The following is a 71,545-nucleotide window of genomic DNA, read 5'->3' as shown; positions in this document are numbered from 1 at the left end:
TACTGGTTCTCTGAACTCACACCAATGAAATCACACTCTTCACTGGTGTCTTCTGAGCTCGAACCAATCACCAGGAGTCAAGCGGATCGCAGCCAGATCACAACAGTAGCCGTTGATGCCTCAAATGCACCATGTACCGCGAATCATAGCAGAAAGGCCATTTGTCGTATTCCTCTTATGGACTTAATTTGAAATTAGGCTTGGAATGATACCTGTGATCCTGTAAACTCAAAAGCTAACAGCACAGAGGGTTATATGAATCAGGCAGATTAAATGCAGAGGAGGAATCGCAGAAACAGCGAACTGATTGTGTGTGGATCGGTCACCAGACCGATCCATGGACCGATCAGGACATATCCTGATCGGTCCGAAGCTTGTCTGATCGGTCGTGGAGACCGATCAGGCTGCAGGTGGATCGGTCTCCACGACTGATCCCTGCCTTCTTCTCTTCGCAATACCATCTCCTGATCGGTCTGAAGACCGATCAGATTGCACTCAGTGTGCTACTGAGTGTTTCCTGATCGGTCTACAGACCGATCTACTGAGTGTTTCCTGATCGGTCACCAGACCGATCAGATTACACTCAGTGTGCTACTGAGTGAACCATGGAAACTTAGTTTCACTGGATCGGTCTGCCGACCGATCCACTGTCTTATGTATCACTGGATCGGTCTGCCGACCGATCCAATGTACCATGAAATGTCCACTTAGGTCCCTCTCTGACCTAGTCCGGAGAACGAGCTACCGAGCCCTCTCCGACTTCGTCAGGTCCAGAGAACGAGCTACCGAGCCCTCTCTGACCTAGTCCGGAGAACGAGCTACCGAGCCCTCTCCGACTTCGTCAGGTCCAGAGAACGAGCTACCGAGCCCTCTCTGACCTAGTTCGGAGAACGAGCTACCGAGCCCTCTCCGACTTCGTCAGGTCCAGAGAACGAGCTACCAAGCCCTCTCTGACCTAGTCCGGAGAACGAGCTACCGGGCCCTCTCTGACCTTGTCCGGAGAACGAGCTACCGAGCCCTCTCCGACTTCGTCCGGTCCAGAGAACGAGCTACCGAGCCCTCTCCGACCTAGTCCGGAGAACGAGCTTTCTCCGAGCCCTCTCTGACTCCGCGTGCCAAGTTTCCAACTTAGACTTTTCCCTTCCACTTGATCAACCTTGATCATTAATCAAACCGAGTTTAATTAACATCTGATACAAACTTAAATCCGTGTCAACATCAAAACAACAGCCAGGTCAGACTGTATCAACAGCAGGGAAGCGGATGTCCAGCAGAAAGTCCGGAAGCGTCGAGTGCTGAGCAAAAGTCCAGTCGATCTGGAGGATCGCATTGGCAGCAGGTAAATCTCCTGAGTGGAGTAGGTGAGGACGCGTTCCCCGTAGAGGGAGCAGTAGGCGTCGGGTCGACCTAGGGTTTTCGGTCGGAAATCCGAAGTCAGACCCGGACAGTCCAGAGACTGTCTTAAACATTCTTTATTATCCATATTGTTCTTTTGTGTTAACCTTGTGTTGCAGGATGTTGTTTGAGACTAACATATCTTGCAGGTACAAAATAACGAAGATTTACCTCGGATGAATAGTGTCCGAGGCGCCTCCATGGGACTTGGAGGCGCCTCGGGTTCAAAATCCTGAGCTGGCGCGAAGAGCAGGCTTAAGGCGCCTTGGGTGGGTTGAAGGCGCGTTAGACAGCTTGGAGGCGCCTTGAAAGGGTGTAAGGCGCCTTCAGGTCGTGGCAGTCAAAGGATTATCCCAGCGAGCAGATCGGGATAAAATTCTCATTTAAGTCGCCTTGGAGCTTGTTTAAGGCGCCTTGAACACTGTTTATAAAGAGGATTCGACCAGCAGCTCAAAAGAACAAGATTCAAGTCTTCTTTCTGCATTTAGCTGCTAACGAACTCGTCCCGAAGTGCTGCAACTCGACACCGACAACCCGAAGCTTCAATTTAGTATTTTCCATTGTCAGTATAAGATTACTTATTGCATTACTTGTAAATCATCTTTTGTATACTTTCGAACTTATAGTTGTTGCCCACCGGAAGCGATCAAGGATCGCGGGCCTTCGAGTAGGAGTCGCCTTAGGCTCCGAACGAAGTAAAATCGACCTGTGTCTTTGTGTTGTTTGTTTTTATTCCGCTGCGTTTTTACTCGAGTGTTTTACGAGTCAAACGAAATAGCCGCGAGCGCTATTCACCCCCCCCCCCTCTAGCGCATCTCGATCCAACAATTAGTATCAGAGCGGGGTCGCTTTGAACTGGTGCAACCACCATTCAAGCATTTTTCGTGGCTTTGTCGTTTGTATAGGGTAAAAATAAAACCTTACACCTTTCGTTTTTTCCCTCCAAAATTATTTTCGAAAAATTCATTTTCATCCTTTCACGGTTTATTAGTATTGATAAAATAGTGAATTTGGCAAAATTTGAAATAATATTTTTTAAATATTTTTTAATAATATTTTATTATTATTTTATTATTTTTTCTCGAAACTCGTAAATTTCTATTTCTATCCTTCTACCACACTACTAATCCAGGATTAAGTCCTGGGACAAGTTTTTTGCTCACTTTTTCGTGCAAGATTCAATGGCTCTCCAAGAAGGCTATAGCACCACTCGTCCACCGCTTTTCTCCGGCGAAGACTTCGGCTACTGGAAAGGCCGAATGGAGTCGTACCTACAAACCGAGTTCGATGTCTGGATGATCACCAAGACCGGGCTCGAAATACCAACTGACAGCGCCGGCATGCCACTACCATACGAGAACTGGGACGCGAACCTTATCAAAAAGGTAGAAGCAAACGCAAAAGCAACGTATACACTACAATGCGGCTTAACGAATAAGGAGCTGAATCGCGCCGACCCATTCTCAAGCGCTAGGGAGCTGTGGGAGAATTTGATTCAGTTACACGAAGGTACCCAAGTAAGTAAGCATAATTTAATAGACAATTTATTTGAATTAGATGAACAGTATGACACTACTTCGGTCGAGGAAGGTATTACGTTGGTTGTAGGTACAAGCAAGACAGAGGAAGCTAGAAAGAAACAGATAATGAAGGCAACATGGTCTGAATCTTCAGACAAATCAGAGACTGACAAAGAAGAAGTGACAAGCTTCCTCGCATTACCAGTACTAGCATCTGTGGCGGAAACTGAGTCCGAATATGAGACAGATACCGAAAGCGAATCTGGAACCGAGTCCGAGCGAAGCCACGGATCCGTATCCGTTTCCGAAGGTTCTAAACCCACTGTAAGTTCTTTAATTTCTAGTATTTGCTTAGATAATTCAGAAAATTTAGTTCCTTACTTACTAAAAAAGTTGGCTAAATCTAACTGTTGGTTGCTACTCGGAAAACCTAAAGGTTCCACTGTACAAAAATTTTATACAAAGGTCTGAACCTTTTCCTAGCTACCATGTGTTCTTTTAAATTAAATTTTGGATCGCCTGCGGAACTTAACACGTTTGATCCAAAACTTAATCTATTCGTTCTTTTAGGTTTTGACTTGGGTCTCCTGCGAAACTTAATATGTTCGACCCAAATCACCTTAAGTTATTAATTCCATTAAATATTAATTTCCATAATCGGTTCCTAGTACTGACGTGGCGAGGCACATGACCTTCTTGGATATGGGAGCAACCACCACCGACTAGACAAAACCTTTTATAGAAAGCTAATATTTAATTTCCTAAAATAACTTTAGGTTAACCGAAAAGAACAATCAAATCACAAGGAAAAGAAAAAACAAAAGAACACAACATCGAAAAACATATTCGAAATTCTAGAATCATAAGCCTCTTGTATTTGGTATTTTTCCAAAAATAACTAGTATGATGCGGAAAGAAAAATTACTAGTTATACCTTTTAGAAAGACCTCTTGATCTTCTACCGTATTCCTCTTCTAACCTCGGGCGTTGTGTGGGCAACGATCTTCCGAGATGAGAAACCACCAACCACCTTCTTCTCCTCCTAGCTAGGTTCGGCCACAAAGAAGCTTTACCAAGGATGAAGAACAAAACACCAACCAAGCTCCAAGAGATGTAAACTTTCTCTCCTTCTTCTTCTTCTTCTTCTCCAAGTAGTATCCGGCCTCCACAAGAGCTCCAAGAAATAGAGAGTTTCGGCCACCACAAAGAGGAAGAGGAGAAGAGATGATGGCCAACCACAACACCAAGGAAAAGAGGGAGAGAAAATAATAGAGGTTGTGTCTCATGAAGGCACCCTCACCCCTTCTTTTATATTCCTTGGCCTAGGCAAATTAAGAAATTTATTTACAATAAAATTTCCTCAATTTCCTTGACATGATTTAATTGAGAAAAATAAAATAAAATTTCCCCAATTGAAATCTTATGGCCGACCACAACAATGAAATCAAATTGGACAAGTTTTAATCAACAATTAAAACTTCCTAATTTGTTTCCGGAAATTTTAAAAAATAAAATTTCTCTTCAAAATCTATTCATGGTTGATAAAAGGAAATTTCTATAACTTTAATTTTTCAACATGTGAATAATTTTTAAAGAGAAAATAAAATATCTCACCAATCTACAAATAAGGAAAGAGATCTAATCTCTTTCTTTAATCTTTTGTAGATCTTTTACAAGAGAGATATTTTAATTTTAATTCTCTTTAATAAATTATATCTCCCACATAATAAAAATTAAAATTAAAATCCCTTTTTAAATTAATTTGGCCGGCCCCCACTAGCTTGGGTTCAAGCTAGGGCCGACCACCCAATCTTATACCTAGGCCGGCCCTAGCTTGGCCGGCCCCCTATTGGTGGGTATAGAAGGTGGGTATAGGTGGGTATAGTATTCTATAAATAAGAGGCTACGATAGAGACCGAGAGGAGGAATTGGTTTTGGTCTCCCGATAAAATTAAGCATCCCGTGTTCGCCCCGAACACACAACTTAATTTTATCAATAATAATTCATTCCACTAGAGAACTATTATTGAACTACCGCACCAATCCCAAATTACATTTTTGGGCTCCTTCTTATTATGAGTGTGTTAGTCTCCCTGTGTTTAAGATATCGAATGTCCACTAATTAAGTGAGTTACTGACAACTCATTTAATTAATATCTTAGTCCAAGAGTAGTACCACTCAACCTTATCGTCATGTCGGACTAAGTCCACCTGCAGGGTTTAACATGACAATCCTTATGAGCTCCTCTTGAGGACATTATCAACCTAGTATCTCTAGGACACAGTTTCCTTCTATAATCAACAACACACACTATAAGTGATACCATTTCCCAACTTATCAGGCTTATTGATTCATCGAACTAAATCTCACCAATTGATAAATTAAAGAAATAAATATCAAATATATGTGCTTGTTATTATATTAGGATTAAGAGCACACACTTCCATAATAACCGAGATCTTTGTTTCTTTATAAAGTCAGTATAAAAGAAACGACCTCAAATGGTCCTACTCAATACACTCTGAGTGTACTAGTGTAATTATACAGTCAAGATAAACTGATACCTAATTACACTACGACCTTCTAATGGTTTGTTCCTTTCCATTTTGATCGCGAGCTATTGTTTATAATTTATAAGGTACTGATAACATTATCTTCTGCATGTGACACCACATACTATGTTATCTACAATATAAATTAATTGAACAACTACAACTAAATGTAGACAATTTAACCAAATGTGATTCTTTATTCATAATGAATGTTTACAAAGCTTAGGCTTTCAGTATACACTCCAACACTAACGTCTGAGTCAAGTCACTCCAAAAGGAGGTAACAACCCTTAAGGAAGTGACTAACTCGGGTCCTTTAACTGAGCCATTTCAAATGGAAATTCAACCCAAGTCCAACAACTTGAGGAAGAAAATTCCAATTTGAAAACTCAAGTTAAAGAACTCAAGAACATGTTGGAATGATTTACTTTGGGTTCCAAGAATCTGGATCTGATTCTTGGAAAACAGCGAGCCGTTTACAACAAATCCGGACTTGGATTTAAAACTAAAAGAAAATACAAATCATATTTATCATTAGTAAATAGAAATAATAAAAAGGTAGTCCAAGCATGGGTACCTAAGTCCAACTTGGTCAATCAGGTTGGACTTGGTCAATATTGGGTCCCCAAGGATCAAGTCTATTACCTTGATAGACCTTATCGAGGCTATAATCCAGGGGGAGCAAAAAGAAAAATGATATTAATAAAACGAACATAATTAAAAAAAATTCAAAATTCAAAAATCAAAATCAAATTAAAAATTCGAAATTAAATTATAAATTCAAAATATAGATGGAGGGTCCAGAATAGCTGGCACCCCCACTGAACTACCCGATAGGGTAACTGAACTTAATCTAGCCGAAATGGGTAAAACAAGAGTAGATTACCCGGCAGGGTAATTAAGGCTAGTTTAAAAACAGGCTAAGTTTAACTTGAACCACAGTACCGGTGAAATTTTTGGATGATAGTACGTTAGGGAAACTTGGGCATCGCATGTCTAGGAAGATATGGCTTCGACCTGGTGCATTTGGCCAAGTGGAACTGACCGAAGCTACCCTTAAATGGATCCTAACTAGTTAGACCAAGGATTAGTATTAAGTTCAATGGGTAGGACTATTTGGAAAACCTCGAAGGCATGGTTACTTTAATGAGCTCCGTGTGACTCACCATAGCCCAGAAGTTTATCCAAAGAATGCTTACTTGTTGAAACCAAAGCTAAACCTGAATCTAACACAAAGTTAAACCAGACCCTTAAATTCAACAATAATTCATCTCACAACAATTATAGGATTCCCTGATTGACAATCTAGATCGGGTGAGATGACTAAGAAATTAAAATTGAGTTAATTATTTAAAAACTAAATTTCAAAATTATTTTTAAAACTAAATTCAAAATTATTTTTAAAACTAAATTTCAAAATTATTTTAAAAACTAAATTTCAAAATTATTTTTAAAACTAAATTTCAAAATTATTTTTAAAACTCAATTTGAAAATTATTTTAAACACAATTTCAAAATAATTTTTAAAACTCAATTTCAAAATTATTTTAAAACTCAATTTCAAAATTATTTTAAAACACAATTTCAAAATGATTTTTAAAACTCAATTTCAAAATTATTTTAAAACTCAATTTCAAAATGATTTTTAAAACTCAATTTGAAAATTATTTTAAACACAATTTCAAAATGATTTTTAAAACTCAATTTCAAAATTATTTTAAACTCAATTTCAAAATGATTTTTAAAACTCAATTATAATTAAAACTCAATTTCAAAATAATTTTTAAAACTCAATTTCAAAATTATTTTAAACTCAATTTCAAAATGATTTTTAAAACTCAATTTCAAAATTACTCAATTTCAAAATTATTTTGATTTTTAAAACTCAATTTCAAAATTATTTTAAAACTCAATTATTTTGATTTTTAAAACTCAATTTCAAAATTATTTTAAAACTCAATTTCAAAATGATTTTTAAAACTCAATTTCAAAATTATTTAAAACTCAATTTCAAAATTATTTTAAAACTCAATTTCAAAATTATTTTAAAACTCAATTTCAAAATTATTTTTAAAACTCAATTTCAAAATTATTTTAAAACTCAATTTCAAAATTATTTTAAACTCAATTTCAAAATTATCTAAAAATCTTTTCAAAATTAATTTCAAATCTTTTCAAAATTAGTTTCAAATCTTTTCAAAATAATTTCAAAATCTTTTCAAAACTTAATTTCAAAATTATTTCAAAACTTAATTTCAAAATCATTTTAAAAATCTTTGCAAAACTAAAATCTTTTAAAACTTCATTTCAAAATTATTTGAAATTCAAAACTTATGTTTTATATCAACTGTAAAGACAACTCCATCTCACGTTCACTCAAATGCTAAACATGCTTGTTAATCTAGATTGAGTGAGATGGAAAATTAGGAAAATATTTTTTTTAACCTCTCATGCTTGAACTCCTGAACTCAAAAATTTATTAAGGCATTAATTAAGGGGGAGTGATTTTAAGTCGGTTTTAAAATTATTTTTTCTTTAAAAATTTTGACTTGACCTCAAAATTAAAAACTATTTTTGGCATATCTTCGAAAATTCAAGTTATTTTTTAGCTTTAAAATTAAAATTATTGTTGACCTGACTCTAAAATTATAACTCCTCTAGAAGCTAAATGTTTTTAAAGCTAAGTACTTAATTAAGTTTTCTCTAACTAAACTTAGTTAAATTATTTTCTCAACGCAATCATGTTTAAGTTGAAAACATAGCTAAGTATTTTCAAAGTTAGCTAAATATTTTTTCAAAAACATTTAGCTAAGTACTTTTTAAAGTGTTTTAAAAAAAAAATTAGCTAAGTACAATTGTTTTCAAATGCTAAGTTCTGCTGAAAATGCTAAGTATTTTCCAAAGCATTCTCAAAATTTCATCAAAACAGTTTATTTTGAAAAACTAAATCTTTTTAAGGTTAAATACTTAACAAAATTATTATCCTCATAAGTTTAGCTAAGTCCTTGATAAAAGTATTTTTAAAAGTAAAAATCTTAGCTGATCAATTTTTTTTAGGTAAACTCCCTCTTTAAAAAACTAAGAATTTAAAGTGTTGTGATATCACAAAAATTTGCTTAGTTGCTTGTTAAAGACAAAAATAACCTTATCTCAGCTAAAAGTATCTCTCAAACTAAAGGAAATGCAAATATTCACGTTAAGCATGTTTGATCTTTAGGGCTCTGATACCTCTTAAAGTCAATCTATTGAACTGGACTCATGCTTAGACTTAAGGATCAACTAAATAAATAACCTAAATTAAAATATTAGCTACTCTCTCTCTTCAACCTAAAAATTAACAAGTTCTTTTTCAAAAATAAGTACTATTTTATTCAAAATTAAGCTAAGTCCCTTTTCAAAATTCAATGTTTCCAAAAGGCTTAGCTAAGTGATTCATAGAGCAACTTTCAATTTTTTTCAAACTTAGCCAATCTTGAAACATAACTTTATAAATTCTTAATAAGATATTTTCTAAGTTACCGTTTAGATAATTTTGCAAAATTTTAACTCAGTGCTTTCAAAATTTTAGGTGAAAATTTATTTTTCAACTTAGCACTTATCCTATTTTTTTTCATAATCTAATTTACTTTTCAAAAAGAAAAATTGAAAATTATTTTCAACTGGCTTATTTTTTGATAAATGGCAAAGGGGGAGAGTAGGAAATTCAAAAAGGAAACCCTGTATTAAGGGGGAGCTTCACAAAAGTTTAAGTGTTAGCTTAAGTTAGACATTCATTTGAATTTATATACTTAAGCTTGCTCACTTAAAAATTTTTAATATACTTATGCATTGGTTTTACTTAACTTTGAATTTGGGTTGCCATAATCAAAAAGGGGGAGATTGTTGGTGCGGGAAGCATCCGACGATCGAACCTGAGTTTTGATAATGGCAAAGGATTCAAAGTTAAGGGTTGTTGTTATCTAACATGTTGAATGAGTGTTTCAGGAAAGTCCTAACTGCGGTTAGGCAAGTGAAAACCCTAGGGGGTGGTAACCCTAGGTCCTAGGGGGCGGTAACCCTAGGTGGAGAAAAGTCCTAGCTGCGGTTAGGCAAAGGGAAAAACCCTAGGGGGTGGTAACCCTAGGTCATAGGGGGTGGTAACCCTATGTGGAAAGTCTTGGCAGGTCAATGGCTTCAGGCAAAAGTCCTAGGGGGTGGTAACCCTAGGTGGAAAGTCCTGATGTCGCGAACCAAGTGAAAGACTGGACTAGCCGGGAAGCGGATGTCCAGCAGAAAGTCTGGAAGCGTCGAGTGCTGAGCAAAAGTCCAGTCGATCTGGAGGATCGCATTGGCAGTAGGTAAATCTCCTGAGTGGAGTAGGTGAGGACGCGTTCCCCGTAGAGGGAGCAGTAGGCGTCGGGTCGACCTAGGGTTTCCGGTCGAAAATCCGAAGTCAGACCCGGACAGTCCAGTGACTGTCTTAAACATTCTTTATTATCCATATTGTTATTTTGTGCTAACCTTGTGTTGCAGGATGTTGTTTGGGACTAACATATCTTGCAGGTACAAAATAACGAAGATTTACCTCGGATGAACAGTGTCTGAGGCGCCTCCATGGGACTTGGAGGCGCCTCGGGTTCAAAATCCTGAGCTGGCGCGAAGAGCAGGCTTAAGGCGCCTTGGATGGGTTGAAGGCGCGTTAGACAGCTTGGAGGCGCCTTGAAAGGGTGTAAGGCGCCTTCAGGTCGCGGCAGTCAAAGGATTATCCCAGCGAGCAGATCGGGATAAAATTCTCATTTAAGGCGCCTTGGAGCTTGTTTAAGGCACCTTGAACACTGTTTATAAAGAGGATTCGACCAGCAGCTCAAAAGAACAAGATTCAAGTCTTCCTTCTGCATTTAGCTGCTAACGAACTCGTCCCGAAGTGCTGCAACTCGACACCGACAACCCGAAGCTTCAATTTAGTATTTTCCATTGTCGGTATAAGATTACTTACTGCATTACTTGTAAATCATCTTTTGTATACTTTCGAACTTATAGTTGTTGCCCACCGGAAGCGATCAAGGATCGCGGACCTTCGAGTAGGAGTCGCCTTAGGCTCCGAACGAAGTAAAATCGACCTGTGTCTTTGTGTTGTTTGTTTTTATTCCGCTGCGTTTTTACTCGAGTGTTTTACGAGTCAAACGAAATAGCCGTGAGCGCTATTCACCCCCCCCCCCCTCTAGCGCATCTCGATCCAACAGGGCCGACCACCACTTGATTCATCCAAGGCTTGATTTGGCCGACCCTTGCTTGGGCTCCAAGCTTGGCTTGGCCGACCACCTAAGGATGGGTAAGAAGGTGGGTATGAGTTGGTATAAGACTATAAATAAGAGGCTATGACAGGGACCGCGAGGAGGAATTGATTTTGGTCTCCCGATGAACTTGAGCTTCCCGTGTTCGCTCCGAACACCCAACTCAAGTTCATCAATAATATTTCATTCCACTAAAGAGTTATTATTGCACTACCGCACCAATCCCATATTACTATATGAGCTCCTTCTTATCATGAGTATGTTAGTCTCCTTGTGTTTAAGATATTGAATGTCCACTAATTAAATGAGTTACTGACAACTCACTTTAATTAATATCTAGCTCCAAGAGTAGTACCACTCATCCTTATCGTCATGTCGGACTAAGTCCACCTGCAGGGTTTACATGACAATCCTTATGAGCTCCTCAAGGGGACATCATCAACAGATTACTAGGACACAGTTTCATTCTATAATCAACAACACACCATATAAATAATATCATTTCCCAACTTATCGGGCCTATTGATTTAACAAGCTAAATCACACCCTTTGATAAATTAAAGAAATAAGTATTAAGTATATGTGCTTGTTATTATATCATGATTAAGAATACACACTTCTATAATAACAGAGGTATTGTTCTTTTATATAGTTAGTATAAAAAGAAACTACCTTAAATGGTCATGTTCAATACACTCAGAGTGTACTAGTGTAATTTTATAGTCAATATAAACTAATACCAAATTACACTATGACTATTCCAATAGTTTGTTCATATCCATCTTAGTCGTGAGCTACTATTTATAACTTATAAGGAACTGATAATATGATCTTCTGTGTGTGACACCACACACCATGTTATCTATAATATAAATTAATTGAATAACTACACTTAGCATATAAATGTAGATATTTGACCAATGTGATTCTATAAAAAGCTAGGCTTTTAGTATACATTCCAACACTTTTATAGGGGTGCTCTGGACGCCCGGATCTCTTCCGAGCGCCTAGACAGTGACATAGGCCTAGCTAACCAGCGCGCTCCACGTTTGCGTTGAGATAGAATTTTGCATTCCGGGCGCCCAGATCCCTTCCAAGCGCTCGGACCACCATTTTCCAGCAAATCCTTTTCCTGCAAGAAAATGTTAGTCCGAGACAAATATAAATTATACTACCTTGCAAAATAAAGTGTTAGCACAATTATAGTCAAATAGAGTAGTAATTAGATTCTGTCTCCTCGAGACCAGAATCTAGTCAAGATCTCAACTTAGATTTTTGAAATAGATCTTAGTTGGATCGATGCTTACTGTTTCCTCAAATGGGGAACACGTCCTCACCAAGTCACTCTCCTCCAGTGACTTACCTTAACTTACCATCCTACCAGACATCCGGTCAGCTCGTTGACCTGTCTGGACTTCGTGCTAGCTATCCAATCAGCTTGTCGACCTAGTTGGGCTTCGTGTCAACTATCAAGTCGGCTCGTCGACCTAGCCGGGCTTCGTGCCAGATATCTGGTCAGCCCGTCGACCTATCTGGACTTCGCACCAACTATCTGGTTGGCCCGTTGGCCTAACTGGATTCCTCCTGCACACTCAATCAAAGTATTAGATCACAACAAAACTAACTTAACCTACTTTGTTATTCATCAAAATCTGAGTTAGACCGTTAGTGCTAACCGCACCAACAGTGTCCACCATAATGAAGGTCGATTAGAGGGTCCTCATAAGGGCTCCTCCCTCAGGGAGATAACCAATCAGATTTATTCGATCAGCTGTACTTCATTGCCAGTGAATCCATATAGTAGTGTCGTCATGAGTTGAAGCTCACCCTTCTTGATTTACAACTGATTGAACGTATTCTTGAAAAGGATATTAATAGAACTCCCTATGTCAACAATAGTACGATGTATGTGTTGGGCCCCAAGGTTGTTTTGATATGATCAAACAAGTTAGGTTAGGTCCTATTGTGTTTAACCCTGTGTCTAAGTGTGCAGGAACTTAGGAGCATAGGATGTTGAACAAAAGACATAGCTAGCGAGAAGGATGGCACAGGAGAGAGCCGACGGACACGGTGCGTCTGAGGGACGAGATGCTGCGGAAGAGTACCCCGGTGGACAATAAGGGAGCGTGCGATGTTTCTGAGGGACGAGAAGCCGGAGCAGAAGATTGCTTGAGGAGCAAAAGACGCAGCTATCCGAGGGATGAAAAGCTATGGAAGAGTACGCTAGCGTACGAGAAGGAAGCACGCGGTGATTCCGAGGGACGAGAACCCAGAGCGGAAGCTTGCTCGAGGAGAAGGCCGAAAGTTGGGTTCGGGTGAGCCCTATTTCAGATGGCCAAAATCACCCAAGTGAGCGGAGTCAGAGCAGAAGACCCGGACCGAAGCAAGTGGAGTGGAAGTTGGAGGCTCGGAGAGAAAGTCAACAAAATGTTGGCTTTCCCCTTTGGGGGGTCCGGAACCATTCCGGGTGCTCGAAGCAGTCCGAGGCGCCCGAAACCATTCTAGGCGCCCGGAACCCAAGTTTTATTAGTTTCACCTATTGGAACCCCAGGTTATTTTGATGTGATCAAAAAAGTTAAGTTAGGTCCTGTAGTGTTTTGACCCTGTGTCTAAGTGTGCAGGAACTTAGGAGCACAGGAAGTCGAGCGGAAGACGCAGCTAGCGAGAATGACAACACGGGAGAGAGACTCGACGAGCTCAGTGCATCTGAGGGACGAGGTGTTGCGGAAGAGTACACCGGTGGACGAGAAGGGAGCGTGCGGTGTTTCCGAGGAACGAGAAGCCGGAGTGGAAGATTGCTCGAGGAGCAAGAGATGCAGCCAGCAAGAAAGTCGGCACGGGAGAGAGTCGACGAGTTTGGTGCATCCGAGGGACGAAGAGCTGCGGATGAGTACGCTGGCGGATGAGAAGGAAGCACGCGACGATTCCGAGAGATGAGAAGCCGGAGTGGAAGCCTGCTCGAGAAGACCGGAAGTTGGGTTCGGGTGAACCCTATTCCGGATGGCCGAGATCACTCAAGCGAGCGGAGCTGGAGTGAAAGACTCGGATCGAAGCGAGCGAAGCCAAAGATGGAGGCCCGGATAAAAAGTCAACAAAATGTTGACTTTTTCATTCGGGGCGCCCAGGCTAGTCGGGGGCGCTTGGAACAATTTAGGGCGCCCAGACCAGTCCGGGCGCCCAGAGCAATTCCGGGCGCCTGGAACCCGACTTTTGACCAGATCACGATCAACGTGATCCGTTGTGAAGGGGATAAAGTTTTATCCCCTTCCAGGCTCCTGGAACCCTCCAAGCACCCCGACCAAGGCTATAAATATAACCTTAGTTCATAAGCTTTTTCAACATGACAAGTAATTTGATATTCAACACTTGTGCGCTTCTATTGTTTAGTTTAACTTCTCATTTTCTGTGCTTGAATGTTGTAAGAGGCTTCTCCACCTGAAGGAGATCTTTATTACGCTTCAACTTCCTTGGATTAGCAACCTCCCTGGTTATAACCAAGTAAATCCTTTGAGTCTCATCTTTCTATTTATTTAATTATTTACGCAAGTGTTTGTTTAAGTTATAAGTCCGAGAAGGGTATTTGTTTTTATTTTGTGCAGGGATATTCAATCCTCCTTCTAGTCGGCCACCAACGGTCCCCAACATCGACGTAGCCTTTGACCGTTGCGTCGGGGTAGAGTTCTATCTCACTCCAAGCGCTTGGAACTCTTCCAAGCGCCCCGAGCAGGGTTATATAAGCAGCTAGCCTGGCTCTCAGAAGCTAAAAACAACAAGAAAGATCAATACGACACTTGTACGCATTCACTGTTCTGTTTTAGCTTTTTGTTTCTGTGCTTTCATTGCTATAAGAGACTTCTCTACCTGAAGGAGAAATTAGTGTGATTTCATTGCCTTGGATTAACAACAACCTCCCCGGTTATAACCAAGTAAATTCTCGGTGCCTCTTTCCTTTTAGTCTTTTATTTATTCTTATGCAAGTGTTTCTTTTGTTTAAGTTATAAGCCGAGAAAGGTTCATTTGCTTTGATTTGTGCAGGGGCTATTCACCCCCCTATAGCCGACCTCCAAGGGTCCTAACAAGTGGTATTAGAGCAAGGACGCCTCAGAAGGAATAACCGCCGACTATAGCAACGAGATGGTCAGAGCTAACATCTACCCACCAACGTTCGAGGGGGAGTTCGTGTTTTGGAAGCGACAAATGGAGGTATTTCTTAAAATAGATTTTAATATTTTATTAATAATGAAATATGGTTATGAAGCATCAGAGAACACAAACGGAGAAGCAATTGAAAAACACCTCTGGACCAAAAAGCAGCGCAACGACTTTACGTCAAATAGTAAGGCTAAATATCATCTAATAAGAGTACTATCGGTGGAGGATCTCGATAGAATCGACAACTACCAAAGTACAAAAGAACTTTGGGAAAAGTTCTTGAAGCTCTATGAAGAACCAATTGAAGCCGAATCTAACTCTTCGATGGACACTGAGTCGTCGTTAGAAGAATTCAAGACTGAGGAAATTGTCGGGACAACTCTCATAGCCGAATTCCTTCCTGAGGACACAGAAAGCTCATCCCACATGAGCATCAATGAAGGGAGAGAGTTTTCGGAAGAAAGCAGCTCCACAGGGGGAGCATCAGAAGTTGACAAGGTAAGTCAGGTGCGGTCTCTACCCCCTGACCAAATATTTAAACTTATAAAAATATTGACAAAAAAATCTTGCAAATTAGAAATTGAAAATAAAAAATTATTAACAGAGAATAATGAGTTAAAAGGAACTCTACCAATAGCTTGTCGATTAGAGGATTTCGACAAGCTAAAAATAGAAAATGAAATGTTAAAAGAACAAATACAAACTTTAAAAGTTTCTGCATGTTCAAAATTCTCTGCTTCAAATTTTAGAAATTATAATGGACGAAATTGGAAATTTAAATATCACAATAGACAAATTAAAAAAGTGTTAAGAAAGTAGGTATCTAAAAAATTTCTTATTAATCTAGTAGGAAGAAATTTATTTTGAATTCTAAAATCATGCTTGTATTAAATTTTTTTATTGCAATTGATTTTTTTTACAAAATTCATTTTGAGTTTAATTATTATTTGAAATAAATTTAATCCCATTTTTTTTTAAAAAAAAAGAGGAATTCAATATTCAACTATAGAAAAATCTCATTTTTTTACATTTAAATTTTGTTATTCATAATTTTCAATTATTCCACATGAGATATCCCTGCTAACTAAGAATTTTTTTCTAAAATTTTTTCTAGTTGTTTATCTAAATATATCTATTTTTTAAAAAAAAGGAATTTTTGAAATTATAAATCTTGAAAATGTATCTTCTGTCAAAATGCATGCTCTATTTTTTAGAAAATATTTCAAGATTTCTAAAATTATCTTTAAGCTTTCACTTTCGATTTTTTTTTATTCTTTTAGACTTGTATTTAAAATTCACAAATTTTTTCCAAGTCATTTTTACTTTCTAAATTCAAAGTTTCTTTTAAAACTTTCTTATTTTTGAAAAGTTACCCTTAGATTTTTTTTTACACCATTTTTTATGTGATCAAAGGGGGAGAAGGGAAGATTAATTCTAGGGGGAGGTAGCTTAATTTTTTTTTTTTTCAAATTTTGTACTTTATTGTAAAATTTATTACTTTTCCTTTATGTTGGTTTACCATAACTTAACTTGGTTTGCTCACATAAAAAAGGAGGAGATTGTTGGGACCCCCAAGGTTATTTTGATGTGATCAAACAAGTTAGGTTAGGTCCTATTGTATTTAACCCTGTGTCTAAATGTGCAGGAACTTAGGAGCACAAGATATTGAGCAAAAGACGCAGCTAGCGAGAAGGACGGCACGGGAGAGAGCCAACGGGCTTGGTACGTCTGAGGGACGAGATGCTGCGGAAGAATACACTTGCGGGCGAGAAGGGAGCGTACGGTGTTTCTTAGGGACGAGAAGCCGGAGCGGAAGATTGCTCGATGAGCAAAAGACGCAGCTATCCGAGAGACGAAAAGCTGTGAAAGAGTACGCTGGCGGACGAGAAGGAAACACGCGACAATTCCAAGGAACGAGAAGTCGGAGTGGAAGCTTGCTCGAGGAAAAGGTCGGAAGTTGGGTTCGGGTGAGCCCTATTCCGGATGGCCGAAATCACCCAAGCGAGCGGAGCCGGAGCGGAAGACCCGGACCGAAGCAAGCCGAGCCAAAGCTGGAGGCCCAAAGAGATAGTCAACAACATGTTGACTTTCCCCTTCGGGGTGCTCAGAACTATTTCGGGCGCCTGGAGCAGTCCGGGGAGCCTGGAACCATTCTGAGCTCCCGAAACAGTCCGAGGCTCCAGGAACAATTCTGGGTGCCCAAAATCCAAGTTTTATCAATTTCAACGTGGCATTTGACCGTTGCATTAGGGATAGAGTTCTATCCCACTCCAGGCACCTGGAACCCTTCCAGGCGCCCCGAGTAGAGCTATATAAGCATCCCTGTTCCCAGAAGCTAAAAATAACAAGAAAGATCAATACAACACTTGTACGCATTCACTGTTCTGTTTTAACTTTCTGTTTCTGTGCTTTCATTATTGTAAGAGGCTTCTCCGCCTGAAGGAGAAATTAGTGCGACTTTACTACCTTAGATTAACAACCTCTCCAGTTGTAATCAAGTAAATTCTCGGTGCCTCTTTCCTTTTAGTATTTTATTTATTCTTATGCAAGTATTTATTTTTTTAAGTTATAAGCAAAAAAAGATTCGTTTGCTTTGATTTGTGCAGGGGCTATTCATCACCCCTCTAGCCGATCGCCAAGTGTCCTAATAGTATGTTATAATTGGTTATAATAGCTTAGATGATCAAAACATCGCCATGGGGTATTTTCACCCATTCCAAGTCCCTAGGACCGAAATTGATCTATGGTCCTTATGCTTGCTCTCAACTACACCCGACCGTATGCACTTCTCGTCAGCAGGTGTGTGACTTTCAGGCCTAGTTAGAGTCCCCATCGGTAGGCCCGCCCGCGATTATGCCAATGTCCCCTCAAGTGGCATTGTCGTGGTTTTCTTGTTTCTAAGTAGTTGGATGTGGGGGCTCGGCAGGGGCTTGAGCTAGGGCTCAATTGTTTCATCTTTGGGGTTCCTGTTGGATGTAATCGACATTCTCATGGTATCACTCATGAGGTCTGTTCGGTCATCGATAATGTCGATTGTTCAGAGATGGTGATCGCTGGTGGAACCTTGGTGGTTTGCTCGGCACATCCCCTGGTTGTTTTGGTAACACTCCTAAGTGCTATGAGTTCCTGACCGGTGATAAGTGCAGAACGACTAGACCCATCAATGGGGCTTTAGGAACTGAGTCTACGGGGCTTCCACATGTTGAATCGTGTTGGGCCTCGACTCATAAGGATGCTGCTGGGGACTCGATCGAGGTCCGTTTTACAAAGGAGAAGGGAGAGGAGCTCGGTGCTTGGAGGAAGAGACAACAGTTGGCACTATTACCTCATTCTTTTGAGAGGATTGAGCCTCCACCACATTGATGTACTTGGTCGCCCTTTCCAACAAATGATCGAAATCTGGAGGAGGTTTCTTGATCAAGGACCAAAATAAATCTCCATCGGTGAGCCCTTGAGAAGAAGTACTCACCAGAATCTTTGAAATGACCGAGGGTACATCCATGCCCACTTGGCCGAATCTTTTGATATATGCTCTTAGTGCCTTCTTGGATCTTTACTTGAGGAAAAATAAGCTCAGAGTGGTCTTGTGGTATCTGTGGCTGCTAGCAAAGTGATGAAAAAAATATTTTGCAGAAATCCTTGAAGTAATAAATGGAATGGGCTGGAAGTCGATTGAACCATCTCTATGTAGAGCTCGAGAGAGTGGTCAAGAATACTCAGCACTTGACACCATCCGTGTATTGGTGCAGGATGACTGCATTCTCGAACTTGAATAGGTGGTCCTCTAGGTTGGTCTCTCCTCCGTATTCCCCGATTGCTAAGGGCCAAAAATGGCTTGGCAGTTTGTCCTCTAATATTTTATGAGAAAACGACATACTTACCCACTCGGGAGAGCTGCTGGCCATCAGAGCATTCCTTTTCGAACATCTCGAGTGGGCACATTTTCTGGAAGATGATCCTTGGGGCATCTCCGCTCGGCTCATACCCTCTAAGGGCGTACATAACAGTGCTATGTGATATGCGAGCGGGGATGGGAGCATGGGAGGAAGATTGATTGGTTGTACATGCACTACCATGAAACCGACCGGAGGAGGAGGAGTCGGTGGAAACCCAGTCGGCCCTTCCACCCACGTCCTTTGCTTGGGGTGCGGGGCCTGCCATTGATACGGTTGAGTCTTTTGGCAAAGGTTGTTGGCTGCTACTTGCTGGTGTTGCATCAACCTTTGCGCAAGTGGCTACGAGCAACTCCAGGTCATCTTGTGACAAAGTAACTGTTGTGAATCATCCAACCTCTTCCATCTTCGTGTTTCAGATTTAGGCAATGTTTTCACAAACGACATCAAATTTGATCTTGTTTGAAAGCAAGGAAGGTGGTGCACTGGCTAGGTGGCTCCGATGTTGATCGTAAGAAGACGAGGACCCTGATGCTGTAAATGAGCCTGCATGATAAAAATAAGAACTGGGAGAAGAGAATGTTAGTGATCGGACCAGAGAGGGGTCCTCGGTGTAGACACTTCGACGCTCAAGTCAAGCAAGGAGCTAAAGAAAGGAGTCAAGAATAGTGATGTTGAGCAGTAAACTCTCTTAGCCTCGCATACCTACAAATATCAATGCATTGCTAAAATAGGACCAACTATTCTAACATTCTGATAACTTTCTTGAAATAGACCCACCATTTCTGTGCTATGCAGGGTAGAAGCTTCTGCCATATGACCATGGAGCATATCCCCTTAATTTCCTGACAACGGTTACACAAGATGTCAAAAATGAATATTAGGTCGTTGAGCTGATGAACCCTTACTGCGCTTGGCTGATATACCGACCAGGACCCCTCCAATGTCTGGTCAGACTCCACACTCAAATGGGGTTTGGTCGGCTGAGGAATGTTGAGCATTCTGAGGACTCGGGGATCCGATCAAACAAGAGGTCCGAACGGTTGGACTGGACTCAGGATTCCGTCTAGTTGGGAAGACTCGGGGATTTGATCGGACTAGAACGGCTCAGGATTCCGTCGAGCCAAGAGGACTCGAGGATTCGATCGGACAAGAGGTTCGATCGGCTGGACTTAGCTTGAGATTCCTTCCAGCCGAGAGGACTCAGGGATCCGATCGGACTAGAGGTCTGATCGGCTAGAATCAGCGAGGGATTCCATCGAGTGGGGATGACTCGAGGATCTGTACAGTCAACAAGTCCTATCGGCTGGACTTGGCTCGGGATTTCGTCGAGCCGGGAGAACTCAGGGATTCGATCAGACTAGAGGTCTAATCGACTAGAATCGACTCGGGATTCCGTTTAGCCATGAGGACTTGAGGATTCGATCAGACAAGAGGTCCGATTGGCTAGACTTGGCTCGGGATTCCATTGAGTCGGGAGGACTTGGGGATCCAATCAGATAAAAGGTCCAATCGACTGAACTCGGCTCAGGATTTTGTCGAGCCGGGAGGACTCGAGATTCGATCAGACTAGAGGTCGGATCGGCTAGAATCAATTTAGGAATCTATCATGCCGAGAGGCCTCGGGGATTTGATCAGATAAGAGGTCCGATCGATTGAACTGTTCGACCGAGCCGTACACCTCTACCAATCTTGAGTATTAATCCTTCTATAATTTTGACCACTATATAAGATAATTTTTTTTACTTCAGGATCTTACTTTATTCACCGTATTAATTATAGTTTGGTTTTTTTTTTTTCTTTCCTTTAACTTTGTTTTAATTGTAGATATACGTGTGTTTTTGAAAAGAAAAAATCTAAAGAGTTAATTTTTGAAAAAACAAAAAATCAGAACAAAACTAAAAAAGTAAAATAAAGCATACGGTGGGCCCTCAAGTCCATTTCAAGAATCTATTGGATTCCAACGGAGTAGAAAGGGAATGTATGTGGTGGGCGGCAAAGATCAAGCTTCCGATTCACTTTCCCATCACCACCAGTGCCACTTCCATCACATCTCGCCTTTATATAAAAAAATTTGGAAGGAAAGCATCAGTTGAAAATGTGACCTCAAAACAAAATATTCAATAACTATTAATTTATTTATTATTAGTAAACATATTAATTTCATTTTTGAAAATTGATATTGTTAATTCGGTGCCTACTATTTTGGTTAAATTCTATAGTTTGAAAACGACACGATTATATGATTTATATTAGGTATGAAAATTTGTGGAAGTTTATATAAATTTGAAACAAAAATTTCATGGGCCGTCGGAAGCCGCCGTCTTCTCCTCCATCGACCATCGGCCCCCACTCCCCAGTGTCTGCCCCCAGAGAGCACCCATCAGCGTCCGCCCACTTGCCCCACGCCAGATTTACGCAAAAAGGGGCAGCAGCGATGGATGCGTACGTCAACGGATGCTTCCTTCCCCGGCGAGCCAGCCCAACCAACGAGAGACGACCGAGACGACGACGCGTGGGTCCTTCCGCCTTGTGCTCCTCGTCCCTCCTCCATTGGCCCCCCCAACCCCACCCCACACCCACCTTTCTGCCACGACTAGATTACAGAGGCCGCACTACTAGTAGTAGTACCACCACCAAGTGTTTGCCATATTACCCCTGTGAAACTCCATCTCCTCCCGTTTTCCATACCGTTCTTCCCCCTTCTCCTTCCTCCGATTTCCGGTTGCTTTCTTCCCCCGGATTGGACCTGGAGTTGTTTATTTATTAGCGCACGTACGGCTTGCGCAGGAGTCGCTGGAGAATTTAATATTGGCAAAAGGCGGTTTTTTTACTGGGTATTTCCGTTGTTTGGTGCTATATGATCCTTGGCAGCGGCTGGGATGCCAACGCCGGTTGATAACGCGCTTACTTGCCTTGCGGCCGAAGCCGCTGCCGCACTCAACGACGCCGTTGGTGTCGCCCGTCGCCGCGCGCACGCCCAGACCACCTCCCTCCATGTTGTTTACGCCCTTCTTGTCTCTTCTTCCTCCTCTTCTGGCGGAGGAGGTCCGAACGGTGGCGAATCGGTTGCTGCGTGTTCGATTCTGCGTGATGCGCTGTCGCGGGCACGGAGCTCGGCGTACTCTCCAAGGCTGCAGTTCAAGGCTCTGGAACACTGTTTCGGGCTGGCGCTCGAGCGGCTGCCATCGACTTCTACGACGACGAGTCGTCAGGCGGCGGAGGGGGCCGAGGAGCCGCCGGTCTCGAACTCACTCATGGCGGCGATTAAGCGATCGCAGGCGAACCAGCGAAGGAACCCTGACTCGTTCCACTTTTATCAGCAGCAGCAGAGCGCTGCCGCACCCGGGAGTGCATCGTCGTTCTCTGGTGTGAAGGTGGAGCTCCAGCATCTAGTGCTCGCGATCTTGGATGACCCCGTGGTGAGCCGGGTGTTTGGAGATGCCGGGTTTTGCAGCACGGACATAAAGCTCGCTATCCTCCGCCCTCCGCCGCCCATCCTCCGCTTCCCCCGTGCGGCCAGGTGCCCGCCGCTGTTCCTATGTAATTTCTCGTCGGGGGATGGATTCGAGGCGACGCTTACCTCCGGGCGGTTCGTTTTCCCCTTCGATGCAGCAACACAGCTCTGCTCCGACAGCAGCGAGGAAAACTGCCGGAGAATAGGGGAGATCCTTACCCGAAAGATGAGCGGACGGAACCCTATGCTGGTCGGTATAGGCGCTGGTGAGGCAGCTAGAGACTTTGCCCAGGCCATCAAACGGCAGAATTGGGTGATTCTGCCGCCGGAGCTCCGTGGAATAAAGTTTTTGAGCATTGAAAAGGAGGTGGCCGAGCTTGGAAACTGTGGCTTCGAGCAGTTGACGATTGCTACTCAATTGGAGGAGTTGAATGAGAAGCCAGAGTCGTCAGGGGTGGTCTTGAACATTGGGGATTTGAAAGGAATTGTGGAAGTCAGCGTTGAATGCCATGAACAGGAAAGCTGCTTGGTTTTGGAGCTCACGAGATTGTTGGAAGTCTACCATGGGAGGTTATGGTTGATGGGATGGTCGGCAACATATGAGACATACATGAAGTTCTTATCCAAGCATCTGATGCTCGATAAAGATTGGGATCTGCAGTTGTTGCCAATCACTTCGGTTTGTACTTCGATCGGTGGATCCATTCCTAGATCTCCAAGGTAGGTGAATTTACTATGTAGTTCCTAATTCCATTTTCAAATCTTTATTGGTAGCCACAGTGATAGATTGAGTCTTTCTTTCAATTTGAAACTGAACGTGCATCTCCATTTATTCTTCGTCTGTATTGTTATTGTTAATATCACTAGGAATAACTTCTCATATGGCCCTTTTTGGTCCTATAAGTTCGAGATTAACATGCTAAACCCATAGATTTGTATATATTTAATTGTTGCATACATGTCTTATACATTCCTATGATGTTTCATTCATTAAAGGAACTTTAGATGCATAGCCACATTAAGATACCCATTAACAGAAAAGTAACTTTTAGTTTATGATTGCCACTGATGTGAACTAATTTGTCTTTAGATAACAGATCTGTAGGTAGAAAACAAATATTAGTATCTTTAGGAAGGACAAATAGAGGTGTGCGCACACACCCGCACGTCCAAGAATGCAACATTTACCAATGATGTTTCATGTGTTCAAAGACAGTCACAGTTCATTCCTCGACTGTCCACACACATCCAAACATTTTCTTCCATAACTGAGCTAACAAGACAATAAACAGGCTGTGAAGAAGTTTGTTCATTAACTATTCATGAACTTTATTCATAAACACTAAAAAGATAAGCTCATGAGTGTTCAAAACATATTTATCTGTTTTCATGAGTTTAGAAATCAGTTTTTTTACACCTTCATATAGTGATTATAAGCTTCTTGAAAGATTGGTTAGTCACTACCTAACTCTCATCACTGACATCTCTATTTATTGACAATTGAAATTGCATTGCCAGTTCATTTTAAGCATAAAGCAAAGGGAGCTTCATTGTGCAGTTTCCTTAAATTCATATTTTGTTGTGGTATCATTTGAATAGCACTCTGAAAGAACAAACAGCATTGATACTTACATGACAGGCCCTTATCTGCTCTATCCATCTTCGTTAGGAGTAATATTGTTTTACCATCTGATAGTGCACTTATTGCTTTGTGACCTAAAGGTCACTGGTTTGAACAACCTCTTGCAAAAAGTAAAGTAAGGCTACATGCAATAGATCCTTCCCCGGGACCCCGCATGGCGGGAGCTTCGTGCACTGAGCTGTCCTTTTTTATCTAATAGTGCACTTACTATATTGTTATCCATAAACTCAATTTCCAATGGGTCAAATTCCATTATCACCATTGCCTTTTCTTTTGCATTGTGTTGTTTGAAAAGTTTTCTGGCTTTAGGCAGTTGTGCCATTCTTTCATCAACTGACTTTATAGGATATCGTCCTAGTTCTGTATGTTGTACTATTTTTTTCATACCTTATGATTTTTTTATTTGATCTACACAATACACAGATATCATCATCAGTTGCTTTAATTAATCTCATAATCCTTTAGTAATGTCAATGCTTTCACTTCCGATAACCTCAATTATTGGAATATCAATAATGTCTTAATCATGCTACAGCTTGGAGTCATTTGTTCCATTAGGAGGGGTTTCCCCCACGACATATGAGTCAAAAGGCCTGTTCAGCAGTGTGTATCCATCGATGTTCCACTATGAGCCTTGTTATGATTATGGCAAGTACGAACATGAATCTGTAAATATTAACAACCATCCAGCTTCAGTTGATGATAAAGAATATGGGAACATGCCCTTTTGGTTACGCAAAGCCTCTAAGGTTAACTTGAATGATGAAGAAGATGCAACAAAGGTGAGTCTTCTAATAATTCCATTTATTTTTTTAGCTCTAGTAGTAAATTTAAATAACTTGCGTTGTCACTTCAAATGATTCACAAGGTTATGTTGAACCACATATGGCTCCATGTTTACCCTTGTGTAAAATGTGGCAGCAAATGCATGTTAATTCATTTTCTTCTTTGGGAAGAAGTCATGAGTTCTTTCATTTCAGGCTAAAGATGATAAGACAGTTCTGAATGCTAAACCTCTTAATCTTCACAAAATGTGGAATGATAGTTGCCGATGTTTCCATTCTGATTACCTAAAAACCAATATGGAAGATTTTCCTGCTGTTTGTTGTGTTTTTGACACAGAGAAGTCTTGCAATGAGAATTTGGAAAATCCTGATGATGCTCCAAGACGAAAAGGGTTTGAAATTTCATTTCCTATTGGTGTATGCACAAACAAAATCACCATTGGTGATGATAGTATGTCTGTGCCTTCACTTATGGAACTGGGAAATAAGGATTTGTTGTCAAAATTTCCAGACAGACTTTCAAGAAGTGAAGAATTTCAGAGAGACAGCTTCCTTTCTCACCAAGATGATGGTCATACTTCACCTTCCTCTGTAACATCAGTGATAACAGATTTGGTTTTGGGAACTCGTCATGAGCCTATTAACGATAATGATAGTCCTGCTTTTCAACTACAAAAAGATAATTCTGAGTTCTCTGGTTGTTTACTGTCCATGAAGCTTCAATTGGTCGACGAAAATGGATTAGAACTACAAAAAGGTCATTCCAAGTTGACTAGTTGTTTGCCGACAAGTAAAGTTGATATGGTCGAAGGAAATAACCTAGATTTTCCTGTTGAATCCTTTTCTGGCTCTGCCCATCAAGATTACCAAACAAAGAGTACCCATCCCTTTGTTCCAACTCGCTTATTCTCACAGAGCTCAACTGATTGCATTTCTGTATATGATAAACCCCCACTCATCTCATCAGGTACACATCAGGCACTTGACTCCAGTAGTTATAAACTATTTTATACTAGTCTCATGAAAAAGGTTGGCCGTCAAGAAGCAGCAGTGAGTGCTGTTAGTCAAGCTATAATCTCCTACAAGAATGGCCAAAGGCGTCGCGGAGCAATCCTGAGAGGAGATATTTGGCTTAATTTTCATGGTCCAGATAAGATTGGAAAGAGGAAAATGGCAATGGCTCTTGCAGAAATGTTATATGGAAGCAAAGAAAACTTTGTGTGCATTGACCTAAGTTGCCATGATGGTATTCCCCATCCCAGAACCATCTTTTTGCAGCAGGATGTCAAGGGAAATGGCCACTTTAGAGGAAAAATGAATGTTGATTATATCGCTGAAGAGCTAAGCAGGAAACCACAGTCTGTTGTATTCCTTGAAAATGTGGATAAAGCTGACTTGCTTGCTCAGAACAGCTTATCTCAGGCTATCCGAACTGGCAAGTTTCCTGATTCTCACGGAAGGCAATTTAGTATCAATAATGTTGTATTTGTCTTGGCTTCCTCAATCACTCAAGGTCAAACCTCTGATAGGAAAGATTGCACTAGTTTTTCTGAGGATTCTATTTTGGCTGCTTGCTCTTGGCAGATGAAAATCCACTTAGAACCTTCTCAAGAGGCTACTAATAGCTCAAGAACTAATAAGCCCCCCTTTGCGACAATTCCAAAATTCAGGAGGTATCAAGTATACCTAAATTCACACTCGCTTTCTGTAAGTAAGCGCAAGTTGAATGTCTCTGATGGCTGCAAGACCCAGTATGGAACTTTGATGCCCGCGAAAAGGGTGTTCAAAACTGTAAAACCTTTCTTAGACCTGAATCTGTCTGTGCAAGAGCTGGAAGCCTATGATGACGATTCCACTGGTCATGAAGGTCTCAGTTTGGAATTTTCTAATGGATGGATGGAAGACTTGCTCAACCTAGTAGACGTGGTGGTGGACTTCAAGCCCATTGATTTTGATGCCCTTGTCGATAGCATATTGGGGGACATAAGCAATATCTTTCATGGTGTTTTTGGCTCAGATTGCTTGTTGGAGATAGATCCCAAGGCTATGGCAGAGATAATCGCAGCAGCGACATGGTCATCAGAAAACAAAGGAGCTTTGAATGATTGGCTCGATCAAGTTCTTGGTAGGAGTTTCACTGAGGCAAGGTGCAGGTACAACCTGTCGGATCACAGTACTCTCAGACTTGTTGCTTGTGAAAATGCATTTGTTGAGAAGCATGCACCTGGAATCCTTCTTCCTTCAACAATTATCCTAAATTAACAATTCATAGATTGCAATAACTGTATAATTTAGTATCAGTTAATAATTTGTGAAATAGCTGAATGTCATTAGTCCCATTGCTTCTGTGCGAGATTGTCAGATTAGCTTGTATTGTGTAAATCCAATAGTTTGGAGTTAAGGAAAGTTTGTTGTAGTTGCTCTGATAAATTAAAATAATTTTATTAAATCATTTAAAGTTTGTGGTTTTTTATATGACGTAAAATCATCTTTTAAAGGTTTTGACCAAGTGAAAATAATTTTAAGTAAATTGAAATAATTCTAACTAATGTTTTAACTATAACTAAAATTATAAAAAAGATCTGATTTTTCCTTCTTTGCTACTTTTGAGCCACGTGCGTCGCACATGGGACAATGATGGCATCTCATGGAAACTCCAAATTAGTCCCCTAAATCAGATGGCAAAATATCTTTTGGGACGGATCGGACGGTAGATCCTGATCCGCATATGAATTCTCCATGCGTCCCTTCGAAACGTTTGCCTTTATATATCCTAAAACCTAAACCCTAATCATTCTACAATTTTCTCGTCCTCCTTGTGCAATCGGAATTCCATGGCGAGCGACTCACCCGATCACGAGGACGTGGCAGCGGCTGTCGGCGAGGACGAGGACACCGGCGCCCAGATCGCTCCCATCGTTGCCCTTGCGGAGGTCGCTGTCACTACTGGCGAGGAGGAAGAGGACGTCCTACTCGACCTGTAAATATTCCCTTCTACATGAACTCGTTTCGTCTGTGTAGTTTGTTTGTATACCGTTCTCATGCTACTAGACGCTGACCGAATCAGAAAGGCGAAACTTTATCGGTTCGATAAAGACGGAAACCAGTGGAAGGAGCGGGGTACGGGGAGCGTCAAATTATTGAAGCACCAGGGGACCGGAAAGGTTCGGCTAGTTATGCGCCAGGCCAAGACCCTCAAGATTTGCGCTAACCATCTCGGTGAAAACTCGTTCGCTACTCGATTTTTTGTTCTTTGCTATTGAAAGATCAAATGATGTCAATTTTTTTTTTGGGGGGAAATCTTCTGTATCAGTTGTTCCGTCGATCAAACTTCAAGAGCATGCGGGAAGCGACAAGTCGTGTGTTTGGCACGCATCAGATTTTGCTGACGGGGAGTTGAAAGAGGAGCTGTTCTGCATTCGTTTTGGTTCAGTAGAAAGTGAGTATTTTTTTTTTCTCCCGTAAAGAATTACTGTTCAGCATAGCCTGGTACTTGTACTTTATGCCAACTGTTTATGTTTGCTACAAATAAAATATACCCATTTATTCTTTTGGTTACATGTTCCATTTTAGTCTCAGAAATTTTAGCACTTTTTCATTTAATTTCCAAATGATTCGCTGTTATCTAGGATTAATGTCATTATTTTTAGACATTTTATGCTCTTTTCCCATAAGTGGATGTTACTTGTAACTTGTTACTCCATTGACTTGGACACCTTTTTCATATCATGGTCTTGTTGAGTTGACTTTGTTGATTTTGTAGAAGGTGGTGAGTGTGCTCAAGAATTAAATAGTGAAATAATCCTTTCCAATTGAGTTGCATACTTTGAATGCTTACATATATTGGAGTCTGTGTGACATTTAATAATTGTTTTTTTTACTATTCTAATTCACCTGATGGAAAATATGAGCTATTCTTTAACGAATCCCCCTTCATTGAACAAAATAATTTTTTGGGATGATTGAATAAGAAATGACAAAATTATATAGACAAATTACTATTGGGCACAACTTTTTTGAAAGTTAAAACTATTTTTGAATTCTTCAATGTGATTGATTGTTCAATTCAATGGTTTAGGATGGATGATCATAAGGTGAAATTTGACAAACATGGCAAACTTATAGCATATTAGCATCTACCTTCAACATGTCTAGAAACTTATAACCCAGTTGCAAGGAGCTTGCTTTGTGATCAATTTGCTAACCAGTTCTAAACACGTTCGGTGGTTGTGGAAGCCAGAATCGTTATTTTTAAGGATGTGGAAATACAAAATTAGGCCTACCAACAAGTTTGGATTGTACATTATTAGAATTGACCCCATAAGCAATTGCAATTAGAAAATATGAGAATAGATAATTATGAGTTTTATGAAGCCCAATCAGTAAGGTTGTAAAGTTTATTATAATTAAATTATACTAAAGCACATTCATATCGAGATGTAGAATGTTATTTGGATATGCTTAATTATATGCTAACAACTAATTTAAATTTATGATATTTAGTAATACATATATCATTAAACAAGCCCAATGCATAATATGATAACACATTTACCAGCATGTCAAAACTGGCAAATACTGATAATTCAGTTGAGGTCGATCAGTCTTACTTGAGGTACATCTGATATCTTCCTAGAAATCAGGCATCTCAAGAAAATTGTCAAAAAGTTGAAATTTGAATAAATTTGCTAGAAATAAGTTATTTTTCTAGTTTGTTGATGAGGTGGGTTGAATTGTGTTGAGTTGAAATAATTTTGGAGACATGACCAATCTAGTAGATTTTTCACAATCCCAGCTTGAACCTAGAAATGTGGATGAACTGGTTCTAGAGATTTTTCATCTCTCGTTTGAATTCAACCATAAGTTTAAAATTTCATAGCTTAAAATTGTTTATGCGCTTAACCATTGCTTGTTCAACTTCACCGTCGTTTGCTATCTCTCACTTACTATTTATCTCGGTTATCCATGCAAAGCAAAAACAGGCTGTGAACAATGCTCAATTTTCTGGTCTCTTTCCACCATTTGTCACGTTGTGATTTCTATGGTTTACTCATTCACTGCAGACTGCAAGAAATTCATGGAGACGGTTGAAGGCATCACTGAGTCCACCGGAGACGTCGAAGAAAAAAGTAGCGAGGAAGTGTCTGATGCCGTTGGACAGTTGAGCACATTAAGCGTGGATGACACCAAAGCTGAAAAGGGTTCTGAAAAAACAGCAGAAAAAACAGGAACAGAGACCAAAGCGGAGGCACCTTCTGAAGATTGATCTCTCTTGATTAGTAGAATATCAGAGTTACTATTTTGGTCTGTTTTGTAGTTTGTTCAACGATGCGATTTATCAGTGTCATTGTGTGTCAAGTCATTGGTTTTTTGGTTTGCTTTTGACGTTAGTGATGGATTTTCCCTTGTATTAGCGAGCAATGTATGACGTCTTTTTGAGTTTGGTTTGAGACAATCAGAATGGTTTCACTAAAATTTTGAGATAGATTAATGTATTTTAAATAAGCTTCAGGTACCTTATTATTTTCACCCTTTTGAAATTCATGAACCAGTCGTTTCCTTCTTCTCGTGTCATGTCGATGTTGTCGCATGCCCATTTGCAGTCAACGATTGTTTGCTTGCGGGTCCCTTCACTCGTCGATCATGATACACTGATAAGGAACAAATATATATATATATATATATATATATTTTGATCAAGGTAGTTATATGCGATTTTTTTTTATTTCGTTTTATTGCTAGCTAATTAAATTCATTTATTTTACTGAATCTGCATTGGATTTTAAAATCATGGGCTAACTTTTCATTTTAAAATAGTATGGAAAAGTAAATTGTCATTATAAATGTTGTAAGATTATTCAAATAAATGCCAATGAGAAATATATAGATAATTTTTTTCACATATCCATTCATTTTCTGCTACACTTTGGAGGCAAATATATAATGAATATTATATTTATATCCCTTTTGTTATATTAATATTAAATGACCCACCTAACTCAATTTTCATAGTTAATGGTAGGTGTTATAATACTAATGATGTTATAATCAATATAAGTGAGTGTTAATCAATATTTTAATAAGGTTCAATTCTTTGAACATTGTTAATGAGCGATTTTATAAAAGTAAAAAATTAAGAAAATTAATTTTAAGTATAAAGAATAAAAATTCATAAATAATAAGGGTTAATATTAAAATAAATATAAATGTGTGAAAGTTATTAATATAATAAGTATATGACATATAAACTCTATATTTTGGAAGGAGGTGATATATATTAATCTTCAAACTAATATGAATACCTTTACTAGTTGATAATAAAATTTGTTTTGAGTCAAAACAAAATTTATAAATTCAGGCACCTGAGAAGATGAGCAGATAGTAGAATGCACATAGATTTCTAAACAGAGACTTGAGATAATTAGTTATCCAAATCTTCACTCGTTTAATTTTATATTTTGAACCTCTTGTATACTTATATCAAATCACATTAATTATTATTATTTGAGAAAAATATCTTTAACCCCTCTATTTTCTATCAAGCAGCATTTTATCCTTCTATATTTTAAAAATAACATTTAACCTCCTTGGACCAAAGTTAAACGTGAACAAAATTTGTAAAAGATAATTATATCCTTATCTTTTTGATATATATTTTTTTTTGATAATCTTCAAAGGAAAAAATAATATTAAATTATTAATAATTTAAGTCCACTTCTATTTCCTTTGTTGATATCTAAATTAATTCTAGATAATTTAATGTCTTCAATATTGATATTTTCAACATGTGTATGACTATTGATTTACTAATTAAAATTAATAAATTATATGTAATCTTCAATAATATATAAAGATTAATACTTAATTATTTGAATAAAATAAAATTAATTAGTTTAAAATGTTTATTTTTGTCGGCCCGGCTGCTCAGCCTTCGAATACAATATATAATATGTTGAATAAGTGAATGAAGAAGAAATGGAAGAGGAAAGATACTCCATTGTGAATGAGACTTTAGTCATACATTGAAAGTTTCAATGCATTTTTGTTGATTTATATTAATTCATATACATTGAGGATGTAAATAAATGCATGGGGAGAGACTCTTTTTCACACGTGGGTATGCAGGCGGGTGCAAATCCAGGGCACGAATTACACTGAACCAAGTTGACTTGTGTGTGAGCGCGACCTGCGCACACGAATGTCGGACCGATCGAGGCAAAATTTGCCCAAAGTGGAACAACCAATATTTTACCATGTAAATCTTTTGCTACTGTGAAACAAATGCATTAAATTCGAGATTAATGCAGAATAAAACCGACCAAGTAATAATAAGTGAAACAGTGGTTGTTTCATTGCACGGCTAATAATGACCATTAAAATGATTAACTCTGGCCATTGATCCGAGCTCCTATATAAGGAGGCTCCGATCATAGGCAGAGTACACACAGCAAGCAAAGCAAAGGCTCTCCATTTTTCTTCCTCCTTTATCGTGCAGCTCTTGCTCGACGGAGTGCCCGTGGTAGCATTCGGGTACCACTCAGCTCGCCGTGACCACCAGTGCTTGGTCGAATTCACGGTCGGTCGTTGTATCCCGGGAAACAGACGACCCTTGTAAGCTTCAAAGCACAGCGGGAGGTGGGCGAATCTGTTTCAAGGAAACTGCGACTCGCAGATCTCGGTCAGCTCGCCCAGTCGGTCTCTTTGTCAGACCGACAGACTTCTCTGCCCGCTCGGGATCTTCGCCCGGCCTGTCAGCTCGCCCGGTCAGCCAGTCTCTTTGACAGCCCGACCTGTCTGCTTCACTCGGCCTGTCTGCTCAACCCAACCGACCTCTCTGATAGCCTGACATGTCTGCTTCACTCAGTCTGTCTGCTCGACCCGGCCAACCTCTCTGACAGTCCGACCTGTCTACTTCGATCGGTATTAGTCTGTCTGCTCGACCCGACCGACCTCTCTGATAGCACGACCTGTCTACTTTGATCGGTCTGTCTGATCACCCGGCTGACCTCTCTGACAGCCTGATTTGTCTGCTTCGACCGGCCTGCCTGCCGCCCGGTCTGTCTGCTCGACCCGACCAACCTCTCTTGCTCGGCATGTCTGTCTCGTCCGACCGATCTCTTTGGTCGGATGCTCTGCTCACTTAGTCACTCTGAGGTTGACACTTGGATAAAAATCAGCCCCTGCTGGCAGCCTGAGATTACCTGTTTAGGTCAGTTCAACTGTAAGTTAAATTTAAATTCTGTGTAATTTTTAAATTTAACTAAGTCACCTAAAAATCTCCGACAACAGATTGTAATCCAACATAATAATTATTTTCTTTACTTCCCTACAAATTTAAAATTTTAGATCCATCTCTGTTCACAATTATCTAAGATTCCATGAAAATAGGTGAAGGTATAATTTTTTTTTCTTACGCGAAGGTAAACTTTCTTCGTCTTCTTCAAGCTCTTTTGCTTTCTCATACATGCACATGAGTCTCACATCTCAATTCATCACTGATTTGATCGTCAAAGAGGATAACACCGACAATACCAATCCTGAACTGACAAGCTTTACTTTGCAGGACATTGAGAGGGGATGCACCGACAAACCAACATCAACCACATATCCGAGCGAGTGATGAAGGGCACAATTACTAAATGCTTCTATATTTTTTTTGTCCTTTTATGTATATTTTCTCCCTGTATACACAATTGATCCAACTAATCAATAATTAAAGAATTATTTTTCACGTCAATTCAATATATTTTTTCCGCTTAATATTATCAAAAAAAATCAAAATCTTATGGACATAATTATTTTTTATAATTTTTTTCACATTTGACGTCAAAGGAGGGTTAAGTGTTATTTTTTAAAATACAGGAGTAAAATATAATTTGATAGAAAATAGAGGGGGTTAAAGGTATTTTTCCTTATTATTTAAATAAATTTATTCTAGTCTGCACGGAGAGAAAAATTTTATCACATAAACTTATTTAAAAAAATGATCACACCTAAACTTATCAAGTCCCTATGCAAATGTTGAATGAATATGACAAATAATTCAATTATCTAACCAAAGTAGTTTTGTTAAGAATTGTCACATATGATTTACAACCTATTAATTAATTACATGACTTTTATAATTGCAATTAATCTGGATACATAGACCTTAAATATATATGCCATGCAAATTACATAAACATTTATGATGTAAACAAGAGTTAATTGAGATTACTTAAGAAAAAAAAATTCCATATTATCACAATTATTATACTGGAAATTAACAAAAGTATTTACTACCGACCATTTAATTCTAACCACAAGGAATGCACAATAAAATCAAAGGCAAATTTAAGGACCAGTCATCAAGTCAATCTTCTTCTCAACAAATGCATGCCATTTAATTAATATTTCTACTGTACATACAGGTGATTAAATCTATGCATAATCCTGTCATACAATATATAAATGGAAATTAAGAGAGAAAATAATTAAACAAGTTCAAGTACCAAACATCTCACTACATTAGGATCATGCAGTCAGATCCACAGTACTCGATCATCAAGCTCTGATTAATTAATTGATCTTTTTCTTCTAACCTGCTGCTCCTTGGCATGCATCATGTTTCCAGTCATGAAGAAGAACTAAACAAAGAGAGTGAAGACTTCCTATCTGTTGCTGACTCATCTCCAAAGGTTTTGGGTCTTTTATCCTTCCTTGATAATCCAATACTCAGAGATAAAGTGAGATCGGGCTCTTGGCTTCCTTGTTGAACATTTTGACTGAGAGTTTCTCTGTCTGTTTTGGAGCTTGGATTTGAAGGTACCATGCCATTTGCCAAATCATAATATCTTATTAATCCATTAGCAGCTGTTGCAGTAGCAGCATCACTCATGGCCTTTCTGAGGATTTGGTTTTGGAATACCCAATGTGATCTGTGGTTGCTCCAAGGAAACTCATCTGATCTGCAGATTATAATGAAAAAAGAGGGAATTTTCAATAGTCATGGTAATTCATTGATCATTAAATTTAATCAGAATTAAGCTGATTTTAAGTATACCTCCAATTAGTGTTATTACAAGTGTCCAATAATGTTGGAAACTTGTTGAGACTGTACACATGTTGCTCACTGCTTTCCACCATTGTTTGTGGATGCTCCATGACTGAAACAAGTAATCGATCATGATTTGTCAATCTATATCCTAAACCCTATTGATCAATAATTACAAAAAGAATGGATATATACCGTGACCAGAATCATCCATCTTCTTACTTCTGTACATCTGTAAACAAATAAGTGATTTATCACGACAAATTAAGGTGCAAAATCTTAAGCTCATATCCGTCTTGATAATCAAAGAACTCAAACCTGGAGGTGACTCTTGATATGAGCTATGCTGAGTCCCTTCACATTCATCAGCTGAAGTACCAGCTTTGGTGTTGCTTCTGCTTATTAATTAACAAGATGGGATCAGAGAGAGATGGATTGAACAGCTTTAGATCAAGAAACCGAAGAGCTTTTTCTATCGATCGATCGATCAATTGAAGAGATCTAACTCACTGGCTTTGCCACCAAGCCTCTTGACTGCACGAACGAAGCAAAGGTGCAATTCCGGCGTCCACCGAAGCCTAGGGTTCTTTGATCTGACGTATTGGCGCACTCCTCTCATCCTCTGGTCCCGATCACTCTCCTCGACGGTGCTATTGCTCGAGCTCCCTCCATTTCCTCCTCCTCCTTCTTCGCCGGGGCTAGTAGATGCGTCCTTCCCACTACTTGCCATGGCAGCTCCAGCCAAAGAAAATTTTCCCTTCCTCTTCTCCTATCTATAACCTTGCTTCTTTGATTGACTTATCTTGTTTAGGAGAGAAGGGAATTAAATGAAGTGAGGTAATCAGGCAGCTAAAATTCCATGGTTCGCGAGACAGGTGGATTGAACAAAACCTAACCCTAGCACAAGGAGACAACCATTTCTTTTGTTTGTGTGTGAAAGAAGGTTTAGATTACGTATACATGGTTGTGTCAAGATTAACCAGAGCTGATGGATGATGCAAATGTGTGATCATGCATGCGTATATTAATACATTATAGATTTTAGAATCAAATGGTGGATCGAACAATATTATTCAAGAATTCTTACTATTATTATATACACAACTACCATGGAATGGATGTGGAAGTGGAGGAGAAAGGGGTTAATTAGCAATTACTCGGAGACTCTTTTTCTTCTCTGGTGAGCTGTCGGTGAGGAAGACGTCGAACCAGTCACAAAGTTTCTTGAATCACGGAATTGTATTAAATTCGATCCCCCCTCTCTCTCTCTATCAAACACACACGGTGTGATGAGTTGGGTTCAACAAAATCTAGAGGAGAGAGAGAGGCAGTGTCCTTGTTGTACACCACCAATATCATCGACCAACTAACTAGATATATAGTTGTTGACCTCATCGAATTGAATGCACGTGGCTGATCATTGTAACGCAGACCTCTCCTAAAAGAGTGTGGCCAAATCTATAAACTCGATCGATCTTGAATTCTTGATCAAGAATTGAAAGATGGTGGACCACAACAACGTTGGGTTTCAACTTGCTTGACTTTCAGGGTTCTGTTTGATGTCTTTAAACCTAACCTACAGAGAACTAATGGTACTTTCTCTCTGACTTTAGTTTGTAGGGCTAGATATCAAGTTTAATTAGTACCACATATAATAATATAATATAATTAGGTAGATTAATTACCCTCATCAAAGCTCATAATAATTGAATTGCGTACTTGGCGATCGAGTCCAAATTTGAACTCACATGCATCAAATTCTCCAAAACACATAAATGATAAAAGTTGAGCCAAAATTACAGTAATGATTAATGCTCCTGTTCATGAGATCCAGCAATCACGCAAAACATGTGATATAGTGTAGCTAATTAACTTCTTTACACTTTCCTCAACCATGTGCATGGAGTACGAGATACATACCGAACAACAATCAATAAACAAGCCTAAAGAGTGACATGTGAGAACTTTCAATACTTGATTGAAAGGTCATGCATCCCCCAACTGTATTCTCTGTTTTGCAGATGTAGACATGCATGGACATGCGTACGCAAGAACCCTGTGAAGCTATCGCACGACGATATGTCTGTCGTCTCCCGTGGCTCATACTCATATTCATCCATGCACTCATCAGCTTGACCAGTTCCAAGTTCATGTTACTTGATGTCAGCAAGGATTAGATATCCACAAGAAAACAATTCCGATAATTTAATATATCTATCTTTGAATCAAGGAATTAATATTTGGAGTATTTCATAAGCCATGTTAGCTGACCTTTCTTCCTGATAAATAATGCTATTTTGTACAGGGTTAGGTACTATATCTTGTCCCTCCTCCCATAACATTAAATTTGCTAATCAGCATGTGCTCTTTGGTTTGTCTGGTACCGAAACCATCTATTGGGTGATCAACGTTGATCCTACACCGAGATTCTGCAAGATTACTCGCCGATCAGTTGGCTCATGCTTTGACCGCCGTTGCCAAGAAGATAAGGGATTATCGCCGCCGGGAATATCTGCAAACAAAGGCGGCGCTGGGAGGTGTGCGGCATTTACACTCCGACGCTCAAGCTAAAAGTTATAATAAGAAGAGGAATTAAGAATAATGGAGAGTTTAGAGATGTAGATGAACCTCTTTCTATCCGAGTACGGTATATCATTTTATATTTTTTTCGATGACCTTCCATTTTCTTTTAATTGTATGAATTGTCTTTACTTCTTTACATTCAATGAATCATAATAAATATAGATAAAATATTCTCTTTTATTTCGCCTTCCCCATATTAAACATATCTATCTTTTCTTCTTTCCAAAGCATTAATAATTAATTAAGAGAGTTCCAACCCACACAGCCCTGGCTTACTCTAATTTATTAGACTTTAGGCTTGAAGGTGTGGGAGTATTAGAGCATCCACATCAGATATCCTATTTAAATATTTTATTTTAAATTTTGAATAGGATAACTAAAAAATCTTTGTATCAGCTACCCTGTTTATTCTCTAAATTATGTATGTATGAACAATACTTTTCTAAATTTAGGGAATGAATTTCATTCCCTAAACATTATAGAGGAGAGAGAAAAATAGGGAAATTGATATATGGTGTATTGAAAAATGGATATCCAAATTTAATAAAGTAATTTTTTAATCTTAAATTATGTATTTTGGATAGGAAAACTGATATAGATGCTCCAAGATGTATCTTAATTTGATTAATGGAATCTAAAATTAAGAGTTCTTCCCTGAGAAACTCATAGTTAAATATGTACCAAGTTGAGCCAATTTGTAAAGACATACTAATCGAGGTTTGATCTGGTTTCAGTTCCACCCAAAAATGAATCTAAAATTGATTGGCTTATTGTTGGATAGTGGAGCCATGCCACTACAAGCTGGATCTCTGTCAAAGTTTTCCAATATAATTTTTTTCTATCATGGCTTAATAATTTAATAGAGGTCTGAGGTGACGTCCAAATTAAAATTGCACAACTAGTCTAACATGGCAACCTAACACATGAAAAACTAATGAAATTTGACGGGAGTGAGTGAAGAAATATATGACTAATTAGAGACAATCAAGAGTGAAGACAATTGTTTCCTGTCGAGAATATGATCGATACTAATTACTCACTATGACAGATCTTCCTGCATGCTTAATTATATTTTGAAAGTACTCGAGGAAGCATCAACTTTTGGCCTATCGAACATGTAAGAATTTAAGCAAGGCCCAGCTTCTAACTGGTCCTCCTGCCAACAGATCTGTCTGTAGCCATCTCTGTAGGAGAAGAAGAGCTGAGAATGATTGGATGGCTTAGAGACTTGATATGATCATTTTACAGAGACAAAATAATACCACAAACATTCTTTAAATTAGAATATACGAAGTGATGAAGGGGAGTCTCGTGTAATAATAAAATTATTATTTTGTGACAAAAAGTAACGAATTTGAATTTTGAAAATAATCTTTTGTTAAAACTACGTACAATAGATCTTTCTCTGAGACCTCGTATGTCGGGAGCTTCGTGCACCGATCCATCCTTTTTAGAGTATATGATGTGATAATGAAGACGGGTCAACTAAAGAAGGGTTAAAGAGGGTAAAGGCATGCTAATGTAGAGGTTAAGGTTAAAAATGTTTAAAGGTCTTGGTCGGTCGATCGGACTAGATGATCAATAGCCCTGGGTCGGCCGAGCGACGATGCCAAACGACCATTCTCCGATAGCGGCTACTAGAGTTAAGAGGTAAGCGGAAATTCATGATAGGCCAGTCCTCGCTGATCGAACAGCATGACCGGTCGGATAAAGATAACCATTGACGATCGGGAAGTAGAGAAAAGGACAAGCCAATAGCTCCAAACGGTATGACCGAACAGGGATAGCCAGTCCGAGAGGGATCAGGTCGCTTATAGTGGGATCCAACTACTTATCTCATTATCCTCTTTTGGAGGCTTGTGCCACTGACAACATAGCATGTCTAGCAGCCCGATTGTCCTTTAAAAGCTTTCCGTCGGTTACATCAAATATTTACGTGTTCACTTAAGGAAAATATCAGGGATACTTTTTGATTTGTTTTTTCTTAAGATGTTTTAGAAAACGTGCGTAGAAAATACATGCACAAACACTATAGTGACATTGTAAAAGGGGTTTCCATCTATAAGTAGATATATGTACAACTTTACTATTAGACACGTTCTTTAATTTGCTATAACATTCTTACTATTCTCTATTATGCCAAAAATTGATTTGAACATTGGAGGATCAATGTCGGGAACTTCTTTTCAGTCCGGCACTAACACCTTTTATGTTGTAGGGCCCTATAGAGTTTTCATCCTGTTAATCTGTGAGCTATATTTTTAACATGCTATTATTTCTGTTTTTGACAGGAACACTATATATAATTAGTTTTAAATTTTGAGAATGAATTAGAATCAAGTTTTTAGAAAAATAAAATTAATTTATCATAATGTTTGATTTGATTATGGCATGAACGTGAAATTTCTTGCAGCCCTAGCTACATAATACTCTGTGACAATCAGTATCAATCCTGTCTGTCTTTTTCTAGTATCAGACAAAGCTAAAACAAATTTCTGACGATCCTTTGTTCCTTCCCTCTCCATCTCCTCATCATCACACAATTGCCTCGTCCTCTCTCGCTAGCTCTCTGTACCTATGACGACGGTGGCGGCGGAGAAGCTGGTTGAGGTGGTGGAATCAGAGGTGGTTATCGAGTTCAAGCCCGGCACCAAATGCCGATCTACCCTCCACCTCCGCTCCGTCCACCCCACCTGCGTCGTCGCATTCAAGGTCCAGACCTCCTCTCCGGCCAAGTTCCACGTCAACCCCCCTGCTGGGGTCCTTCCCCCGATGGCCTCCGCCGCCCTGCACGTTATCCTTCGCCCACAGCCTCACCCGCCCACCTCCTTCCCCCGCTCCCCCTCCGACCGCTTCCTCATCAAGGCCTCCGTCTCCGACTCATCCGTCCCCACCTCCCACGATGTCAAACTCAAGGTCGCCTACGTCGGCCCTTTCCTACTCCGCCACGCCGCCGCCCTCGGCGACACCGCTGCCGTCCGCCACCTGCTGCGCCGCCAGCCCCATCTCCTCCCCCTCCTCCCTCCGGAGGCGCCCTCCGCGTCGACTCCCCTACCAGCCGCAGCCGCCACGCCCAAGGGGTGGACGTGGGCCCACGCATCGGCCGCATCTGGGGAGTTGGAGGAGCTGAGGCGGGCGCTGGATGAGGACGGGCAGGAGGGGAGGGACGCGGAGGGGCGGACGCCTCTGATGGTGGCGGCAGGGAAGGGTCAGGCGATGTGCGTCAGGGAGCTGGTCGAGAGATGGGGCGCGGACAGGGATGCACGGAGCCGAGACGGGAGGACGGCGCTGTACCGGGCGGCGTCGAACGGGGACACCGCCACGGTGGCTGTGCTCCTGGAGCTGGGCGCCGACCCCAGCATCGCCACCGCCCGAGGACGCACGCCGCTCGATGTGGCCCGTGATAAAGGACATGTAAAATAATTAAATCTCTACTCCTTTTCCATCTTTTACATTAATTACTATTTCAAATAAATGCTTATTGATGAATGTATTTATTATAGCAACAAATTGCTAGGTACCTATGCCAATTTAGTGGTATCATTTATTTATTTATTTATCTATCGGTCTCAATCAGGAGGAGAAGGGTCGTACTCTTTGCGTGTTTTCCTGTATGTTTTTTGTTCAGATAAAACAAAAACAAATATTGTTTGTATCTGGCCATGCAAACCAAGATGACGACGTGGAGACATGGATGGGGACAGGAACCCGTGACCCAGCTCATCAACGTTTCACGGGCAGCTTTAATTCATTTCACCTCCAGTTGATCTTCCATCTTAATTGTTTTATGTTCGATGGCAAATTTTTGGATGAAAAAATTCTCTTTTTTTTTTTCAAGTAATTATTTAGTGTTAATGCAGGAAGATGTGGTGGAGCTGCTGGAACGCGGGGAAATGGTGCTGACCGCGTCGCGAAAGGGGGACCTCCGGCGTCTGGAGTCGCTGCTGAAGAAGCGGGTGGGAGTGCGAGGCCGGGACCAGTACGGACTGACGGCGCTGCACGCGGCGGCGATCAAGGGGCACCACGGGGCGGTGGCGCTGCTGGCGGAGTTCGGGATGGAGGTGGAGAGCCAGGACGTGGAGGGGCACACGCCCTTGCACCTGGCAGTGGAGAGCGGCTGCCTGGACACGGTGGAGACGCTCCTGGAAGCGGGAGCCGACGTCAACGCCAAGACCAAGCGGGGAGCCACGCCGATGGCCATGGCCAGGTCCATGGGCTACGAGGCAATCGCGCAGTTGCTAGCCAGCAGGGGAGCTCTGCTCATGCCGGCCGCTTCCTGTATCGCCTCCTCCTCCTCCACTTCCTGAAACCTAGAGAACAGCCATTATAGCTTCCTTAAATATGATATTAGCTTGTTAATTATCTAATAATGTAATTTATTTTTTAATCTTATCATAAATTGTCTCCTGTTTGACGTGGCACTATTAGTAATACTATTATATTATATGAATTTCAACTATTGCATACTAATTAAAAAAAATCTTTCTGTATTATAGATTTCTCTTCCAAAAATATCTTCTTACACACATGGTGGTCTCATGCATATCTTACCCAATAGACTTCATGAGTATCATTTTTTTTTTCGATTTAATTTTTTATTATACTTAGTATTATAATCTAATCTCTAAACTCTAAAATAAGAATTTTATTGGCATAATTAAAAACTATATATATATATATATATATATATAATATCAAAAAAAATTTAAACCAAAATAATTTTTAAGCTTTTCAAGAGGTGTACTAGGTAAGATATATAGGGTATCATCCTTAATACTATGAAAAATAACTAAATGGCATACCCTAATGGTATAACCCTTAATACTTTTTGTTTTTGTTTTTTTAAGCTTTGGATATTTAGCCATTTAGAGTTTGACTTTACAGTTTAAGGTATAATATTTAATCTAAAAAAAATTACATTAGGTGCTTACAAGGTATACAACATAAGGGGTACGACATAACATTCATATATATATATATATATATATATATGATCTTGTCCAGAAGCTGAGAAGATGGAACGACTGGAATGATGTGGCTGAAATGTTGATCGTGTTACCATGATTCGAAGGGGGGAGGGTATGCTGAACTATCTTCTATGTTGATCAAGTTGTCAGAAGGCCTTTGGTTAACGTTACATGCAGATATTGACCGGGTTGCTCTGGTCCCTAATACCCTGATGCTCGATGCAGGTTCCAAAAATATATAAGAAGCCGAATGAATAGTAGCATAATACATGGACAGCATACCCTTGCATAGGGGGTGCTTTCTAGTAGACTGATGAGCTGGTCGTGACACTGATCGAGTCGTCGTGACCTGGAAGAATAGATGAATGTGAGTCGGATGAGGAGATGGATCTGACGACAAGCAGTCAAACTCGTCATGGATCCCAAAGGTGGCACACAGGTCGAAATATGACAGCGACACATAGGCCGAAACACAACACGCAGGCCGGACGACGCCAAGACCGGAACACTGCATCGTCTTGAAGGTCGGAACATAACATCGACTTGAAGGTCGGAACACAATATTGAGGAGCATGGCAGCGGTGACTCAGAGGTCGTTGGATTGCATCAACAACGCATGACAACGCGGATTGAGGGCTAGATCGACGCCGAAATCATATGGCAGTGTGGATCGGTGGCTGGATAGGCATTAGAAATGTGTGGCAGCACGAATCGGTGGCCAGACAGACACCAGAAACGTATGGCAGCGTGGATCGATGGTCGGACAAGCACCGAAAATGTGTGGCAACGATGTTGGATGGTCGGATCTGATGGTGGTGAGGGGGAGTCAACAACGTCCTTGAACAGGGAGAAGAGGAGGGCGACTGTTGGGGTCAGCGTCGGCGTCATCATGGAGGGGGGGAGTTGTGGCCGCCTTCTTCCTTTTCGGGAGAGAGAGCAGAGGAAGGGGGCCGAGGGAGTGTCGGCTGACCGACGACGAGATTGACAGTCGATAGTGGCAGTGCGAGGAGAGAGGCGACGTGCTTTAGGCTAAGAAGCATGTCGGCAAGGAAACACGAAGAAAGAAGCTCCCTTTCTTTCAATGAACAGTGCCCTAAATCAAAGGGCTATAGTGACATGTCCAAACTGCCCCTCTTGCCCATATGTCTTCCTCTCCATCTCACCGCATTACAAGCCTCCCCTTCGAGTATAGTCGAAGGAGACGTGAGTTCAACTGACTAGATGGTCAGTCGCAAATGTTGAATCACTCCCAATAACAAAGTTAAGTTGCTGAACCCATCGTATAATGTCATGCGAGTGGTCGCGATAGTAGTGGTGTCGCGCGAGGGACGGTAGCAGTGTCGAGCAAGCGACGAAAAATAATACTGAGTCGATAACCGAGCGGATGTCTAGCGAACGATCTAGTGAATGTAGAACAAGCGATAATGTTGGTGCAATTTGTACTAATGGTCTAACTCAGATTTTAATAAATAACAAGTGAGTTAAGTTAAATATTATCATGATTGATCCGGTGGTAAGAGCCCGGGACCCCCTAACGAGGGGTCAACGCCACGTGGAGGTTAAAAGGCCAGGTGGTCCGTCGAAGAAGGCTGAGCCGACCGGACTCATGAGAAAAGGGCAAGCCGATCGGTCTGCCAGTAAACATCTGATAGTAAAAGGTGCCCTGACAGGGATCGGGGTTCCGACGCTCAATGAAACAGTAAATAATGACCGAGCGGAAGGCCTAAGAGAAGGCAGGACGTAATGGGCGCGCCGCCCGGCCGGCGCAGGGAATTAGGGCCGTTCGGACGGCGCTCTTCGTCTAGCCAGCCGGATGGACGTCCTGGCCGACGGTGGGTAAATAGGGACAGGAACATCTGCTGACAGCCGTCAAGTCATATGGCTAAGCCATACTCCTAGTCTGACAACGGGGTGTCCTGTTGTCCCATCGAAGGCGCGATGGGACTGTTGCAGTATGGCGTCAGGTAAGCTTTCTGACAAACACATACCGATGTATGGGCTGCGGACACGTATGCGCCTTGGTGGGCGTGTAGAGGCTCTTTCACCGCTCTATATAAAGAGCCGCAGACTTCGCCGGAGGTACGCGTTCTACAAGCTTTGGAGCTACTTTTTCCACCACTTGCTTACCTGACTTGAGCGTCGGAGGGTCGCCGCCGGGAACCCCTTCCCGGCCCGACTTCTGTGCAGGTTCGCCGGAGCTTCGTGAGACTAGCCGGAGATCTACATCGGCGACCTGGAGAGAGCCACGTGCCTAGCGTCCGTTGATTCAGCGTTCGGACAGGATCAATTTGGCGCCGTCTGTGGGAACGCTCCTGCATCCGATCGGAAGCAATGGACGAGGCTGGACGACAACACATGGTGACGCTTTCGAACGAGGAACTCGACGCTCTGATCGAGATAAGGGCCGCCAAGCTCGTGGAGCAAAAACAGAAAGCCACAGCCGAGCGGCCGGAGCAGCAAGCAACATCAGCGTCTGGTGGTCGAGCGGAAGCACCACCGGCCACCGTTGCATTTCATCGAGCCCTATTCCACACCCCAGAAGCCGTACCAGCTCATAGAGATAGGGGATCTTCTTCGGATGAGATGCCTAGACGAGATGACAAAAAGGGGAAAGCCCCCCGAGCGGACGCATCACCCGAGAGGATTAATCGCCAATTTTCAGAGGCTATTCTGCGAGATCCTCTGCCGAAGCACTATGTGCCTCCGACGATCGGCGAGTATAATGGGACAACTGACCTAGATGATCATCTGGTAAGTTTGATAACACAGCTACTCTCCATCAATACACAGATGGAGTAAAGTTTCGAGGTTTTCTTACCACTCTCTCGCGATCGGCTCAACGGTGGTTTCGGAGGTTGCCGGACGGATCCATCACAAGTTTCAAGAACTTCCGAACGGCCTTCCTCCACCATTTTGCAAGCAGCCGACGCTACCAGAAAACGAGCGTGAGCCTATTCGCCATCAAGCAAGAAGCCCGTGAATCGCTCCGAGCTTACATCCAGCGATTCAACAAAGTGGCGATGGATATTCCAACGGCCACTTCGGAAACCATGATGAATGCCTTCACACAAGGCCTAGTGGATGGGGATTTTTTCCGATCACTCATCCGAAAGCCGCCCCGAGATTACGATCACATGCTACACCGGGCTAACGAATACATCAACGTGGAAGAAGCGCAAGCGGCCAGGAAAAAGGAAACTCCAGCCGAGCGGGCTCCTCCGGCCGAGCGGAAACAGCACGCCGCTCATCAGCCGCCTAGAGGACCAAGGGCCGAAGCAATCCGATCCCCCCATGCCAGGTCCCATGTGCAAGAGGTAGCTGTTGCCCGGCCCAAGCCAAAGAAGAGATGGACCCCGATGTTCTGCTCCTTCCACCGGACGGATACGCACAACACAAGGGATTGTCGAAGTCTTCCCTTCGTGGCTCATCCTGTGTCCCGGAATGCCGGACGACGGTCTCCCTCAGTCGACAGGCAACAGAGAACTCATGAAGCCGATCGGACGCGAGCTGATAGGCCACAACAACAGACTCCCGATCGGCATCGTTCTCCAAGGCAGGAGAATCGCCGAGCGTCCAGAGAACGGTCTCGACCGTTCGCTCGGGAAGAGGAAAATAGAAGCAATACTTCCCGAGGCGAGATCAACGTTATTGCTGGCGGGCCGACCGGAGGAGACTCCAACCGAGCTAGAAAGGCGAGCGTCCGGCAGCTCTAGATTCATGCGGTCGGCGGTAGCCGAGAACGAGCGGAAGGACCCGAAATTAGTTTCGGGCCCGGGGACTTGGAAGGAGTTGAAGTACCCCACGACGATGCTCTGCTCATCAAAGCGGTAATAGCCAATTATACTATTCACCGCGTATTTGTTGACACAGGGAGCTCAGTCAACATCATATTCAAGAAGGCGTTCGATCAGCTGCAAATTGATCGAGCCGAGCTGTTGCCCATGACAACTCCGCTCTACGGGTTTACGGGTAACGAAGTTCAGCCGGTCGGACAGATCCGGCTGGCTACCTCGCTGGGAGAAGAGCCGCTCAGGAGGACAAGGACAACAAACTTCGTGGTGGTCGACTCTCCCTCGTCCTACAACGTCATTTTGGGACGACCGGCGCTCAGCGAATTCCGAGCGGTCGTCTCAACCTTCCATCAGAAGATCAAGTTCCCCGTGGAGGACAAAGTGGGAGAAGTACGGGGAGATCAGCTAGCAGCTCGGCGATGCTACATCGAGATGGTCCGAGCAGAAGCCAATTCCGCTCGGAAGGCGCCCCGGATCAAGGTAAACGCCATCACCGAAAAGCCACCCTCTTTAATTTATGAAGAAAAAGAGGAAGTGCAGATTCACCCAACCCGATCGGAGGCCACGACTTTTATTGCGTCCGATCTGGAGGAGAAGCAGAAAGAGGAGCTGATCCAATGCCTCCGAAGAAATCATGATGTCTTCGTCTGGTCGACACATGAGCTGCCCGGAATTTTGCCGAGCATAGCGCAACACGAGTTGCATGTCCGACCGGACGCTCGGCCGGTAAAGCAGAGAAAAAGAGATTTCAGCGCCGAGCAGAATACCATCATCCGGGCGGAGGTGGAGAAGCTTCTATAAGCCGGCCATATACGCGAAGTGCAATTCCCGAGCTGGCTGGCGAACGTAGTATTAGTCTCCAAGCCAGGCAACAAGTGGAGAGTGTGTATAGATTTTCGGGATCTCAATAAAGCTTGCCCGAAAGATTTTTATCCTCTGCCCCGGATAGATCAGCTGGTGGACTCTACGGCCGGCTGCGAATTAATCTGTATGCTCGACGCCTACCAGGGCTATCACCAAGTGCCGCTCGCCCGTGAAGATCAAGAAAAAGTCAGCTTCGTGACGGCCGACGGCACTTATTGCTATAATGTGATGCCGTTCGGATTGAAGAATGCGGGGGCCACATATCAGCGCTTGATGAATAAAGTATTCAGAGAGCAGATCGGGCGGAATCTAGAAGTTTATGTGGACGACATTCTCATTAAGTCCGTCCGAGCGGCCGATCTCTTCAAGGACATGGAAGAAACCTTCCGAACGCTACGCAAATATGGAGTCAAGCTAAATCCCCAGAAGTGCCTGTTCGGAGCAAAAGGAGGAGCGGGGAATCGAAGCAAATCCCAGCAAGGTGAAAGCTCTACAAGACATGCCGCCTCCAAGAAATACAAGGGAAGTGCAGCGTTTGACCGGTCGGATAACTGCTTTGTCCAGATTCATCTCCAAAACTGCCGACCGGAGCCTCCCTTTCTTCAAAATCTTGCGCAAGGCCACTAAGTTTCACTGGGATGAAGAATGCGATCGGGCGTTCGAAGACTTGAAGGCATATCTGAACTCTCTCCCGGTATTGGCCAAGCCGACTGCGGGTGAGCCACTTTATATGTACTTGTCTTCAACCGAGCATGCAATCGGCTCGGCTTTAGTGAGGGCGAGCGGAGAAGAGCCTGTGTATTTCCTTAGTCACATTTTAAAAGATGCTGAATCTCGCTACACTGGGCTCGAGAAGCTGGCTTTCGCTCTGGTCCTTGCAGCTCGGCGCCTTCGTCCATACTTCCTCGCGCATACCATCATTGTTAAAACAAATAGCCCGCTCGGTCGTATGTTACTAAACCCAGAAGCGTCCGGGTGGCTCATCAAGTGGACGACAGAGTTAAGTGAATTCGACATCCAATACCATCCCTGCTCGGCGATCAAAGCGCAATCCTTGGCCGATTTTGTGACTGAGGTGCAAAGGTCGGAGCCGGAAGCTATGTGGAGAATATATGTGGATGGGTCGTCCACTCGGCTCGGAAGCGGGATTGGAATATTGTTGCTCTCCCCTCAAGAAGAAAAGATGCACTTATCCGTCCGGCTGGATTATAAAGCTACCAACAATGAAGCAGAGTATGAGGCCCTCATAGCTGGCTTGCAGGCTGCCCGGCATGTGGGAGCCGGTCGGGTAACGCTTCACTCGGATTCGCAGTTGGCCGCTCAGCAGCTCTCTGGTACCTTCGAAATTAATAATGCTCGACTCAAGCTCTACACTGAAGCCTTCGAGAAGCTCAAAGCCGATTTTAGAGAAGTTGTTGTCCAGAAGATACCCAGAGCAGAAAATCAAGCAGCTGATGAGTTAGCCAAACTCGCAAGCTCAATAACGTCGGTCGCCATTCAGCAGCCAATTGAAAAAGTACTGTTAGTGGCGCACGTCGACCGGATGGAAGGCCTCACATTTCCAAGCGACTGGCGGACACCCATCATAGAGTTCCTCCGCTCGGGCGCCACACCATCCAATGAGTATGAAGCCCAGCTGCTAAGGAGGAGAGCCGGTCGGTTCACACTCATCGGCGATCAGCTTTACAAAAAGGCTTTCTCACGCCCGTTGTTGAAATGCGTGAGCTCGGAGGACTCGACTTACATCCTCCAAGAAGTACATCAAGGATTGTCCGGAGGGCATCCGGGCGGATGATCGTTGGCCAAGAAGATCCTCTTGGCCGGGTACTTTTGGCCGACTTTACAAGCATACGCCGCTCGGACCGTGTCGACGTGCCTCTCATGCCAGAAGTACCATAACTTCAACCACCGACCGGCAGAGGAAATGAAGGCATCAACAGTTTCATGTCCATTCGATCAATGGGGAATGGATATTGTCGGTCCATTTCCGATGGCGACCGGGCAGCGGAAATTTTTGCTAGTGGCGGTTGATTATTTTTCCAAGTGGGTGGAGGCCGAGCCGCTAGCCAAGATTACCGAACAGATGGTCAAAAAATTTATCTGGCAACACATCATCTGTCGGTTCGGCATCCCTCGCCGATTGGTTTCCGACAATGGGCGGCAATTCACAGGGAAGATGCTAGAGGAGTGGTGCAAAAGCTACGACATCGAGCAACACTTCACGTCCGTGGCTTATCCCCAGAGCAACGGTCAAGCCGAAGTAACCAATCGGGAAATTCTTCGTATTCTGCGCGCTCGGCTCGACCATTTGGGAGGAAGTTGGCCGGATGAAGTGCCGGGCGTCTTATGGGTCATCCAAACGACGCCGAAGGAAGGGACGGGCGTCACGTCGTTCCATTTGGTGTATGGCGGCGAGGCGGTCATTCCGGTCGAAGTCGGCGTTGAGTCCGTCCGGATCCAGAGCTATGATGATGGCAACGCCGAACGGAGGAACATGGAGCTGGATTTGGTCGACGAGGAGCGAGCCAAGGCGTCCGTTCGGCTGATGGCATACCGGTAGCGGATGAAGCAAAACTACAACCGCCGCGTAATCCCCAGATCATTCCAGGTCGGCGATCTCATCTGGAAGAAAGTCAAACCGGTCGGCGACGTCGGCAAGTTTGAAGCTCCTTGGGCGGGTCCCTTCAAGGTTATTGAAAAACACCGCTCGGGCGCTTACTACTTGGAGGATGAAGACGGGCGGCAGTTGGATCGACCGTGGAGTGCAAATCATCTCCAGCCTTATCGAGCTGGATGAAAGGTGCACGAATGTAACTCATTTTTCCCGTGTCCTTGTAATGCAGGAATCGAAATTAATTCAAAGGATGCCCAAGGGTTTCGCCGATCGGCAGTGTCGAAGTTAGCCGTAAAGGCCGTCGAGCTCCGACGTTAAATATCGAGAGACGAGCCGGCGTCTATAAACGTCCGAGCGGAAGACCGTCGAGCTCCGACGTTAAATATCGAGAGACGAGCCGGCGTCTATAAACGTCCGAGCGGAAGACTCCGACGTTAAATATCGAGAGACGAGGCGGCGTCTATAGACGTCCGAGCGGAAGACCGTCGAGCTCCGACGTTAAATATCGAGAGACGAGCCGGCGTCTATAAACGTCTGAGCGGAAGACCGTCGAGCTCCGACGTTAAATATCGAGAGACGAGGCGGCGTCTATAAACGTCCGAGCGGAAGACCGTCGAGCTCCGATGTTAAATATCGAGAGACGAGCCGGCGTCTATAAACGTCCGAGCGGATAGCCATTCACATGATACAATCAACGATAGCCTGGTCGTTAAGACCAACATACGGCTGAGCGGCTCGCTTATCAAAAATATACGGAAAACCCCTTTGGGGGTAAGGCACAAAGCAAAAATTGGTCAATGAGAACTAAAGATAATTACCATACCAACAAAGGGCGTTCTCATGCCGAGCGGCTGCTCAGTCGCATGATGAAAGACGTTATTAAAGACAATCGACTTTAGTCTGACAGAGCGTGGTGCCGAGCGGAGGAGTTTTAAAGAACACTTTAGTTATGACGAGAGAAAAATTTCTTGCCAAAAAAAAAGTTGAAGGAAAGGAAAAGATTATCTATTAAGCACAGGGCTAACCAAAAAAGTTACAGCAAAAATAAGTTTGGCCGAACAGCGAGGATACAAAAAAGTTCATAAGAAACACTCCTCATGCGTCGAAATCAAAAAGAGCATCAGGGATGGCACCCATCACGGTCGCGAGGTCCTCGGGAGGGATGGTCAGCTCGGGGGGCAGGTGGCCTTTGGCCTTTAAGTGATCCACAGCCGCTTTGATCGCCTCTTCAAAGGTGAGGGAGATCTTGTCAGTAAATTTCTCCCCAAAGGCATCCGAGCGGACGAATGCCTTCCTCACCTCGTCGGAGCGAGCCGACTCCACCTCTTGATACTCTTTGAGCTCGGCGTGGGCAGCGTCGCTGGCAGCTTGGAGATCCTTCAAATCTACATCAAATCTTTGAAGATCGACCGAACGACTCTCCTTCTCGGTGGCCAGAAGAGCATCCATATCCTTGATGCGTTGCTCCAGCCCTCTGATCTCCACCTTCATTCGGTCCATGTCATCGATGGCCTGTCGCTTCCGAGTGATCGCCGTCTTGATCTCCTTATCTCGTTGTTTGACCATCGCTTCAAGCCGAACGACCTTGCTCGCCAGATCGGAAGCCCGTTTCCGTTCGGCTTCCAGTAATTTTTTGGCCTTCTCCAGAGCGGCCATCGACTGTTGGCTGTCCCCCGCGGCCTTGAGTTTTTTCAATTCATCCTCCAGCTCGGCCAACCGATTGCTAATGGCAATTTGCTCCACCCAGTTCTACGAGCAAAAGTGAACAGGTTAAAAACTTAATTCAAATACACGAACAAAGAAAAAGAGCATACCCCGGTGGCCTGTTGAAGGTTGCTGTCGCCGAGCTGCCCGGGAGTCATCGCTTTTATTCGGTGCCGAGCGTCCTCCCAAGCTTTTGCAAGAGGGCCCGTCAAGGTGATCTGCTGCTCGGGGACCACTGGCTGATCAGCAGCAGCCATGTATTCCTCTGAGGGGAGGCGCAGGACGGTTTTAATTAAGTTCTGGCCGCTCGGCTCGCCCTGAGAAGCATCGGCCTTACCGGATGGCCCACCGGTGGACGAGGAAGGAAGCTCGCCCAAACGCCTGATACGGCGCAGAGTTCTTGAAGGGCTGGACGGCGGCGCCTCAGAGCTTGCCCTTGGAGAGCCATGTGGGGTCGGGGTACTCTCTAGGGAAACCGTCCCGGACAACACCGGAGCATCCGCGCCCCGCTCGGGCTGTGGCTCATCAAGTGGAATTGAGGCAGATGCAGATTCCGGTCGTCGGCGCTTCCGAGTGAGTAGCGGAACATCATCGGCCGAACGGCCCTCCACCTCGGCTTGGGTAGAAGGTTCTGTGCCGCCCGCTGCCTCGTCGTGAGAGGTAGTAGCTGCTAAGGCTTCAGGGGCATCCTGGGTCCCCTCGCCTAATTCGCCGGTCGGATCGGCTGGATCAAGGCCCCGCTCGGCGACCTCCTTGTTCTTCACCGCCTCAATCTGAGCGGCTTTCAATTTGAGCTTCTCGGTCGCCTTAGCACGCCACATAACTTTAGCTGCAGAAACAAAGATTAAATCAATTAGAACAAAAGAAAAAGGAAGGATGAGAATCGCTTACTCATGCTGCAAGGCAGATCGGCTGGGGTGGAAGACAGGCCGAATATATACATTACTCCTGGGAGGAGCAGCTTGTCAATGTGATAGCGCTGACCCACCAACCGCTCGGCCGCATGAAGGTAGGCCGCATCACCTCTAAATTTGCCGAGCTCCGGTTGCACCGGCATCGCCGTCTGCCACTTGGTATGAAAAGTTGGCAGCTCGGGAAAACGCACATAGAAAAAGTGCTCCTTCCAATGTTTGTTGGAGCTCGGCATATTATCAAAAAGGACGAAACCTATCCTAGATTGAAAAATAAAAGTACCCCACTCGGCTTGCTTGGGATAAAAAAAGTAGTGAAAAATCTTAGGGTCGAGGGGGATGTTGTTCAGTTTAAAAAGGACTATCACTCCGCTCAACAGCCTAATGGAGTTAGGGACTACCTGGCCGAGCGGAATGCGAAAATAATTACAAATTTGTAAGAAGAACTTGTGGGGTGGAAAACGTAGCCCGGCCAAAAATTGGTCTCGAAAGAATAGAACGGTGCCGGGCGGCGGTTCATGAGGCCGATCGGCCGGCGTGGCTAACACTATTTGGTGGTCGGTCGGCAGATCATAGGTTCGAGTGAGGCGCAAGGCGTCCTCCTCGTCAAACCGGCTTTCCATGGTCGAATACCAAAGACCCGGAGCACCGCCGGTCGGCTGTGAGGTGTTGGTCATGGTATAAGGCTAGGGATGGACGCGCGATGGAAGGAGGGAGAAATAAAAACAGGGAAAGAATGCGGGATGATGAAAGAAATAGCTAATAGAGAGAAAAAAGGAGAGGCAGCAAGGAAAAGGAATCCTTACGGGCAAAGAAGATGATCGAAGGGGGCTGTAGAGTCGTCGGAGAGCTGAAACGCAAGGTCGCCGGAAAAAAGGAACAGAGGGATGGCTCGAGACGATAAGGTCGAAATGGGGCGAAGAGCTGGGGTCGGGAGCTTTATAAGGGCGGCCGCGATCAATTTACACTGTCCGATCCAGGTCGTCGATAACGAGGTCATCATCCAGCCGTTCATTTCAAACGGCGGCTGTCCCATCGGAAGTGACGCCACCGCCATACGCTGACAAACACACGATCGCCACGTGTCAGCAGGATACTGGCCGCATTTAATGAGCTCCCCTTACCGTGCGCAGCGCACGTGATGGGTAGTAGGGGAGAGCATCGGACATGGATTCCAAGAGAACACAAGGCACGGACAAGATACCGCCGAACGGATGAGTATCCCTATGCCTGGCCGAGCGGCCTAATGCAGTGATCATAGCTCAGTCAGATCGGCAGTCCAGTCAGTCGGACTTCGCCTCCTTCGACTAGACTCGAGGGGAAGGCAAGTGATCCGGTGGTAAGAGCCCGGGACCCCCTAACGAGGGGTCAACGCCAGGTCAAAAGGCCAGGTGGTCCGTCGAAGAAGGCTGAGCCGACCGGACTCATGAGAAAAGGGCAAGCCGATCGGTCTGCCAGTAAACATCTGATAGTAAAAGGCGCCCTGACAGGGATCGGGGTTAAATAATGACCGAGCGGAAGGCCTAAGAGAAGGCAGGACGTAATGGGCGCGCCGCCCGGCCGGCGCAGGGAATTAGGGCCGTCCGGACGACGCTCTTCGTCTAGCCGGCTGGATGGACGTCCTGGCCGGCAGTGGGTAAATAGGGACAGGAACATCTGCTGACAGCCGTCAAGTCATATGGCTAAATCATACTCCTAGTCTGACAACGGGGTGTCCTGTTGTCCCATCGAAGGCGCGATGGACTGTTGCAGTATGGCATCAGGTAAGCTTTCTGACAAACACATACCGAGGTATGGGCTGCGAACACGTACGCGCCTCGGTGGGCGTGTAGAGGCTCTTTCACCGCTCTATATAAAGAGCCGCAGACTTCGCCGGAGGTACACGTTCTACAAGCTTTGGAGCTACTTTTTCCACCACTTGCTTACCTGACTTGAGCGTCGGAGGGTCGCCGCCGGGAACCCCTTCCCGGCCCGACTTCTGTGCAGGTTCGCCGGAGCTTCGTGAGACTAGCCGGAGATCTACATCGGCGACCCGGAGAGCGCCACGTGCCCAGCGTCCGTTGATTCAGCGTTCGGACAGGATCAATGATCTAACCTTGTTACCAAGTGTGCAGAGTTGACTAACTTGACGGATCAAGATGACCTGACACTAGGCAGGAAGTCCAGTCTGGATGTGCGATTTCTGAGTGGCTAAGTCCAGATGTACGATTCTAACAAGAGATTGGGATGTGTGATTCCCGAGTGGTGAAGTATGGATATGTGATTTCGATAGGAAGACCTGGTGAGTCAGATTGACGTCAATGAGGTAACTTGACACACGGTAAATAGAGGTAAGTCATTGGAAGAGAATGACTAAGTGAGGACGCATCCCGGTTGAGGGGACAATAAGCGTTGGTCCAATTTATGTCTATTTCAGAAACTTAAAGTAAGACCTTTACTAGATCCTGGTTTGAAGGATATGATTTTCTAGATTGTCAAATATTTTATTAAAATATTTATTAATTTTATCTAGATCTATTTCTTCATTTTTAAGTTTTGAATTTACCTTAATATTTGAATTAATTATTTCAAAATATTTATTTACTTTTAAAAATTTTAAATTAATTAATTTACTTGAATTGATTTGGTCAATATTCTGTTTGACCAAGTCAAGGTTAATGTCGATTTAATCAAAATGTTTATTGATTTGATCCTCTAGCTCCATTGGCTCCTCGTGAAGGTTGGTTAGCCGAGTCCAGAACTCATAGGCATCTCGGTGTTCTCCAATTCTGCATGTAATTTCATTAAGTAATAATTTTATAATTAAATTTATTACCTTTCTATTGGCTTTTGTGTTTTGGGTTGATCGACTCAGTGCTATGCCGCCATTGAAGTCGTTCATAAGGATGAAGCATTCCATCTGCATCCTCCACAGATTAAATTCGTGCCTCTTGTACATCTCATATGGTGGTGGTTCGTGGATGCTCTATCCTTCTTGATAAGACATTGATATACTTGCAAAAAATGTAAACAAGAAGAAATTTCCAAGGCTTTGTCTTGTGATAAGTAGTATGAGAGATAAAGAAATAAAGACGTTCCACCAATTTCAATAATAATAATAAAATAATTTAAATTTTTTTTAAAAATATTATGACAAATTTTGTTAAACGAGTTATTTCATCAATTCTAACTAATAGTGAAAAAATGAAAGTGAATTTTTTTTAAAAATATTTGGAGGGAAAATGATATATAATTTTTTTTCTTTTAAAAAGGAACCCTTTTTGCGTGATTGATTGTTGCACCAATTCAAAACGGTACTCGCTCTAATACCACTTGTAGGATCGGAAAGAACGCTAGAGGAGGTGAATAACGATCGTTGAAAAATTCGAATTAAAACTAAGTTACGCAACAAAAAATGGAAGAAACAAACAACACTAACACAAGCTAGTTTTACTTGGTTCGGAGCTTTCAACGACTCCTACTCTAAGACCCGCACTCATCGAGTGCTTTCATTGGGCAATCCACTAATAGTTCGTAAAATGTGTTATAAGATAAGTACAAGAACTAAAAAACAAGGTTTTCAAAGTTGCCGGTTGTTGGAGGAGCTTCACAGCGTCGCAGGAGCTTTTTCGGAGCATCGAGTAAAAAGGAAACTTGTCACGATTGTTGTTCTAAAGTTTTGGGTCGAGGGTCTTTAAATAGGTCCATTCTGGGCACCTAAAACCCCTCCGGGTGCTTGGACTATGTGGCTCAACCAATCGACATGCTCCACATCAACTTGTGGATGATTTTTCAGGTTCGGGCGCTTGGACCGAGTCCGTGTGCCCGGATCGCCTGGAATGAGTTTGGTCGCCCGGATTGCTTGGGCGCCTAGGCCCTCCTGGGTCAGCCTACTCCGGGTGCCCAGACCAGCTCTAGGCGCCCGGAGTTCTTTTCTTCAGCAGCCTTCTTCCTGCAAGAAAAGGTTAGTCCAGGAAATAAAAATTATATCTATCCTGTAAAACAGAGTTAGCACAACATAGCAAATAGGATAGTAATTCGTTCCTATCTCCTCGAGACCAAAATCTAGTCAAGATTTCAACTTAGACTTCCAAAATAGACCTAAGTTGGATCGATGCTTATAGTTCCCTCAACGGGGAATGCGTTCTCACTAGATCTCTCCTTTAGTTGCTTACCTTCACTTACCAACTGCAATTACTTGACTTGCCTCTGACCCACCAGGTCTTTCCGCCAGTTGTCAGGTCCACTGATCCAACTGGACTTTGGCCGGTTATCAGATCCCGCAGACCTAACTGGACTTCCTGTCAGATATCAAGCCTCGCAGACCTATTTCGACTTCTCACCAGCTATCAAACCTGCAGATCCAGCTGTATTTCAGCCTGGTGTCAGGTCCCTTAGACCAGTCAACTCCTGCACACTTGGTAGAGTAGTTAGACAAATGACACATCTAACTTTAACCTATTTGTCATATATCAAAACTAGATTATTAGTACAACCTACACCAACACAGAGTCATCTGTATAATGGTAAGTCTAGACATATACGTCGTAGATATAATATCATTAGACAGATACTCTCAATGAGAGTTATCACTGTTGACTATGTGAAGTCAAAGAATAACCAGTATATCCGTCCACCAAAGGATTAAACAGAGAGTTAGTTGCAAGTTCATCGCGAGGGATGAGCTTGATGCTAATAAGAAATGTTGGTGCAATGGAAACCCAACTTATACAAACTCGAGATCCCAAGAATTAGATTTAAAGGGACAACCTAACTGCACCAACAAAATTGCTCACTATGGGGGAATGACTCAATATAGATCACCGAAGGATGGAGGTTAAGCACATAATTTTTAATGATCTAGTAGAGTAATGTGGAATACTCTTAAGAGATCACCTATGTGAGAAAGAAGTGTGGTTGTTTCGAAGAGAATTGTCTACACAATTCTTAGAGCTTCTCACAAAATCAAGCATGTTCATAGCAAAGAACTAACACACTTATAAGAATTGAGTTGTATCAAGGAGAATCCTGGATGAGATATGTCAATGCTTACACAGATGATAAAATAATTCAAGAACATCATAATTACTGTCTGCCAGTAAGCAAACATATCTTCACAAGGGAAGGTTCAAAGGGTAAAATCTTTCTGTTCTACACTGGACTCAACTGTTGAATATTATCACATACCATATTTTCATTCATATAGGGGATTATTAGAAATGTGAATGGAAAATGATGTGGAAAGGAAGAAGGAGACTCCTTTATGTATGAGTTTAGTCCCACATTGGAAGTTTCAAGGTACTATGGTTGGTTTATATTGTTACACATGCATTGATGATGTGACAAATGCATGGGGAGAGGATCTCTCTCACACACACGCGTGCACTGAACAAAGTTGACTCATGTACGATACTAAACCCATTAATGGCGATTCTATAATGTATCAACAATAATGGCCGAAAATAAACCCAACATTGAATGATCATAACTCGGTTATTCATTGTAGTCATGGGTGAGCCCTTCTATAAAAGGAGGTCATGAGCAAGTGCAAAGGAAAAAAAAAGCAAAAGCAAAAGAATTCTTTCACCTTTGTTCCCCAATTCTTTCCTCTTAGTCGAAGCATAACCGGAGGTGGGACGAATTTATTTTAAGGAAACTGTGTTAAGCACAAGCCTCGACATCTCCCTCAGCAAATTCCTTTCCCGACTCAATAACTCCGACTCCTGACTCGACTTTCGACTTGGCCACTTTGCTTTTGAACTCGACGATACGAAACAACAATCTTCCTGACAACCTAGCAGCTCAGCCTGTCTTTCAAAGTTAACAACTTGAGATTGTATGTTCATGTCATCTCAATAAATAAGTCTAAATTTAGCTTGTAAATTAAGTATTTTTTCCTAAAATCCCCGACAACATATTGTCCAACAAATAATATTTATATTTTCTATAAAAAATAAATATGATAAAATAAAAAATAATAATAATTTGAAAGAATGGATGATAAAAGTATTTTATAATATAGGAACGTAAAGGAGAAACATTATGTTAGTAGTTACTATATATTTAGAGAACATTACCAAGAATTTTATAACATATATTTAAATAATGTATATACAAGGGTAATAGTAGATTAGTAGTAATCCACAGTGAATCAAATATAGCTTTTAGGGTGCGTTTGGTTCAAGTCATCATCTATAACTTTGGTTATGTGATTACCAAGTAATCATATAACCAAGGTTATGGGAAATACAACATAACTTATTAGGTGTTTGGTTCAACTGAGATTATGCAATTACTTAGTTTTACATTTACTAATTTACCCTTTAACTTTTTGAATTAATTTAATTGAATGAAAACCTTTTTATCTCTTCTCTCCCGTGACTTCTCTTCTTCCCTGCCGTTGTTTCCGAACTCCAATCACAAGAGTGATGTCATGGAAGTTCTAAATGATGCAGGCCTCACTCCATTAGCCTCGCTCCACAAGGCCGCTTCCTCTTCCTCCTCCCCCGGAAAAAGGGCCGAGGCCAGGCGGTCGCTTCTACCCCTCAGGATCCGTAACCTCGCTGCCCTCTCGTCCGTTCTCGGCGTCAGAGGGCTCGCCAGAGCCTTGACCTATGAGGAAGCGCTAAACCAGACCTTCGGCAGCTTCTCCCCCTTCTTGGACTTCAATCTCGGCGGGATCCTCGATGGGATCGTGAGCTTCGTCACCGACAACCCTCTCGTCGTCGGCAGCGCTGGGTTGCCACTGGCGGTGCCGCTCGTTATTTCTCAAGTGTTGAATCTGGCGCAGAGCTGGGGGTGGAGTCCGCCAAGGGGGCCATCAATGGCAGATGGCTTTGTGCTTCGCCAAAGCCATCAATGGCAAATGTAGGAGGCCCGCCTATTTGTCCTCCCGTGGATGTAGGAGATCCGTCAATGACGATGAGAACATCCCCGTCGCCATACCCGTTGAGGCCTACAACATCATCATCGATGCCCTTCCTCCGGGCTCCGTTTATGACCTCAAAGACATCGCTCGGCGAATGGTGGCAGCCGGTTTCGGCCGCAAGTGCATGGAGACCTATGCTAGCTTCCACTGCGCCTTCGTGGAGGAGTCGATCGCTCGCCTCGGCCTCCTCCCGCCCCCCGAAGGAGGATACCTTACTGTCCCGTGGGAGGAGATGGAGGACGAGATCCCCTGCTGGGCGGAGGCGGTGTGGATGGTCTTCCTTATCTTGATCCCCAGCGAGCAACGCCTCTGTGGTCGCGTGTTCGCTTCCGTGCCCCCTTCCTACGCCGATCTTGCGTTCTACGTTTCCTGCGCTCCGGCCGCCTCCGAGATTGTCTCCTTCGCCGCGGCTGTGGCAACCACAGCCCGGAGCGCCTCTTCGGCCAACTCAACTTGTATGAGACTGTCCGCAACCTCCTACCCGAGCTCGACCCCCTGCTCTTCGACGGTTACTCTGCCGAGCTCCTTGGCGAGGTCGTCGCGGTGCACAAAGCACTCGGCGCGTTTATAAGATGGATCTTCTTGTCCTCCCGTGGATGTAGGAGGCCCGCCTATTTGTGGTGGGTGGGTAATTTTGGAAAAAATAATATGATAACCCCGGAATCATAGAAAACCATAGACTTTCAAGGTTTTCTGATTCCTGATTATATTCCCAAATTGCTGACGTGACAGGAATCACTCATTACTAGGAATCACACATTACCTAAACCAAATAAGGTTTTTGTTGATAACCTACCAAGGTTATCAGTGATAACTTTGAACCAAACGCGCCCTTAGGTTGTTCAAACCCTGTTTCATTGATGTTCATAATACCCATTAAATTAGTATTTGAATACACCCTAATCCAAACGTATACAATGTTCATGTAGCCCATGGGTGTAATCATGTTGGTGCTCGAGAAGGACTTATTATCAATGAGGCATAGTTCGATTCTCGACAAGTTTTAAATATTATTTTAAATTATCTCATATATTTTATTTTGAAAAGTCGCTCAATTAATAAAGTTGAATAACTTCTAAGAGCAATTTGTTTCTTCCATCCCCATTTTGTCTTCCTCTCAAATGACATTTATACCCCTCTTTTTCCTTTTTAATTTTATTTAATTTTATTTTTTTAATCAATTTTATTTATTAATTTTTTCATCAATATTGCTATATTTTTTTAATTTTATTTAATTTTATTTTTTAATCAATTTTGTTTATTATTTTTTTTTCCAATTTTATTTAATTTTTATTTTTTAATCAATTTTATTTATTATTTTTTCATCAATATTTTTTTATTTTTTATTTTATATAATTTTTAACATATGTCAGAATCTTTCCCTTCCTTTAAATTATCTTCCTAATTCGACATTTAAATTATCCCCATCCAACCCTTGACACATGTTAGAATCTTCTCTCTCTTTAAATTACCCCCATCCAACCCTTAACACATGTCAGAACCTCCTTTCCCTTTAAATTACCCTCCCCTCCAACCCTTGACATATGACACATGTTAGAATTTCTAACTCTCTTTAAATTACTCATCCTCCAAACCTTAACACCTGTCAAAACACTCCCCTCCCTTTAAATTATCTCTCTTCAACGCTTGACATATGTCAGAACCTCCCCTTCCTTTAAATTACCCACCCTCCAATCCTTGACACATGTCAACACACCACTCTCCCTTTAAACTATCCTCTCTAACTCTTGACACATGTCAACACACCACTCTCCCTTTAAACTATCCTCTCTAACTCTTGACACATGTCAGAACCTCTTCTCCCTTTAAATTACCCCATTTTAACCCTTGACACATGTCAAAATCTTTCCTCCCTTTAAATTACCCCTTCCAACCATTGACACATGTTAAAACTTCTCACTCTCTTTAAATTATCCATCGTCCAATCCTTGACACATGTCAAAATACTCTTCTCCCTTTAAATTACTCCCTCCAATTTTTGAAACATGTCAGAACCTCCTCTCCTCTTAAATTACCCACCCTTCAACTCTTGATACATGTTAGAACCTCCTCCTTTAAATCCTCCTCTCACACTTCATTTTTAGTCACTCTTCAGTCACACCTCCTTCCATTGCTATCTCCCTCTCAGGCTATCCTTCTCTCTTCCTAGAACATAGTTATCTTCTTAGCCATTACTTTTCGTAATTCATAGAAGAAAATTATGAATAACCATTTGAATTTATTTTCAAATAATTGGTCAATTGAGAATAATGTTCCTAGTGGAAAGAGTATCTCCAACAATAGTTGCGATTATACAGCCGGATTTACCACAGATCAGGTTAGTTATTATCGTTGTTTTATACATATTCGTTATTTATTTTATAAATAGAAAAATTATGTTGAGATTGGATAATGTCATACTTACATCTTTGTTATATTTTTTATATAGATATTTAAAAATAGAAAAGATATGATAAATTGGGCGAAGACAGTTGGTTTGAAGAATGATATTGTAGTGGTTATTAAAAATTCTACTAATTTAAAAGGCGGTAAGTTGTCAAAGTGTCATCTTATGAGTGAAAGAGATGGAAAGTACAAACCACCATGATATCTAGTTGATGGGTAATCCTTAAAAAAAATACCGGGACTAAAAAATATAAATGTCCATTTGAGTTGAAGGTATATACCAATACCTCCAGATGATATGATGTAGGGTTTAAGGGTTGTCTGTGATTTTCATAATCATCAATCAGCAGAATATATTGATGGTCATGAGTACCTGTATAGGTTAAAATCAATAGAAAAAGAATTTGGACTTGACATGGCCAACAACACCACATCTTGTAAAATTCTTATTATTTTGAAGGAAAGAGACTCGTCAAACACTATGAGGATCAAAAGCATTTATAATACTATTTTCACAAACAAATCCGCTAAACGGGGTGACCTAAATTTTATTCAGTATGTCTTGAAGCAATTAATCAAGAAAAAAAATACTTTCATAATTACTATACAAATTCAGATACCAACGAAATCACAGATATTCTTTGGGTTCATCCAAAAAGTCTAAATTTGTTTGTCAACTTTTCATCTGTGTTGATCATTGATGCCACATACAAGACCAATGAGTATCAGATACCACTATTGGAGGTTGTGGATATCACATCCACAATGCGAACTTACTCACTTACATTCGCATATCTTAGTAATGAGAGGACAGAGCAACTGACATGGGCATTAGGTACTTTAAAGAAGTGGATGGTTGAAAAGGAGGCATCGTCGCCATTGATGTTTGTTTTAGATTGAGATTTGATGTTTTTTAATGTCATTGAAACATGTTTTCCCAATGCACGTCACATCTTTTGTATTTAGCACATAAACCAGTGCATAATGAAGAAATGTGCCCCTATGCTTGGTTTGGAATGACAACGTTTTTATGTGTTATGACACTCACTCATTAATTCATCAACAGAGTAATCTTACCAACAGAAGTGGGAAGTCATGCGTGAGGAGTATCAATGATTCGAGGGTGTTCTGAATTACCTTTCGGAGATATGGTTACACCCTTATAAAGAGCGGTTTATTTCAGCATGGATTGATATATGTATGCACCTCGGGAGTAATTCAAATCAAAGGTATAATCACTTTATAACTTTATTATTTCAATTTTATTCATTATTATACTATTTTAATTCTTTTCATTATTAAAGCATAATGTATTTTTTTATTTCAGGGCAGCGTCTGCACATGTGAGACTGAAGTTATATTTGAGAGATACTGTATCATCCCTACAAATATCTTTGAAAAAAATATATAAGATGTTGAGAATTCAGTTCGGGGATATTAAGAAATCGTTCGAGAGATCTCTCAACATTCCACGCCATCAATATTTACATGATGCCATTTTCAGTTAAATAAGATGTCAGATTTCATTAGAGGTAATGAAGTTGATTTATGGTCAGCTAAAATGCGTTGAGGAAGTATCTCACCAGCTAGCCGGTAGATGCAACTATTCTATCAAAATTGTATACGGATTGCCATGTTAGCATGATCTTGCACATTACCATTACTTTTTCATTCAAATTCCACTACAGAGCATCAACTCTCATTGGAGGGGTTTGTCTATGCATATATATCGATTTAATGATGAGGGAGCACAACCCAACAGGACATCCCACATTGTTGAGATATTAAATAGGATGGATTCATATATGCGAGAGCATATGATGGACAAGTTTTTTGATATGATAGATCCATCTCAACGTACAATTCTTGCCCCTTAATACAATACAAAACATAGAGGTCGACCTACAAGTAGAGATGAGCAAAGTAGACGTCGCATACCTTATTTTGCAGATGCATCCACTTCAGGATTTAGGGTCTCTCAACCGACTGCAACATCTCGAGGGAGAGGAAGACGTGGAAGGGGATCAAAGGTTCACAATACTCAAATGACCCATGATCACTCTCCAGTTCCACTCATCCATAATGCTTATATTGAGAAATTACCTGTACCTCTGTAGCGTTATATTTCTCACACTGTTGACATTCAACTTGACAGTCATTGTGGATTCAGGACAATAACTGCACTAATTGGGTATGGTGAAGAAAGTTGGTTTCAAGTACAATTCGAGCTTATAGAAGATATTCAACTAAATAAGGATCTATATATCAACTTTATCTAGATCAAAATTTGGTAGTCAATTTATTATTCTCATTGAATTAATTCGAGCCATGGGCACCAGAAATATATTGGATGGACTCTATTCCTTTGGGAATTGTCATCACATCAAGGTACAATCTTGTATTGCATACATTTGGTGAGAATGTTGGGAGTTGTTTTACTCATTTGCTATTAAGAACTCCTCCAGTTCCAAACTAAGAGCGTTGAGAAATAACTATTGCCTATGTTGGCAATCACTTCGTGCAAGTTTTCTTACACCCTCATTACCCTGAACTATCTATTCCAACGTGGTCGTGGCGACATTCATTATACGAAGCTAAAGGATGAGTCACTCGTTATAGAACACGTGTTCATTTGTGGTATGAAGTAATAGGTATAGTACCAAACACGTTGGGAGTAGAATTTAGAGACAATATTGATTAAAATTTCTATTTTTATATATTTTTATGTATTTTTTTGTATTATTACATGTACTCTTCATTTGGAAAAAAAAAAACTTATTCGTAAGCTATAAATGTGTTTACTATTAATTATTAGTATTTATGTTAGTTTTATATATATAATTTTTATTTTGATCCATATTTTTATATTTTTTAAATTTTTATAAATAATAACTCTTAAAATCTACAACTAAAAAATATACAAAATATTATAAACATATAATAAACAAATTATTAAAAAAATTGATAAAAATAAAAAAAATTAATTGGTTAAAAAAACAAAACTAATAAAAGGGGAAAACGAAGAGAGAAGTTAGATTGCATAAGAGTATAAATATAAGATTTGAGATGGGGCCGAGAGGGGACGTGTCAAAGAAGAGGAGGTGTAAAAAGCACTTCTTCTAAGATAAAGGACTTTACTATTTTACCACCTGTATACTCTGTTCATTTAATAAAGATTTTAAAAAGGCCTACGTATAGACATATATGTCTTCAGTTACTCCACATCTATTATTTAAATTATATTGTATGAACCTCCTCATTTATAATTTCAATTGATGATGAAGTTTAATCTTTCATTATATGTTTCTTTTATTTTCAATATTAATTAGTGTATTGCTCACTATTCAATAGAAGAATTAGTAAGGCAAAGATATGCTTATTATATTCTAAATCATAATTATGTAATAAGGTAAAATAAAAAGATTACTAAATTATTTAAAATGTATGTTTGAAAATCTCCATAATTAGTTTTTTTTAACTAATGGAACAAAATTATTCAATTATTTAGGTCTTCTCAATTGTCAAATCGATCCAAGCAAGTAAAGTAAATTAACTATTATTTTTGAAATCAAATGACCAAATCTAATTAATTAATTTCTAACAAATTAAGTTTTGTTTAGGTCTTGTTCATTGTCAAATCCACCTCAAGAGTAGGTGCACTGTTGATACAACATTTATTGCTCTTAATAAAAGAATTAGATTAAAATTAAAAATAGCCCGAGCGATGTGACGGTAAAATGATTTCTCAATTTCTGTATTGAGTTACAGTTTGACAAAATTAATAGATAATTTTTTCTTAATAACTGATTATGTTAGACTGATAGATTATTTATACTTCTTAATTTATTTGGTGATCGATGAAAATTTTTATGAAATTAAATTAATTATCAGAATTAATTAGTGTAAGCAGATACAGTGTCAATTAAAAAAAAAATTAAAAGTACTAAAGCTATTTCTTTACAAATAAATTCTTAGAGCAAGCCAACAAATGTATAGTCTCATCTCATCTTATATAAAATAACACTGTCAATATAAAATATATATATATAACAGTAACAAATTATTATTTTTAAACTTAGTTGAGGGAAGCCTCACCCACGCAGACACTTGAATTATTTAAAAAAAAAACTATTAAATTTATTTATTATAAAATAAAGTTACTTTAGCACGTTTACCTATTTTTTAATTTTTAAAAAAATCAAAATCTAGCGTCACACGTCGATACTAATTTATTTTTTTTCACGTTTTGAAGTACTCTAGAAAGAAATTAAATTATACGCCACCATAAAATGCACCATTGATGTCACATTTTCATTGTCTTTTTTTTTTCTTTTTCTAATTTATCCCGTAGCATAATGTCCAATAAAACTAAACTTAGCCCCGGGCGCAATAGTGGCACCAAAGAGCATCTAAAATCAATTTCTAACAAAAATATTAATTTTAAAAAGTCCAACTGTAATTATTGGATGAGATTTCTCCGAATAACTATTAAAAAATTTACATAAAAATACACTGAAACTCTTTTGTTTTCAAAAAAAAAAAAAATAATAAATAAAATTAAACTTAATGTTACAATAGTATTATGTTAAGAGTATCCATATAATTTTTCTTAGCCAAAATATATAATTTAAAATAAAAAAATTACTTTATTAATTTTAAATATATATTTTTTACTATATCATGTTTCAGTTTCCTTATTTTTTTTCTCTTTCGAAGAATGAAATCTATTTTCTAAATTTAAAAGAGTACTATTCATAAATACTAAATTTAAGAAATGAATAGGTAATCGTTGTAAAGATTTTTTAACTATCTTATTTAAAATTTAAAATAAAATTTTTAGATAGGATCACTAGTATAGTTGCTCTTATCAAATTAATTTTGTTCTCGGGGTCAGATATTCATATTGTCACTCAGACATCTGCGGTTCAAACCCCAATTAGAAAATTTTCATGGTACCAAGCGGGTCACCTCCATTGGTATTTTTTTTTGTATCAAATTAATTTTGCCTATTGAAAATTTGAAAGTATAAATGAGAAGCACATAAAATAATTTATATGAAAAAACTGTTTAAAAAAAAATCAAATGTAAACATAATAAAGGATAAAACATATTTTGGTACTTAGAATTTGTCTCTTAATATAAGCAAAAGTATCAACAAATGATAGTAAGAAAGTACCAACAATTGCGATGCGGTCAGAATTTCCTGCTCGACTCCCTAACCTATCACTCCACTTGAGTTGAGGGTCCTTGTTAGTAGAGATTCTTTTGCTATGCCCCAAGACTAGCCTCCAACAGCAATTCGTGCAGCTAAGCAAACTTTTGATCTGAGATATAAATACACATCAGCAATGGCGTAGCCAGAGACTTTAAATGCCCTAGGCTAAATTACGACAATAATAAAACATACATGTATACTAAACATTTAACAAACACATAATATTTATATCCCAATATCTTTTTGCATAGTTCAAATTTCATACAAAATACTTCATCTACTTAAGCTATGCTCGACGAGATTTTAGTGTATAAAACTCATCTATTACTGATTCCAAGTCTATTTTCTCATACAATTGTCATTCTATGTAGAGAATCATGCAATCAGAAAGTAAATCATCATCCATCTTGTTGCGACGTGCCGTTTTGAGAAATTTCATGGATGAAAAGGCTCTCTCTGCAGTTGCAGTTGATACAGGAAAAGTTAAGACAAGACGAATCAATCTCTGAATCATAACATAACTCTTAGCCTTTTTAGTCACAATCATTTCTCTATATAATGCAGAAAGAGTATAAATTTGTTGAAACTCATGATCACAAACTATGTCAAGTTGATAGTGTTCCAATTCAACTCTCAAAGCATGAATTTCTTGTTGACTAAAATCAGCCGGATAAAATTTTGATGCAAGCTTGCAAATATCGCCCATATTAAATTTTTTAAATGAATCAGTAGGATCCAAAGCTGAACAAAGAGCAAGAAGTTCCATTGTTGCCTCACTGAATCTACAATTTAGTTCCATCACTTGAAAATCTATTACAGCATTAAAAATATCATAGTGATAGTGATGCTCAACTGTAACATGATCCCGTTGTTGACAATAACGATTAACTTTATAACCACAGCTCATATCAGGCATCTCAATATTACGTCGTTCACAAAAAACCTTTACTTTCACAAAAAAATCATCCCAACCATCTTCTCTAAATTTTAGAAGGATGACTTTTGTGGTTGAGACAAATTTTAAAGCATTCACAATGTCTTGTGATTTATTTTGTAGAGCTTGACAAAGAATGTCAGTGGTTTCTAAGATTTTTTCCATCAAAAACAACACAAATACAAATTCAAAACTCGTAATCATGTTGCATAAACCACAAGCTTCACCACGTATTGTACCATTTGGCCCATTTTCACTGAGATTTCCAAGGATCTTACAAGTTGCTGCATATATGTCTATCAAGTTCCTAACAGAATCATAATGAGAGCTCCAACGAGTAGCACCAGGTCTATGCAATGTACCAATTTGATTAGCTCCTGTACCAGATTCACACTCACCAATAGCCAATATATATGCAATCTCTTCTTGTTGAGCAGATTGTAAATCACTAAGACGTTTAGGAGACGAGGTGACGAAGTTTACAATGGAAGTCAAATAAGAAAAGAATTGCCAAATAGAAGGCACATCCTTAGCAGCTGCAACCAATGTTAACTGTAAACGATGAGCAAAACAATGTACATAATAGGCATATGGACAGTCTCTAAGAAATAATGCTTGAAGCCCATTCCATTCACCACGCATATTACTTGCACCATCATACCCTTGTCCTCTCATGTTGTGGATTTGAATATTGTGTTGAACAAAGATGTCAGAAATTGATTTCTTAAGGTTTGCTGATGTTGTGTCCTTAACACTCAAAATCTTAAAGAAACGTTCCACCAAAAATCCAGAATTATTAACAAATCTGAAAATAAGGGACATTTGCTCTTTTTTAGATTCATCTTGAGCTTCATCAACAAGAATACAAAACTTGGCATCTCCCAATTCATCTCGAATCATTGTTCTCACTTTATTAGCAAGAATATGCAATATTTCCTTTTGAATTTGCGGAGAAGTGTATTTAGCATTTTGCGTGGCATTATGTAACACAACTTTTGCAATTTCATCATTTAAATGTGCTTGAAATTTCAACAATTCAATAAAATTTCCACGATTTAAGGAATTCTCTGATTCATCATGACCTCTAAAAGAACATCCTTGAGTTGCAAGCCATAATAAACCTTCAATTGTTGCCTTTAGGCGCAACCTATTCTTTATAATTTCTTCTGTAGATTGAGCATTCAACACTTTGTCAATATTTTGCTTTGGTTTCATCAAATCCTGAACACATTTCACACATCTATTATGTGATGAAGACAATGAACCAACATGAATAAGAAATGCACATTTTTCTCCATCATTAACTCTCTTCCAACTGTTAAACCCTTCAGAAACAAGTGCAGAACGAGCCATTGGATTACTTGTATTCTCAAAAAGAAAGCATGGAAAATAATATGCTTTGTCCTTTGAAGGTGAATATTCTAGCCAAGGAAATTGTTTGAACCAAACATATTGAAATCGCCGATTTTGCTTTCCAATTTTTGTTCTTGGATACTCAATAAGTTTGGGTTGATAAGGACCTGCTTTGATATATGCTCTTCTAATCTCATCCCGCTTATTAACAGAGTATTCACAAATCAATTTTCGTAATCCTGGATCTCGTTCAATAGAAGAAATATCAAATTCTTCTTCTCTTTGTTCTATTGGCCTAGATACAAAATGAGGCTGTAAATCGAAAGTAGAGGATCCAACTGTTGATCTAAGAGGTATATCACATTGCAATTGATTATCAGATTCAGACTGATCATCTCTTTTCCTAAAAAATGACATTAATGTTTTTGGCTTTTTATTTGAAAGTTGTTGGTGTTCCATTTATAACCTAAGGAAAAAAATAACTATAAATTAATTATTTATAACTTAAGAACAAAAAACAACTACCAATCAATTATAACAAACTCAATCATATTATTCATTTTATGATAAACTCAAACACAATAATAAATCAATTTATAATATCACAACTTTCTCTAGTATTAGAATCATAATTTTCAGATAATTTAAAATTTTAAATAATTTCAAAAAAAATCACAACTACAAATCTAAAATTACCTATGAGGCTATGATTTGTCACTTTAAGATAAAGAGAAGTCCACTGCCTACCCGTAAAATCCGGTGCTATGCTAAAACTTGAAATGCCTGAAATCAAAAATAAAAATAAAGGACTTAAAAAGGGAACAAATGTGGGAATTTAGAAGTAAACTTAGGACCTTTCACTTTTTTTTTTCAACCACAACAATCACAAATAATAATGAGTATCACATTTAGATTGACAGAATGTTTAAATTTTTCAAAAATTTAACCTAGGTTGGAAAAAACTTTCCTAAAAAAAATTAGGGCAAATTAAAGCAACTATGATTCTATGAAGAACAATCTCTACTGTTATTCTGGTAATTCCATCATACACGACGATCCCCAGATCGTCAAGACTAAACTCACACAAAACATTCTAAGAGCCACGAAATTCTCATAAGGATGAAGCAACTAGCAAGGAAGACGAAGGAACCAAATTACCAAAGAATTCACAAATCATAAAAAAAAAAAAAAAGTGGAAATTATTGTTATAGAACAGGAGAGCATTGGAGATTTGGAGATCTGGAGAGGTTGGATTTTGAGTCTTTGACGAAGGATGAAGAAGATGTAGATGGAGTTTAGTAGATTACCACTTAGCAGTGCTTGAAAAGGTATTGCAAGAGGAAGAGGCTGAGCGAGGACTGAGGAGAATCGGTGCCTCGGTGGCTCAAGATTTGCAAGAGGCTGAGCGAGGAGAACCGGCGGCTGAAGAGTGAAGAAAGAGATGATGTGCTGACTGCTAAAGATTGAAGAAGGACAGAAGGTGGCAACGATTACTGCCTCGATGTGTTCGTCGTGCTAGAGGAGGAGCGCGATGAAAAAATTGCTAGGTTACCACTGTGCAGTGGGCTCGATGTGTTTACTGCACTGGGCGATGAAAAAAAAACCCAGGAATTAGGGAGTTAGGTGTTAAAAATTGCTGGGCTGCACTGGGCTGAAGCCCAGTGCAGCCCAGTACTGGCTATGCCATTGCACATCAGTGGCGGTCGACGGTGTCAGTTTTACCCTCCAATACTTTGCCTTCTACAAGAGAAGAGCTTGAGCTAGGAGAAAAAATGGTCTTCCGCTTGGAAGAACTTTTGTAAGTTGTCGAAATAATCACTTCCCATTGAAGAAGAGATTTTTATAGAGATAGGGGAAGAAGAACAACATTTTGTAAAGTTAACCATTGATCCTGTCCGGAAGTTGAGTCGGACGGAGGCTGGCTAGGCTATCCTTGGTGTTGACGGAAAATCGCGAGGACGCCTGGTCGATCTGGCATCTATTGGAAGGGTTCCCACGAGCGGATGACGAGGAATGATGACCAGGATGAGGAGGCGAGAATTCTGCACACACTCAGACAAGCTGCCCTCACGTTAGAGACCAAGAACCAGGGAAAAAGTCCCCGGGTCAGGCCCTCCGATGCTCAAGTCAGGTACTTTTTCTCCAGAAGCACAGTGAAAGGACGAAAAGTAAAAGACGAGTGTGAAAAGACGAGTGAGCATACCTGCGTAAGGGACAAAGCCCCCCTTTTTATATGGCTGTGGGTACTTCTGGAATCTAACAGGTGTCACGGAATGTCAGGTATCATGATTTGTCTGTCGGTAAATGACACGTGGCGTCCTCCCATATGCCTGAGAAGGGATCAACGGGCAATGAGCTCCAGACTGTTAGCATATTCTCTGACAGACAGTAATTATTCTCTGACAGGTGGTTACGATTCTCTACCTTGATTGTCGTATAGCGTTGCCCACCCTGGTCTGTTAACCCTGGCTTGATTCCTCGCACCAGCAATTCTTGTCATGTGGACACAGACCTACGCCCCCAGGCTCATTCCCTGGCTTGTGTGTCTCCTCGTAAATCTAGATATGTGCATCCAATCCTACATTTGCCTCTC

At 41.1% G+C, this 71,545-nt stretch overlaps 5 protein-coding genes across 5 annotated transcripts; 3 read left to right on the top strand and 2 right to left on the bottom strand.

Moving 5' to 3' along the window:
• The first annotated feature begins 21,168 nt into the window (after window positions 1-21,168).
• Window positions 21,169-27,122, top strand: LOC122053022 (protein DWARF 53-like). The gene is made up of 3 exons (XM_042614845.1): window positions 21,169-22,963; window positions 24,421-24,667; window positions 24,866-27,122. Exons 1-3 carry the CDS (start codon window positions 21,669-21,671, stop codon window positions 26,930-26,932), a joined length of 3,609 nt encoding a protein of 1,202 aa, XP_042470779.1. The 5' UTR covers window positions 21,169-21,668; the 3' UTR covers window positions 26,933-27,122.
• A 333-nt stretch (window positions 27,123-27,455) lies between these two features.
• LOC122053021 (ran-binding protein 1 homolog a-like) lies at window positions 27,456-30,199 on the top strand. The gene is made up of 4 exons (XM_042614843.1): window positions 27,456-27,650; window positions 27,738-27,889; window positions 27,984-28,109; window positions 29,734-30,199. Exons 1-4 carry the CDS (start codon window positions 27,505-27,507, stop codon window positions 29,934-29,936), a joined length of 627 nt encoding a protein of 208 aa, XP_042470777.1. The 5' UTR covers window positions 27,456-27,504; the 3' UTR covers window positions 29,937-30,199.
• A 3,852-nt stretch (window positions 30,200-34,051) lies between these two features.
• LOC122054191 (probable transcription factor KAN4) lies at window positions 34,052-35,609 on the bottom strand. Its single transcript, XM_042616001.1, has 5 exons — window positions 35,214-35,609; window positions 35,022-35,098; window positions 34,899-34,935; window positions 34,713-34,815; window positions 34,052-34,617 (listed from the first exon to the last, which is right to left on the bottom strand). The coding sequence occupies exons 1-5, from the start codon at window positions 35,431-35,433 to the stop codon at window positions 34,284-34,286; spliced, it is 771 nt and encodes a 256-aa protein (XP_042471935.1). The 5' UTR covers window positions 35,434-35,609; the 3' UTR covers window positions 34,052-34,283.
• A 4,117-nt stretch (window positions 35,610-39,726) lies between these two features.
• Window positions 39,727-41,693, top strand: LOC122053020 (protein VAPYRIN-like). The gene is made up of 2 exons (XM_042614842.1): window positions 39,727-40,700; window positions 41,147-41,693. The coding sequence occupies exons 1-2, from the start codon at window positions 39,864-39,866 to the stop codon at window positions 41,591-41,593; spliced, it is 1,284 nt and encodes a 427-aa protein (XP_042470776.1). The 5' UTR covers window positions 39,727-39,863; the 3' UTR covers window positions 41,594-41,693.
• Window positions 41,694-67,023: 25,330 nt separating this feature from the next.
• Window positions 67,024-69,369, bottom strand: LOC122050821 (zinc finger MYM-type protein 1-like). The gene has a single exon (XM_042611695.1). It carries the CDS (start codon window positions 69,367-69,369, stop codon window positions 67,024-67,026), a length of 2,346 nt encoding a protein of 781 aa, XP_042467629.1.
• Between the last annotated feature and the right edge of the window lie 2,176 nt (window positions 69,370-71,545).

The sequence above is a fragment of the Zingiber officinale genome, chromosome 3A (genome assembly GCF_018446385.1).
Source record: "Zingiber officinale cultivar Zhangliang chromosome 3A, Zo_v1.1, whole genome shotgun sequence".
In the NCBI taxonomy this organism is placed as follows: domain Eukaryota; kingdom Viridiplantae; phylum Streptophyta; class Magnoliopsida; order Zingiberales; family Zingiberaceae; genus Zingiber; species Zingiber officinale.
This window is presented reverse-complemented; position numbering and strand designations above follow the sequence as displayed.

What these genes read in the sequence shown, in the direction of transcription:
- LOC122053022 (XM_042614845.1), top strand. Translation starts at nt 21,669, where the DNA reads ATGCCAACGCCGGTTGATAACGCGCTTACTTGCCTTGCGGCCGAAGCC. An exon ending in TCCATTCCTAGATCTCCAAG is followed by an intron (nt 22,964 to 24,420) that starts GTAGGTGAATTT and finishes ATCATGCTACAG; the next exon opens with CTTGGAGTCATTTGTTCCAT. An exon ending in ATGAAGAAGATGCAACAAAG is followed by an intron (nt 24,668 to 24,865) that starts GTGAGTCTTCTA and finishes CTTTCATTTCAG; the next exon opens with GCTAAAGATGATAAGACAGT.
- LOC122053021 (XM_042614843.1), top strand. Translation starts at nt 27,505, where the DNA reads ATGGCGAGCGACTCACCCGATCACGAGGACGTGGCAGCGGCTGTCGGC. An exon ending in GATTTGCGCTAACCATCTCG is followed by an intron (nt 27,890 to 27,983) that starts GTGAAAACTCGT and finishes CTTCTGTATCAG; the next exon opens with TTGTTCCGTCGATCAAACTT. An exon ending in TCGTTTTGGTTCAGTAGAAA is followed by an intron (nt 28,110 to 29,733) that starts GTGAGTATTTTT and finishes CATTCACTGCAG; the next exon opens with ACTGCAAGAAATTCATGGAG.
- LOC122054191 (XM_042616001.1), bottom strand. Translation starts at nt 35,433, where the DNA reads ATGGCAAGTAGTGGGAAGGACGCATCTACTAGCCCCGGCGAAGAAGGA. An exon ending in ATATCAAGAGTCACCTCCAG is followed by an intron (nt 34,936 to 35,021) that starts GTTTGAGTTCTT and finishes ATTTGTTTACAG; the next exon opens with ATGTACAGAAGTAAGAAGAT. An exon ending in TGTAATAACACTAATTGGAG is followed by an intron (nt 34,618 to 34,712) that starts GTATACTTAAAA and finishes TATAATCTGCAG; the next exon opens with ATCAGATGAGTTTCCTTGGA.
- LOC122053020 (XM_042614842.1), top strand. Translation starts at nt 39,864, where the DNA reads ATGACGACGGTGGCGGCGGAGAAGCTGGTTGAGGTGGTGGAATCAGAG. An exon ending in TGGCCCGTGATAAAGGACAT is followed by an intron (nt 40,701 to 41,146) that starts GTAAAATAATTA and finishes GTGTTAATGCAG; the next exon opens with GAAGATGTGGTGGAGCTGCT.
- LOC122050821 (XM_042611695.1), bottom strand. Translation starts at nt 69,369, where the DNA reads ATGTCATTTTTTAGGAAAAGAGATGATCAGTCTGAATCTGATAATCAA.